Consider the following 72,089-nt stretch of genomic DNA (forward strand, 5'->3'; position numbering starts at 1 on the left):
ATAAAATATTAAAAACATTTTTCCCTTCTAAGTGCTAAGGCATTTTGTTAATCTTCTGCAGTTTTGTAGTGATTTAAAAAGGTCACAGTCTTCTTTATAAACTTTACAACACAGTGCACTGGCATCTTTCTATCATCTAGTACAATGCAGCCTTCTCTGAAGTCAAGTGGAGCGACTCCTCTCTACAAAGCATTAGGGTCTCTTTCCTATGAGAATTACTGTTCTTTATCTCTCTCAGTTTGGGTGTTTTGTATCTCTCTCTCTTTTTTTCTTTTTCTTTTTATTCTCTGCTCGATTTTAATGGGACAGTAAGGGAGATACTGTCAATGCAGAATATCTCTCTACTAATAGAAAGAATTTGTCATTTTCATTAGCTATTACACCTTGTTATTTCAGTGCTGAGGGAGTAATAACAATTTCTCCATATGGCCAAAGCAGCTCCTTAATAGAGATTTCCTAAGGAGAGAGTTTTATCTTTCTCATTGGGATTATATTGCCTATGAGTTTTGCTTTCTCTTTTGGTTTCATGCCAAGAACTTTTAAAGTCAGAGCAAAATACCACAGAGGAAAAAAAATTAAGTTTATCTAACATACCCTCCTTTCTAATATAGAAGTATTTACAACAAAAATCAATTTATTCAAGTAAAAAGGAACTGTGTATGACAAGAATATATGATAAAATATACCACAAATTAAGACCTAATAGGTGACTTATTATGTTATTTTTATGATGTGCTGTCAGACAGTTCTCCAGTGTCTTTGTACTGTATGCTGAATGCATACATACATAGCTCTAAAACCCTGACTACAAATGTTATGTCAGCTTCAGTGGAAGAGGCAAGTAGACTTCCTGGCCACATGACAAGCAGGGCTATGCAGGTTGATAGCCAACACTTATTTGTGTAGAACAGAAGGAAGACCAGGACTGTTTCCTTGCAAATGTGACACCCCTCCACTCTGCTGGGAATTGCCTTGCAGCTCACATGGCCACAGGACCCCATGGATGGAGCAGGTAGGTCCCAACCTCAAGGCCACTGAGGTGGTGTGCAGCTGCCCCTTGTCTGATGCAGGGCTGGGCTTCTCTAGGTCCTCCTAAAGAGAGGAGAGCAGTGAAGCAGAAGCTGGAATCCTGCTTAAATAAATAAATAAATTTTAAAAAATATTTGAAAAAATGCACTTTGAGGGGAATCATGGGTCTGGCAAGTTGACAAGTGCAAACCTCTCAGCAATTATTGGACCATGCCTAGCTCCTACTGAAGACATGAATGATAGCAAGAACAACCCCAGCATCCCACTGATCTTGCTTTGCTGAATCATTCCATTTGAATTTCCCAGGCCTGCTTCTGTCAATAACACTGTTTGAGCAAGAGAGGTTTTAATCGAAATACTTCAATTCTATGTAAAGTACGCTTGCAGCCCAGAAAGCCAGCTGAGTCCTGGGCTGCATCAAAAGCAGCATGGCCAGCAGGGCGAGGGAGGCGATTGTCCACCTCTGCTCTGCTCTTGTCAGACCCCACCTGGAGCCCTGTGAACTCTAATACATCCATGTCCTTCTTGTGCTGGGGGCTCAAGGGTTCAGCTCAAGGAACATGGATGTATTAGAGTGTCCAGAAGAGGGCCACAAGGACAATCAAAGGGCTGGAGCACCTCTCCTATGAAGACAGGCTGAGGGAGTTGGGGGTGTTCAGGCCAGAGAAGAGAAGGCTCCAGGGAAACCATACAGCAGCCTTCCAGTGCCTTACGGGGGCTAGAGGAAAGCTGGGGAAGGACCCTTTGTCAGGGTGTGCAGTGATAAGGCAAGGGTAAAATGGCTTTAAACTAAAGAGGGGAGATTTAGACTAGATGTTAGGAGGAAATTCTTCACTCAGAGGGTGGTGAGGCACTGGAACAGGCTGCCCAGAGAAGCTGTGGATGCCCCATCCCTGGAAGTCCTCAGGGCCAGGCTGAATGGGGCTTTGGGCATCCTGGGCTGGTGGGAGGTGTCCCTGCCCATGGCGGGGGGGTGGAACTGGGTGGTCTTTAAGTTCCCTTACAATTGAAACCATTCTATGATTTTATGAATCTATCATCTTGCACATAATAGTCTTGGTGATATGTTGGGTCTCCTCTTTTCTAGGACTTCCACTTTAAAAAAAAGAAAGAAAAAAGAAAAAAAAAAAAAATGATGGTCACTGCTCCAGGAATTTAGAACCACTGTGTTACATAAGGGATGAAAGATAAAAACGTGCCTGGTGCAGACGGTTGAAAACAATAAAACAATACAGTCAGCAAATGAGATAGCAGCTTCTGCCTGTCAGTGGTCCAACCCTCAATGGGATTCAGTAATAAACAGCTGAGATGTGTTCATGAAAGGTCCCTGGGCATCACATAGCTAGGGGTGGTTTATACTACTTAACTCACAAGTAGCTCAGCATAAACACTGAATTCTGAACACTGTGTTACAAACAGAGCAAAGGAAAATACCAGACTGCCAAATACATGGCAATCATTTGCAAAACTGATGACATGGGTAAGGAAAGCCTTTGTGGGGAAAAAAAAAAAAAAAAAGTCCAGCAAAAACAGCTGTGAGTAGCTTAGTATTAAAACCTGCACAGGAGGAAGGATGGATTAAAGCAAGCCGTCACCACAGAACTATTCACCACAGATAGTTTCCCAAGCTCCCAAGGATCATAAGGTTTGGTTCATTGGTGAGAAATGAGTTTGCAGGCTTGGCTAATGTAAATGACTACAAAACATAAATTGAATTTGGGAGACGCTTCTCTGAAATGGCAGAAGGAAATGCAGTGGCTGCATTTCATCAACAAAACCCTTGCTTAACCTTTCTAATTAGCAGATAACAGAGAGGCAATGAGCCACATGGAAAAAAAAAATACATTTGGGGATTATATGCTCTGATAGTTAACTGTCTTGCTAATTGAAAGAAAAACTATGGTCGACACGGAAAGGGTGAACTCGCCTACACCAGTGGCATGAAAGCAGGAATGTGAGGGAATTAGCATACCTACTCCATGACATTTTGCTTACTGCAGAATTCTTAGTGCCACAGAAGGTAATGACATTTTAAAAGATTTCAACAACAAATCTGAAAGAAAAAGCTATGCAGCAGCTTCCAGAAACAGCTGAATGAGATGTTTTGTGGGTGATGTGTGAATGCTGTCCCTCTGGATCTGTTTATTAATCTGAAAGAGAAATTGCAGAGCTGAATGAAACCTACAGAAATAAGTTCCTGAATGGCCTAATCAAAGCCCGTCAAGGTGGATATGAAAGACCGCCATTTCCTTTAGTAGCCTTGCCATGAGGCACTAAATGAATTTGTTCTGTGTGCCTGTTCTTGTGTTTATCTGCTACAAATATCCTAGTTATTACATGACTGAAAAATGGGGTAAGAAAATATTCAAAGAAAGCAAATTGCAAATCTGTAATATATGCTCCACAGGTACTCAATTTTAATACTAAAATTGTATTCCTTTTAATTAGAGAATGTGCAGAAAAACTTTGAGATATCTCTGATAACAAAAAATTGCATTAAGAAATCAGAAAACATTTATTAGTTGCCTCTGGGTAGAGACAATATTCAGCATACCATTTTGTATTTATATTCAGGCCAATGATATGTTCATCCAAAATCCACAAACAGAAAATAAGTTGCTGCTTACTCTGACCTATTTTCCTTCTTTACATAATTATTTGACCCGTCCTTAGCATTTTAGTTTGTCCAGTATTAGTCACATTATATTTCCATGGTTAGAGCAAGTACAGATGTTGCTCTTGACACTTCTGGCTCTCCAAATCACACATATCCATTTTAAGACTTCCTTGCTGAAGGTATTACTGCAGCTGAAAAATGAAGAATTTACCCGACCATATGATTATGAACATAAAAAAAAAAAAAAAAAAAAAAAAAAAAAAAAAGATGGATAGATAGATAGATAGATATTCCACAATATCCTTTGTGAAAAGCAGAGATTAAAGAAAATATATGTTTAATGATAAAAAATGAGGAGGCTATGGAATCTGATATTTAATAGATTTTCTCTTACCAATACTTGGGGTGGTAGAAGGTCATTTTTAGTGTCACTGGCTGTAGGGCTTCACAAGCTCCTGTGTTAACCTGCAGTCAATAGATGCATCTCTGCCTTCCAGAAGAATAGTATTTTTCATCCCTGCAAGAAATATGTTAAGAAATGTGAACAGCTGTTTTCTCAGCTGATAGGAAAATGCATGTTAACATTTCTATTCTAGTCTTGCTGTCTGGTTGAGGGATGAAGATTTAATGATTTTTTTCCCTATGGCAAAAGGCATATATGCATCACTATGCAAGTCCAATGGCTAATAGATAGGGGAACAGCTGTACACATAGAAATAACTTATCTTAAATACCTGGCAACTGCTTCAGCATCATTCTCCATCCACTTTGTTATTGTAGTGTATTTTAATACTTTAATTGTATCATCATGATTCACTCAATTAGGTATTATTTTTGCTGTTATGGGAATAATACATCGTCCACTACAGTCCTGGAAATAATGTTGCCATGAGTGCATTGGGAAGAACACATTTTACAAGCCAGCAAATTCTGCTCAGCGCTTTCCAAAATCTCTGCTGTGCAAAGGTCTCCTTTGACCATGATTGAGACTCTTTATCTTCTTACTAACAGCAGAATAGCATGCTTGTAGTTGGGAAAATGGTAACCACTACAGGAAGTACTCACTGAAGAATTGGGCATTCCTCACATATTTAAAATGCTTGGGTCATTGAAACAGGCCTAGATTAGTCTGCATGGCTTCAACACCACAACTAAGGATCCAGGAAGGGATCAATGCTGCTTTGACTTAAGCACTCACAGCAGCTCCTTCCTATTCTGCAAAGGAGGAATAAAGTCCTAGAAAGAGCTTTCCCCTCCCTTTGCTCCCTTTGGTCATTTTCATAAAATAAACTGTTGCTTTTGTGGAAAGCTTCGTGCAACGGTGAAGGTACTTCCAAAGAAAATTGTCATGGGGACTGTGGAGAGCAGACTCTCTTCCATAAGCCCCACAGCAAAATGTGTATTGAAAGAGGATTTTCCAGACATCAGGGAAGGATGCTGAGCACTTTGCATGCACCCTTCCTCTTCAACCTACTGTACAGACACTGCCAACAGCATCCCATTGAACACCAGGTGAAGATTACCCATGTTCACGCCCACCTTGAAGTAATGAAAACAGGAAAGAAGAAGGGAATTATACATTTGGAAGCAAATTCTCTTAAGAAAATAGAATCATCACCTTTAATGAAAATTTATTATCACTGGAGCTCTTAAAAAAAGACATGCAGATTTAGAGACTGTGTACCACCTCAGAGGCTGCTGGAAGCAATGAATAATGCTGAAAAACATGCAGGAAGAAATGTCAACTCAAACAGGAATAAAAGGATATGTACAGAGGGTGTATGCAAATACATTTTAATCTTTTTTTTTTTTAATTTAGAAGAAAAACAGTGGGGAGGACAAACAAGATAATATATAGTAATATTTTAAAAAGCCAACCAGAACAAAAATGATTCCTGATACGGCTTCTCTTTCACTTTGGTCTGAAAGCTTTCTCCTGGTGAAAAGAGTCTACAGCATGGAGTATTCCTATTTTAAGTGTCTGCAGTGTTAAGAGTTGAAACGTGACATTTGGGAAAAAAAAAAAAAAAAAAAAAAAAAAAAAAAATTCACTGGTTTGGAAATGCATATTACATTTATCTATGCATTATTCATTAGCAAAATCTTGCCTGCCTTTGGGCTGCAGTGATTTCAATTGGGATGTTAATCCCATGCCTGTTATTATTTTTCAGGAAAATCAAAGGTCAGAATAATAAATTAGATTTCCTGAGTAGTCCAGGCAGAAGTGGAGGCTTTGGCAAAGCCAGTATTTCCTCATCCCAGGAAGTTATGGTAGACCGGGTACCAACTCTGCTCTGGGTCCCCAGCCACATTTGATTTTCCTAAGTGACTAGACACTTAGTAAATATATAATGCCAACACATACTGTGCTCTGGAAAAAGCACCTCCTTCTGCAGTACCTCAGTCATGTGCCCACTTTCCATGGCAGAATACCATGTTTCTGATCACCTGTATAATTTGACCATGAGATCCAGGTTTGGTGCTTTCTCAAACCATCATGTAAGTGGTACAATTCAGCCAGGCTACGTTAAAGATCTAGGTGAGCCAATTACAGCTGCCTCTTCAGTTCTGTCATCTTTCATGTCTTACTGTTTTCTCCCTCCTAGAGTTTTCTTCCAGGTGAAATGAAGGAAGTTCCCTACAGGGAGGGAGAGACCTCAAGGGATAAGATTAAGTGCAGGAGTAGCTTCCTGGGTGGACAAGTTACTGAGGCAAAAAAAAAAAAAAAAAAAAAAAAAAAAAAAAAAAAAAAACAGCTGCAGTTTTCATTACAGCTTTGCTAACCACCTTTGTAAAGTGCATTGCCCTCAAAAAGCACTGGATAAAATATAGGTGCCATATAGGTGCTACTATTTCCTGCTAGCTGCCTCGAGGTAAGGATAAATGTGGCCCTAAATTTGTCAGGCACCATTTTATGCATTCAGTATATCTTCAATTGCTTGTAGCAATCGAAGCTAGCTTACCACTCAGAGATCCCACATGGAAATGTCTATTCCCACATAAAACAGCTTATATGAAGGTAGGAATAAAGGTAAGAAGGAAGAGTGGTACAGAGAGGTATGCAGTGCATCACTGGCATAGACTTTGATTTGCATAACAAAGAGCTTGGTGCCTCTTATGAAAAGTGAAAAACATGAAAGACAAACAATTTTAACCCTACCAGCTATAACATTTCTTTTAAACAGTACATGTTAACTTAGATAAATGACTTTGAAGGAGTGAGAACCTTGTGAGTCTCGTCACTTATTTCTGGGGGTGGCAGACTGCAAGACGCTGCTATGCTACAACAGAATGAAGGATGAACTCCTCTTCACAGCTATAAAATAAAAAATATATATTGCATTCAAATATGATTTTCTTGGAAGATTAGTAAACTTATTACGTAATGAGACACTTGAATGTGCATTTTAATAGGACAAAAAATAACAGTGATGAATGCACCTTGGTCTGGTAGAAAACATTTATTGCAAAAGAATTCAGAAAAACATAAAAAAGAAAAATAATTTAGGAACTGCCAGACCATTAATCAATCTCTTGCAGCATCACTGCTCTGGAAGGAACTAGTCTCAGTCTTCAAATTAAATAGTTTCAGAGTCTTCAGATTAAACTATATCTACAGTGTGATTTACCTAGATGCTCTACCATAATGTTAGACCTAGTTGATATATATGAATGATAACTTTATACTGTTATACTTAGATATCTAGATATAAAGTGATACACTGAAATACAGGCAGCAGATAGATATCTATCTGAAGCAACTAGCTAGCCAACCCCAATGGTTTGTCTCCTCCAAAACATTTGTATAACCCCCTTCTGTGGGATATTCCATTACAGACTCCAAAAGAAGCTAAATTTTGCATAAGGAAAATAAGGGGGAGTGAAGACAAGGGTAAAATGGCTTTTCATTTTTATTCTAATTAGCAGCCAGCCGGTACAGTGCTAAGCCTTAAGATTTCCTTGAAGGTAGCCAACACGAGCAAGAATCTGTCAGAGGCCATGACATGCAGAGAGAACCATAAGGCTTTGACTGATGGAACAGCAGTGGTGTCCTGGGCTGCAGGAAAAGGTGAATGGAAGTGTTCAGAACTATTTGAACCACTCGCATTGTTTTGGTAGCCATGGCCATAGGGTGAGCCTCTGTTCTAGCTATTCTGCACTACATTTCTACACATTCACTACATGATGTCAAGACACTTAACCACATAGAGCACTATCAGACACCAATGCATTGTGGCCATTTCTCCCATTGCTTCGTCCTCTTGACTTATGTAAAGCTCTATTACATCTCTGCCAGTGCCCTCTGATCATATTTTTCTACTTAAAGCCACTTCACCCTCTGAAGTACTTATTTACTCCTCAAAAAACTGTGTTCTAATGCGTCTATCTTATTTATCCATACTAGAGAGTGCATACCAGTATTTCTACTTGGCAGCTGTGTGTACATTTTCAAAATTAATATCAAAAAGCAAACAGCTGAGACAGGTCATTGTCCTGGCAAGATTAAATAGAAAGAAATTAGAACTGATAGGACATTGTAACAGACTTTAAGTTTTGCTATAATATGTTTTAAATGTAATACAAAGAACAATCTACAATGAAATCCAAGGAGACACAGGAGTGACTTATTCTGTGTAGCTACCTGACTTAAGTATCAAAGCTAGTAATTTTAAGGTTAAAAGAAATACTTCTTACAAAAAAAGTTTTTGGAGCTACTTTGTTCACTGGTTCAAATAAATAAATAAATAAATAAATAAATAAATAAATAAATGAATGAAACTTTATTTCTGCCTTGAAATTCTCTAGTTTCATCCTTTCAAACCTTGGATCTTGTTATGCCTTTCTCTGCTGGATTACAGTCACCTACAATCAGACAGTTTCTCTCACATAGGTACATACTGACTTTAACCTTCTTCTGGATAAACTGAATAGATGAACTTTTGCATCTTTTCACAGTCTGTTTCTCTTGTGAATCAATATATTGTGGATGGATAAGGTGAAGTTGGAAAAGAAGATAGGTGAAAGGTGATTTCTGAAGATCAGAGGTTAATGTTTTCTAAGGAAACAGGAGCTGCTTCTTTCATCATTAGTCCTGTGTTGGTGTAAAATACTCAGTTCCAGTTCATTGATGTAGCCATATCTGCATAGCTCTCTTCTGCTCCACTCCCAGGAAAGCTTGCTTTGGCTGTAACCAATCTCCAAACATAGGCTGATGGGCCCCCCTCTGGTTTCTTCATAAACTGCTGTCACACCACAATAGCAAATAATTTCTTGCTTGTGAGAAATGTGTGATAAAATACTAACAGAGATGTCAAGCATATTGGTGTACAGAAGTATTAGCAGTATTGGACAAAATGCCCAAGGAATGTCAGTTTGCATCATACCTGCATACAAAATACATCATAAGAAAGGAGCTCCACCTTGGTTTCTTAGCAATCACAGAGCCATGTATTATGCTGCTTCTTCAAGTTTACATATAAAACACATCTGTATGAACAACACGTTAGTGTGCCATATAAGACCCTGATTCATCTCCCACTAAAGTCAACACAGTCTTATAGATTTGACAGATCTCATAAAACTATTAGTTTTTGTGCACTTTGACCTGGAGTCATATTTTATTGAATTCATATTAACACAAGCCGACATTACCTGCCTCCCCCCCCCCCCCCCCCCAAAAAAAAAAAAAAAATAGAATGTGAATCTCTGAGGAACTGAAAACCAAACCAAATGTAAAGGAATGCAGATGGCTGTCTATACTGAAAAGTAGAATTCCTAAGCTTCCTAACAAAAATATTGCTAAGTTATTTAAAGAAGGCTTTTCTTTGTCCAATATTTCCATTCCCTTCAAAATTTTTCAACTAGGAATAGTTGAGTGTTTTTTTTAATTGATGTTTCTGTCTTGTTTTAAAAGGGTGACTAAATTTCCAGATACAGATAGAGAACAATTTATTCTGAAATATTTATTGGAAAATATTTACTGTTTGCCAAGCAGGCAAGCTTCCTGTTACTTGTGAATACAGTGCATCTCACAAACCAGGCCCCGTCCCTTGACTGTACTACTAAGCATTGCTATAGAACAAGCAATAAACCAGCAGTTTACTTTCCATATCTCTGCATGTGTTTTCACTTTATACACTTAACTATATAAATCACGGTTTTATGGTGTTGTGCAGAGGATTAACTGGAAAATTAAAGTCCCAGTCTAAGCACTCAAATATTCATATATTTTCTTGTGGTGCCAGAGCCCTATTTGGGAACTGATGCGATCTCATTATGATTTCATAAAACTTTAGATTTTTACAAAGCACCTAAACAGCAGCTGTGAGTCAGCATTTTCTTGTATTTAGTACCGTTTGTGACAATTTAAGTAATTCTGTACAATATTTGCTCCCCAGCGCTATACCCACAGGATGGGAGAGGCAGTGTTTTTGTGCCATACGGTTATACATGAATGTTGAATCTTCCTTAGAGGGAAACTTGGTTACAGCTCTGCAGGAGATCATAGATGCAGTGATCAATGTCAGAATCAGAACAAACATATGAGGCTGTCACACCTCAGGAACAGGAAAAAGGCTTTTAGAGCACAATAAAGTTAAACTTCTAATTGAGTTTCTCCATATGTAATGCTATATCTGCCTTCCACAGTAAAACCATTAACAGGTCAGCAGTGACAGCTCTGCAAATCATTTCCAGATTCATCTGTCATTCTCTGCCTTAAACCTTTCACTTTTGTCTTGAGTCTTGTGAGACTATTTCAAGTGGTCTAATTCATACCAGGAATAAGACAATATTACCATGGTACAGTCACAGTAATTCTATTTTCTGAGAACTGTTATTTCCAGAATATTGTTTCTAGACTTTTGGGAGAAAGTGTAAAACCTCCAACTTCAAGCCTGATAAATAAAAATATTACTCTAGTTAAGTCCTTCTCTGTGACTGTCATTCTGTATGTTTGCACTGTGCATTTGGGACTATCTGTATTGTTCTGTATCTTGATGTTTGCATTATCTTCTCAGAAATTTCAACATCGTGGCAGGTATCTCTGCTACAGTGTTTACTTCCAGGATAATCTGTTGTGGCTGAAAATCCTGGAATGAAATGACCATCTATCCATCTATTAACATCAGTGAGAAAGTTGCCATAGTCTTCATCAAGACTAGAATTTCATATTCATCTCCTCTGAAGAAGAAATATTGGTTGCAGCTGGAAAAAAAAAAAAAAAAAAAAAAAAAAAAGCACAACTAGTACAAAAGGTAGTATTGGATGAGATCAAAGGTTCATGTGGCCTTGTATTCTGTTTTCACAGCATACAGATACAAAATTAAGTACAGGGATGCTTTTTCCTCATTTTCCAGATTCCAACTATCCCCAGTTCAGGGGATTCCTAGGCTATACGTTTTTCTGTGTATATACGTACTGTCAGTAAAGCTTCCATTAAATTGTCCAGTCTCTCTCTGTGCCTATGATAAATTCAAGCCCTTTGAATTCATGCTATAGGAGCCACAACATCCTGAACAATGATGTTCAAAAGTCTTCAACCAGACATGTGAAGAATCACTTCCTCCTCTCTGATTAGAACATAGTTCTCATAATTTTCTTTCAGGCTTCCTACTTCCTATATAAAGAGACAGAGAAGAGTCCCCATCTTATTTCTCAAAGCCTGCTGCAATTTTGTGGCTTTCACCCCTACGTTCTCTATTCTAGTCAGAAGATTCCCAGTTTACATCACTGTTCCTTGCACAGGAGTCATTTCACAGCTTTGATTCTTATTTGCCTTCTCTGAATTCCATCAGGACAAACTCTGATCTTCCCACTGAGTGTTAATGCCAGTTTGGAGCCCATTATGTGAAGTTCATAAAACTTTTTTCTATGTTCATCAATTTATCTGCACCTAATTCTTCTATCTGACACTCTGTGACTGAATGACTTCTTCTTTCTTTCTGCCGTTCCTCACAATTAGCTAGCACTTCAGTATGAACTCTCACGAATACCTCTCCAGTCTTGGTGCCCATGTTGTTCATGCCCTTTTCCAGGTGATGAGAATAAGAGACCCAGGTAGCATAATGTTGGGCATGCATAAAGGACACAGCTTGGGTTGGCTCTCAGTTTTAACATACATCACAAGGCAAATGGCAAGATTTCTCCTAGTAATTCCATGCATTTTACTTTATTTGCCTGTCACCACCATGTAGGCAAACATGACATTATGTAAATGGTATATCTTATAAAGAGGAGAATTACATATAAGGTATTAAAAAAGAAAACCTGAAAGGACTGGGGTGGTTGTGTATAGAGAAGACAAGAGTGAGAAAACTTAATGGTCTTATAGCATGTTAAAGACTGCAACAAAGAGGAAGACAGCAAACTGTTGTTCAAGTCCATTGAGGATAGGACAGGGAGTAATGAGCTTAAATTGCTGTAGAGGAGAAAATGCTTTATCATTCAGGATAATTAAACACTGGAAGAGGCTGCCTGGAAAACCGTGGACTTTACTTCACTAGAGGTTTTTCAAAAAACTTAGACAAGTATCTGCTAGGAAAAAGCAGAGCTGTATTTTTCACATCAGCTTGGGGTCGCAGATGGAATAGGGTTAAACAAGCAGGCTTCCTAGTGATGAAATATGGCAGAAGTGTTCAAATTTCCTTGGTTAACAGGAGGACGTAGGCCCTTAGTAAACATTATTTGTTTTTTTGGAGCTGCTGAATTTCAAATTTCACTAGCTAACAGACAACATGTAGGTGTTCCCAGTCTTTGGCACCCTGGACTTGTTCCACTGACTCCAGGTCTACCTAAACCTGATTCTACCATCAGCTACACAGAAATCATTTTTCTCTACACAATCGGAGCCAGGAGTCAGACTCAATGATCTTTGTGGGTCCCTTCCAACTCAGGTTATTCTGTGATTCTATGAAACAGGCAACTCACTTTACCTGTGAGACAGGCACAGGAGAATTTTAGCCTTTGGCTGATGTGGTGTTTTGGGTTGGCTAAAAAATAGTATTTTCCAAAGTTTTGTTCCCAAGACAGAATGGGGTTGTAGTGAGTCTTTGTGTCTCTTCCTTTGTTTTGGAGAGATGTGTTTGTTACTTTTTTATCCTGTCTGAAATGTAGAATATAAAGTCCCTTAAGAAGAAAAGGTAGCTTTCTTTTTTATTAATCACTACTGTCTGTGGTGTGGGGAAGCAGATAACAAGGATATATCTGCCTTTGTGGGTGTATTACATAAATAATGCTAAATGGAAAACATGCTGATTGTGCTGAATGCTAACTAAACATGGATTGAAAATCTCTATGCCTCCAAAACACTTGTCAGTACAAAGGCAGGAAAATAGAATTACTTCTGCTCTGAATATCCCAGATAAATGCAGACACTCACCAGGATATCTGTATGTTTATGTGATAATGAAGAGTAAAAAAATACCTGTAAATTTTAGACATTGCCATAAACAAAATGCAGCAGAGTATCTCTGCACTACACATAGGGTACCACAAGACGCCGTGAATTCCACTCAGAGATTAGGATTCAGTGTAAAGAAGTAAATGGCTGAATGTTTGTAATAGCTGCATTTGAACACCTGCAGTTTCTGGGAAGGGGCAAAATCTTTTAGATGAGGGGTTTAGATGAGATAAAAAATAAATAAATAAATGAAGCGTAATCAGAAGCAAAGCCAAAGCTCCAGGCTGTTGAAGCTGGAACAGTGCCGCTGGAATCATTTAAGCTCTGACAACCTGCAAAAGCAGAGATGCTGGTCTAGAATATTCTCAGAACACAAACCTTTTGTATTGTGCTGTCTCCATTATCAATGCAGAAATTGTTCACAGAGTCAGAAAAGATATTAGCTCTGAAAGAGACACACTTCTAGCACTTTGGGAAGACTTCATGCCCTACAACTCTTAAGAATCAAGCAGGATGTTTCTGAATCAGGACTTTTTTTTGCTAAATCTGTCTTCACTCAAAGGAAGCACTATAAAACTAAAACTTCTGACAGGTATGTATGACAGTCTGCAACATTCCTCTGCACCAGCTAGGAAACTGGATGGTCCTATCTCTGTGATATAACTAAAGTATGAGGAATGAAACCTAATTCCCAGTTCATCTGTCGGTAGAGTAGGAAAGGTCAAAACTCTTGCTGAAAATGAACTTTGCATGGATATAGGTATGCAAATGAATTCTACCCTTTGGAAAGAATGGATAATCCTTTAGTTGACTTCAAGCATTAAACTGAAATGATATCTAGATTTTTTTTTCTCTTCACTAAAGCTAGAAACTCTAAATCGGATAGAAGGCAGGATCCCTGACAAGATTTCAATCTTGTAATTTTGTTGACATGATATGTTCAGATTGCTAAAAGAATTTCATTTTATGCCATATAACAGCTTGATTTAAAAAATTTAGCACTACCTAAAAACTAATGTTGTTTTTATCAGACAGATTGAAAACATTCAAATTATGGTTAATGGAGTCACCAGCACATAAGGATGCTTACAGGAGAAAGCCAAAAAAATGGAGTCCTGGACAATGTTGTTACACATTGCAAATTGTTACAAATGGAAAATCAGTACTAAGTTTAAAAATGGCAGAGTTTATTAGACACCAAGCCAAAGCAATTAACATTATAAACAATCATTTCATTAGTGATGCAGAGATGGTTTTGCTTTTAATGATTAAAAATAAAAAATAAAAAAGTGCTCCTACTCTGAAAGACCATAAAGGACCTTTGTGAAATCCATTTCTAACTTTCTGCATAAGGTAGACTATCAAACTTACCTCAATGTAATCATGCCTAAAGCAGAGCCCTTCAGAAAATCTCCATTCTTTACTTATGATTGGAATTAGGCTCAAACATCCAGGCTTCAGGCCTGTCAGTGTTATTTGCCTGCTTGACAGAAGAGTCCTGGCTACAGCCAACAGTGTTTGAGTAGACATGATAGATTAAGTACAATAGTGCATAGCAGCCACTGTGACTCACAGAATAGGAGTCCTTTCCTCTCTTGCTGCCTTCTATAAAACAAAATAAAATGGTAGTGGGTGAATTCTGCACTGTGCAGCTATAGCACATTTCTTCTTGAGAGGATGGAGTCACATTAGAGAAAACATCCCCTTCTTTGCCTTCTCCTGATGCCAGAACCCAGCACACATTGCCAGGGAGTGCAGAGGTCTCTCATGGTAAGAAGTGGCTTTGGTATATACGTAGACTTACTCTTTTCTTTGTTTTGTTTTGTTTTTTATAGGCAGAAGAACTAAAGGATTGAGTATATTAGTCAAAATATGTCTACTCTTAACAGAGTAGCGTGCGGCAAAAACAGTGTAAGCTTCTTAACCACTCTAAACTACATGAATACTTACTCTAAAAGCACTGTGTAATCCACTAAAATCCAAAATCTTTATATTCACCTCAAAAAAGAAATGTACTGTCATAAGCTATCCTTTTAGATAAAGAAATAACAAATAACTGATAACTAAATGCATTAACAGTATAACGATGTTCACTGGGAATTTATTGAGTGAATCTCAAGATGGCAAAAAGAGTATACAACCGCTAGAGGTTCAAAAGCCTAAGAGAAAGAGTAAACAGAATTACATTAATAACTACTGACAGGAGTGGAGAATTTTATATTGCACACAGATTTTCTAATTTGTTAACTCTGCCTAGTAGAATTGACAAAAATTACATTACTAGACATCACGACCTCATGAAATATCTGTCTGTGTTGCTTTGAACCTTATGCATTTGACAATTGCATTCTACCTAAGGACAACAAAAGGGCTATTTATTTAAAACTCAAAATATATATATATATATATATATATATATATATAAAATATATATATATAAAATATATATATATATATTTTTAACCTTTGTCATATCAAGTCAGTAGAAATAAATTACATCTTTATAAACTATCATATTGGGATAGTTATTAATGGACAGAGGCATTCCTCATTTTTCTTTTTGAATTGGTTAAAAGCAACTATAACAATGTACGTATTTTAAGCATTAAGGTACATTTCTGTGAATTACATTTAACGCTTAAATGATACTAAAACCTTTCATTACACACAGAACAGCATTTTTGATCTAATGTGCTATTGCTGTGACTTTTCTCTTCTGAAATCTCTAAATATTCCCAGAGGTCAAATTATTTGGTGTAAATAATTGGCACATTTGTTTTCGTGTTGATCTTCAATAAAGCCTGTTATCTAAAAGAGAATACAGTCTAAAACCTTATGAAGAGTTAAAATATATCTGAGGCCTCATTTATTGGTTGGTTGAATAATAATAATATAAATTATAATGGTTGTTCCCTTTCTGGAATTCTGATGTACTTAGAATTGTATACGTTGGTTTCCAAAGCCCTTATGAATTTAATAGGCCCCATTTCTGTGAGTTGTAAACTTCTGCCTGAGCTGGTTTTTGGCACGTTGTTCTGAAAGGGCAACAGTTTGGCTAGGACACAATACAACAAATGGGAAAATGTATGACTTACCAGGAGGGCAATTGCTCATAACAGATTAATGGATTCACTTAATATTTCTGTAAAGTCAACATCTCTTACTGCATACAAAGTGTCAGCAACCTATTTTTGCCACACTGGACACAGGCTCTGAAACCTGCTATGGAAGCAAGTTCAGCCTGACTGCTGAAATTTCTGTTGTACGAGCAAGGAATATTAACACACATACCTGAATCTTTCCCCAAGGGTCTAGTTTTAGACACAGAAAGATACAACAGAAGACAGCACAATGTGCCATGAAATGCTTGCAATAACCCAATTGATCAGTAGCTTACATAGCTATCTGACACTATACTGAAACCTTTAGGATTTTTTTTATATGTGTTGTTTCATAAATCTGCCAAATAGTCTTTTTAAAGAACATCTGACAGTCATAGACCCAACAAGGAAGCAAAATGATTGCAGGTTTGTTCCAGTCAAGGGGCTGAAAATTGTGGTTTTGAATCACTGGAAAAGCAATCCATTCACATATCTCATTTTCAACACTGTTGAATCCTCTTTAAAAAGTCAATATAGTGTTTTAAAAGCTGTCTGTGTAGCTTTTTCACCTTCCTGAAGAAACCCTGTTGTTTCATGATATCAGTACATCTTCTGGTCCTCCCCTCCAGTTTGAGGCTGGTCACTTACCTAGAGAGAAGACAGCTTCTAGTTGGATTTGCTACGCATGATCAAGAAACACCCTTCTCTTAAAACTGCTGATTATGCCCTTCAAACCTTTCACAGGTATTTTGATATATAAATACCAAAATCCTGTGGCACACAGAGAACAATCATGTATGTTTGTATGAGGTCCTCTCCGACACGATGTCACTACTAAACAGCCTGCTCTGAAGTAAACCGAAGTGAGCACAAACTCTGCAAGGAACTAAAAAAATAATAATTTATTTAAAATAAGATTTGTTTGATATGTTTAAATCAAATTCCTTATTCCAGCATCTCCTGTAACAATGTAAGTGTTCATACTGGCATGTGTTCTCTAGCAACATTCATGCTGAAGTAAGGGCATTGAAATGTATTACTTTTGTATAAGAGATAATTGCTGTAAAGAGGTATTCACATAAAACAGGTGGGAGAAGAAATAGGAAAGCACTTATATTTGTTGTATACTAACATACAAGTAGTTGCAAAAGTCTGTGATCAGCTTGAAGCTATTAAAGCAATCTTGAAATTGGAGCTTCCAAATCACATTATGTTTGTGCTTATCAGTTTGGAGTTATTTAGGGCTATCTTAATGATACTAGTCCTTTTGGAGATGTCCATTGAAAGGAGAAACCAAGCAAAATTATTTAACTTTAAAACTGACCAGATGGACCACTGAGTACACTTGTTCTGAAGGCACATGAAGAGAACACATATGATAGGCAGCACAGAGATAGGATTTGGGGTATCTGGGTATTTTCCCAGCTTGGAGGGAATGAGACAAGATGCTAGGCATGAGCTCTCCCTTGAAATAGCCTTCAGGCAAACAGGCTACAATTCCCCACGTTCAGAACATTCAACTGACAACGTTTATAAAAAGCTTTGAGATTTTTAAACAACAGACGAAATTCAAATGCAGCACAGGGGCTAACCATCTTTTATGCTTTTTTGTTGAGGATCCACAAGTGAGTACCCCTGAGTTATTATTCACCAAACATTACAAAAAGAATTAAGTATTAGCCCATTTTTAAAGATGAGAAAAAGACAAATATTAGGCTTTATATATATATTTCACCAATACAGGTGTATAATGAAATTAATAGGAAGACAATACCTTTCATATATATAGGATAGTTCTTTATCAATTGTATTATGCAAGCACAGATTCAGATGAAATCAAAGTGGAAACAAAATATTTAGTCCTGGATTTCTGTTCCATAATTGGGGGGGTGGGGGGTGGGGGAAGGATCCTCAAATTAGCCAGATGAAATTAGTTACAATTCATTTTGTAAAATATGCAAATGAAAATTTACTTTTCCTTTGTATCTGAGACCGAAAAAAAAAAAAAAAAAAAAAAAAGTATTGATTTATATTTTTATTGCTACACACAGCCAATCCATCAGGGTTACTATACTTGCATTTTATTTTTAATTTTACCTGCATCTGCTTATGCTTTTCCTCTTGTTCCTTAGCCTTCTCTGGCTTAGATTATTTTTTTTACTTTACTGAAAGGAGCTTGGCTTTTGAAAAGAAGACATTTTCAGATGTACCCATCATCTGGCATAGTTAAGACCCTAAATCCACAGCTGGAACATTTCCAGCTGGCCAAGTAGTTGAAACTAAATAGTGTATCCTCTTATCACAGAAATGTAAAACTATGTGATATTGAAATAGGAAAAGACTAGTATCAATGTAAAATTATCTGTATAACCCAATATCATTTTGTCCAAAGAAGCATGGAGATTCCTTATGGACACTGTACATATTTTGTGAACTACTTGACTAAATAAACTGCACTGTTTGCCATGACAATCCATTGAAGCTACACTTTCTTATTTTTCCACTGATGTTGACTGAGAAGTGTGAAAAACCGACATTCGTTCCCAGACTTGCGCAGCTGTGGGACAATAACACATCTGAAAACTGGAGGAAAAACAAATTCAGAACTAGCATAGCCCTGGAGATTTCAAAAACATTGCCCATCATCGCAGTCAGAGCCCTTAGACAGGCACTATTACCAAATTGAGTATATACTGATGCAAATCATTCCATGAAACTACTTGCAAGACATGAACCATCACATGTGGCTATAAAATCTGCAACTGCAATTTACATTGAAGAGTTCTTTGATTGTAATTAAACTCTAATTCCAAGACAGGAAAAGCGAATTGTCATGTTCTCCACATGGTATTTCATTTTCAGATGCTGTTCCTTCACCTTTTTCATCTGGAGGCATGACTCTGGAGTACAAATTATCAAAAGTGAGCTATAATTTTGGATCTGGCAAAATAAATAAATAAATATGGGTGACTCATAGACACTATGCATCTGTTATCATAACCCTAAACACATGATTATCTGGTTGATTGAAGTCACAGTTTCTACATGAAAAAGATGCAGTTTCTGCTTTGAAGAACACTTTAGCTTCGATAAATAATCACAGACATTCTTTTGCAACTTATGACTACAATCAAGGTAAAGTATAAAGTACTTGGTAAGTGTCAGGTGTCTTTTGAAGAAAAAAAGATTATATGGGCTTGAAATTTAAGACCCAAAAATTACAAAATAAGGTATGGAATAGATGTAATCTTTCAATAAAACACTGTATATGGTTTAAAACCAGTAATACAGACTTAAAATCAAGAGTTAGGGATTCAGGCAAAAATTCAAAGTAAGAAATTGGAGAACGCCAAGTGCTGACAGTGAAGGCAGCTCTCTACTTTTTGGAATTTTTAAAGAATCAGTCCTGGGACTGATGTCAGATAATATTTTCATAAATTATATCAACCAAAAGAAAAATATAGCAATGAAGTTTCCTAATGACCCAAAGTTTGGACACTGTACTGAAGAGAATCGGTACATCATGTGAGAACAGCATGACCTTTAGGAAATAAGCAATAAAAATTGGTCAAAATACAAATTTAATTCTAAAAATAGAGAGAGATTCTGATTTTCTGAACAATGACAAAAGTTTCCAAAATTTTCTGAGCTGCAGACAATATAAAAAGAGAATAATAAGTTTGAAACTAGTTGGTTTATATATATATATATCACATATATATGTGATAGAAGAAAAAACTTTTTAATACTCTAGTAATTATTACTGATTGTGGAGCAATTCACCCAATCTGTGACAGACTCCCTGTATCTCCTTTGGGAATGCATCAATGAAAAGGCTGAGATGCCTCCTTCCTAAATTTGACCCCTCAAAACTCACGTTCAGCTTCCACTCAACCCTGAGGGTGCCTAAAATGGCCAGGACTCCATCCACATACCCACCCCAGATCTTAGCCCTACTAAGCTCACAAGGCAGCATAGCCCCCTGCCCCACTTGCAGTATGGCTGAGACTCCCAAATAAAACCAGTCAAATCACAAAGCTGAGCCAGAGAAGGGTGCACTCTCTCATCCTGTTTGCTCACTGCTCTGTCAGTACTCACCTGAGCTCTAAGTAATCTGTCTTCCCTTCCTAATTCTGCAGGAAGATACCCTACGGCACTGCTCATTTACAATTTCTTTCAAAAAGAAGGGCTTCTTTGGGTCTTCTTACTAAACCTGGGCTTTTGAAGGAATAATTGAAAAGTTAGAAAAAGGAGCCCTTTCCTCAACACATGCTCTCAGTATTTTCAATTAGGTATTCAGTGACTGAGTCTAGCAGTGACCTTTCTCAGGGAAATACCATTGCTTGGAGGCTATAAAATCATTCTCACACTTATTTGCCATGGTCTAGGAAGCATTTCATTATTTTAAATACAGTGGAAGTGCAACAGGAGGAATTGAGAGCTGTGCCCTGTATTCAGGCTGGGACACCTCTGCAAAGCAAGCATTTCTGTTCTCCTTGCAAACTGCCATTTCTCATGGGCTACAGCTGAAGGGAAACTTTACAGCACAAAGCTAATTGCAGCAAAGCCACACTATTCTCTGTACAGACTGCCAATGGCTCCAGCTGACTGGGCCATAGGTAAATGTTCCTTAATTTCCTGCCACTGCTAGCAACCTAAACACCTCATAGGTAATGTCAGACTTCGCTGTGCAGCTGCATTACTTATGGAAATCACACTTTCCACCAGAAATTTTTGGCTGGCAAAAGAAGTAAACTTAATTCTGATTTGATACATTCCCTGAAGGATTTGTGGTTGTTATTTTTTGTTCCAGTTGCTTCCTTGTTCAGCACAAGTGCAGTGAATAGGCACCAAGCTGCCAAAAAACCTTCAACACCTTCAGTAATTGAGTGCTATCTCTTAGGCACCTCAGTACCAGTCACCTTGGGATTAATATTTACTCCACAACAAAGTAGCTGAACTTTAATTCCCTTTTTCATGTGAATAAAGCCCCTGAGTCAATGATTAAATCAACCTGTTTTTCAAACACTCAGGAGCTGTGAAGCACGTGTTTTGTAACAGCAGCCAACCAAACTATGCGAAGCTTTCATTTTTGGTTAAAGCCTCTGCAATGTACTTTTTTTCCTTAGGGGAGACTGAATTGCTAACAAAGTTAAAGAAACTTTTCTATCTTTACTTGCCAGTGTCAAACAATATTTTCTTCAGTTTAGAAACAATTGCAGCTGTGACCAATTTGGCAAATCTGATGAATACCCTGTGCATGTCTCCTAGCTGAGAGCTAATTGATCATTTCCTTCCTCCCTAATAAAATACATCTATTTAAATATAACTAAATAAATAAATAGTTCCAGCATTGCAAACTTAATGATAAATTTTTCTGTACTTTGGGTAGATCCATGATAAGGCATATTCTTGCCAAATAATACATCACTCAATGTGTCTTTGTACTTCACAAGGATCTGTACATGACAAAACTGGAACCTGAAATGCATGAAGAGTTATTTGTATGTAATTGTAATCATATTCTACAATGAATATTTCCTGCTTAAGATGATCCAAAAGTCCATCCTTTTCTGTACTCCTTTAAGAAAGACATTTTTTAACCAGGGATTTGTAAAAGGAGGTGTTCAGAAACTGCTATATTCACAATACAAAATTAGAGAGAAATTTTATTCATATTCACATGTATTATATTCACAATACAAAATTCCTGTAACTCATAGAAAAGGTATAGTGAGTTCTACTGATTACCTCATTCAAGGAATTTCACCAGCGTCTTTGGATTTTCATTTTTAATGTATGTTCTGAAACAGTTCTTTGCCACATCCTAGTATATAAAACAGTTGAAGAATTAGTTCCTTTTATGAAGGAAAAAAATAAAAAATAAAACAAATAAACAAAAAACACTTTGTGTTTCCCTAATGTTATGTTTACTTACTTGGTAAATTTCTATTACAGAGAAATCTTTCTGGAGGCAAAATAAGGAGCAGTAAGAGAGTTCAGCCAATTAATTGGCTTTATTAGTCTGGACATCATTCAGCACCTTGTAGGGTTTTTTTGTTTGTTTACAGGGAATACACAAAGTATCTTACTGTGTACCTGCTTCTCCATGGTCCCAAACTAATTGGGCCAATGTCTCACAAATTGCCTAATTGGCTGAACATTCCTAGCCTTCTGATTTTAATCAGGGACACATGGTGCATATCAATAGCCTGCTTCATTACGCCTGAAGAAGATCCAGGCTACTGTCCGTTTTCAATTAAATTGCATTTTAAAAGAAAAGCAACTTGACCTTTTGGAATACTGCATAATAGGTTTAAAAACTTAAGCTGCTTTTCCTCCTTTTTTTTTTTTTTTTTTTTTTTGGCTTTCCTGGTATAACTAACAAATAGAAATAAGCACCCCTTATTGCAGTATATCAACACGGAGCAGCCTTTCACACAGCAGTGGATTAGCTGCATCATTTTGTGATGATAATAACACCTGGAAAAAAAATCAATTGCATAAGAGTATACAGAGTTTTGTCTCTCTAAAGCCTCAGAGCAACCTGTTAGTATTTATTTTATAGATGGACCTAGAAGCTACAAAGAGTAGGCCTGACCAAATCACATCAGAGGGCTCCAATCCCAGAAGTTTCATCCTTTAAACAGGCAACTGTGGGTAAGAGGAAAACTTTGGAAAGGCATTGATAAAGGTATATAGCAGGTCTGTCACAGAGCTGGCAACAGAACATGCATCCTTCAATTTCTCTGATGCCAATTCAAATGGTCAAATTTATTTATTTCTCTTTAATTGTGTCTCATATTGAAGCATCCATTATTCCAAGATTCTTGTGATATCCCTGCAAGGCTCTGAGGCAGCCCAGAGCTGCCTTGTTCAGCCCCGAGCAGAGCTCACAGGGGAGCAGAGGGACAGGTGCTGAGCTCTGCTCGCTGGGGACAGCAACAGGGCCCAAAGGAACAGCATGGAGCTGGGACAGGGAAGGGTCAGGCTGGGTGTTAGGGAAAGATTCTGCACCCAGAGGGTGGTCAGGCACTGGGACAGGCTCCTCAGGGCAGTTGTCACAGCACTGAGCCTGCTGGAGTTCCAAAAGCATTTGGACAGACACATGCTCTGATTTTTCAGGTGGTGCTTTGGGGACCCAGGAGTTGGACTTGATGATCCTCATGGGTCCATTCCAACTCAGGTATTCTATGATTCTGTGATAACTTTCCTCCACTTCAGATTTCAGGGGTTCTTTTCATCTATGATTCTGTGATCTATCTGGGGTGACAGCAGTTGTCAGCCTGTACAGTTCCATGTGTGATCCAAAACAAGAACCAAACTAAGAGCTATACATAAGGTAGCCAAAGGCATCACCACTCGAACTTTTAGTGACTACGTAAGATTTAAAAAGGATCCTGTTAAATAATGAATAGAAAACTTGAGAAGTTTTTACTGTTAAATATCAGCAGTTCTGGGAAAGCTGGAAGCAAAAGAAAAATCGCATCCCTCCAGTATGCACTGGCAGTGTTGTTGGAAACCTCTCTGCTCTCTTAAGCTGTTGGGTTGTGTTGAACAGCTAACTGATTAGAGCACACTCTTCTCTGTAACATTAACAAGCTGTAATTCATGTGCCCTGGGGTTTAGGAATAATATTTTTCTTCATATTGAATGTCACAATGGTTTGTGTGAGTGAAATGTGACTGTGCTTTCTAAAGCTCAGGAACAGTCCCACACATACTGTGCTTTTCCATCATCAAATGACATGAAAGCATAAGACAAAAACAAACACAACAATAAAACTGAAAAAAATATATATATTCACTAAGAACAATAGCCTTACTAAAGGGTACACAGCATCCCTCCAGATTGAGGTCAGAGGAAATTTTAGTTCATGTAATTGATTATTATACACTTTCAATGTCCTTGACCTACATCAACACAACTATCCTCTAATGTACAACTGTAAACAAGAACCTACACACTCCCACCTAGGAATTCATCTGGCAAAGACAAGAAAGCTACTCTTAACTCATGTTTGAATCATTTTTTTCTTTATTGGCAGATTCCCCATTGAAAGTCAATCCATTCTCTTCGGAAGTACATTTTCTTCAAACAGTCGTGTGTCCCCTCCCCCTTCCCCATATAGCCAAAGGTCCCAAAAAACAAAAAAGGGAGGCAAGAAATTAAACTTCTCAGAAAAGAAATGTACAATATGGACACTATGGAACTATAGAATATTTATAGAGGCTCCTCCAGGTTCTTTAAATATTCTAACTTGGATGCTTGGAAGGAAGTACCATTCTATTTTCACTGACGACAGAGAGAGACTTGGACTGTCTTGGCTAAAGTTAGCCTCTGTGAATTCTGCCACCTCTCACACTTCTGTCCTACTTACATGTCCTACTTCATAACATAGACCCCCAAACACCAGAGTATAAAGTTAGGTGTGGTTTTTCCAAGCTTACACCAAAAATGTTTGTGGATAGTTCAACTAGACTGCTAAAGGCATCAGGATCTAGGAGCAACGAGACAAACTATTCCTTGTTGTTCTCAGGTGCTCTCTCTCCTGAGCAACCAACCAGACACATCTAGATCCCATAGCAGCTAGCTGACACTAATTACATCCAGGCTAGACAGAAGACACAATTTTGAAGTGAAGCTAATTAGGCATTCCAAAGACTTACCAGATAATATAGTGAGTTTGTTGTCACTGAGTCTTGAAGCAAAATGTAGTGTCTTTCTAAAGACACATTCTTCATCTCAAGAAATATTGATGCTCAGATTACGGAATTCTGTTCTTTGGTCTGGTTTGTACCCAGATAAGCCCATCTTTTAGCCTCTAAATCAGTAAATATTTCCATGATGAGCCAGAAAAATAAGTTGATAATATTAAAGCAAAAGAGTAAAATGAATGAAAGAAGTTGGTTTTGCCTATTAACATTCAGAAGTGGGATAGAAATCAGCCTTTGAAGTAATATTAATCGTGAATTATTTAAAAAGCAGAAGAAAATGATAACACTAATTAAGTAGAAAAGTACTACCAATACTTAGCCACTTTCTTCATCCCCATGGAGGTCAATATTATCCGTGGTTTTCGTCGTTTTGGTTGATTCATACTAAAGTTCACAAAGTATCTTGCTTTCTTCATGAGGTTATCCCACATCTTAACAGATTTTGTTATAAAGGCAATTTCTCTGACATTCAGCTGACACTTGACTCCTCCAAGAGTCAATATGTGTAGATCTGTCTAGTAATACAATGTATGCGTAGCAGAGAGTAGACAAAATCTCAGAAAAACAAAAACCATCTTGTACAAGACCATTTTCACACATTTTGAGTGTTAGAAAACTGACACTCAATGACTCAAAGAAGCGCTAATCTAATTCATCTTCAATATTTAAGGATAAGATTTTAAAGTCATGTAGGGGACTTTGAATATAGTGATTCAAGTAGATAGAGGGACTATGAAGGTAACTGAGAAAGGGATTTACCCAAGTACATACAAAATTGCCACCACTGACTTGGGTGACTGTCTCCAGCTGTTTTATATTCACCATATATACAAAATAAGTGACATGTTAAAAGAATAGAAGGAGTCATATTTAAGTGTCTCAACTGCAAAATGTAGATTCTCCCCCCCTAAGCCTCCCCATGCCCACCCCTCCAAAAAAAAAAAAAAAAAGAAAAACACCTCTTACTCAATGGGTAAAACTTAATTTCATCACCTCATGGCCTGCTTCTTCACTGCCTGCCTTTTGTCAGAAGGAGAGTGGTCGTTGTTCTCCAGAAGGAATTCCACTCTTTTTCTTTCCACTCTTTTTCTCAGCACTTGACAATACCAGCTTCCAAAATGATTTCAACAGTTTGGAAGATGATAATTGCCAAATTGGGTTACAAGCGTTGCAAAGAACTTACAATTTTTATTGGGTTCCTTACCCGTTTGCCAATGCAAATGTATCAAAATTGTCAGTTTTGCTTCAGTTCCTGTTAGACGAGATTAAAAAATGAAAGCAATAAAATTTATTCTAGCAAAACAAAAGACAATGCTCCAGATTATGAAACAAAAAACACACTTAAATTAAAAATATCACAAAAAATAAATTTGCATTTAACATGTACCTTACACAACTGTTCCTTCTTTCCTTAAAACGTTCAGAGGAAACATAGCAACTTTTAAAGAGAGGGTAAGGACAAGGGTCTCCACTTTTGCAGGTATGTCAGGCATACTGTGCAAACTGAAAAACATCACTCAGAAGAACTGTCCTTCCAAACGGGACCTCGTTGAGCCTTTATTCAGAAACAGAAGCTAAAAGGGTAGCAGATCATTCATTCCGTGAAACATTTTCATTTCCAGTTGACCTAAAAGGTTAGCTTGGAAGCTGGCAATCTATTCTTCATAAATATGCTTTTCTAACTTTTAATATGATTTCAGCTTTTCTTGAAGACCTTTCCTGACATACTAATAACATAGATGAGAGATTTTGCCCTGAGAAGCCTTCTTGTTATTTTCTATTAGTTTGGGAGTTTGACTGTCTCCAAACTCAGGAGAAACACAGACAAACTCTACAAATTATGTTCATGTTAATGTTTAAGTATTTGAAGTAATGCATGGTACTTCAGTAAATTATGAAGTGCCCAAAGGTACTCCACGGAAACATCTCATTTCTGTGACAAACATCATCCTCACACTAAACTCTCAGACAGTGTAAACCAAGTAATCCTCCCCCTTTAAAGGTTAAATCCACTAGTCTCAGAGCACACCTAGCAGACTAATCTTCGTTGAAAACAAAGTGGCAGTTTCCATTCTCCCTCATAAGACCCAACAGTTATACCTCCTATTCACAGAAGGCATGTTCATCTCTCTCACCTGGCTCAGGGATTTAAAACCTGCAGCACTTGCTACTATTGAGAATCTTCTAACTAATAAGCCTAGAGGGTTTTACAGGAAATATTTATCTGGCCAGCTGTGAGAGTGCATGAACCTAAAAAGTTAGAGTCCTGTCTAGGTCCCAGTACAGAAGAACATGCCCTCGGCCTCTGGGCAAAACAAAGAAATTTCAAACTTTCTTAAGCAAGGAAAGAAAACTGAGACCCATGCTTCTCAGCTAAATACTTCTACCAGTTTTAGCAAGAGTCACACACTTACTGTGTTCAGTTGAAGTCTCTTTAGGGCATTTTAAAACAGCTGCAGGACAAGGGGTAAAGAACCCTTCACCAGCACCATGAAGGGTTGCCATACTCACTATTGCATTGCCTGTGCCACCTCTTGGTCTGAGCGTGGTAGGAAGGAGGGCATAAGCCAGTCACAATATAAACCAAGGGAAGAGAAGCAGCAGTTTCTTAAATCTTATTGCAGCTCTCAGTTTCTGTGCTGCAATTTGCTCTTCTGAAAAAGAAGATGAAATTCACAGCAGCGTTGGGAGCACTAGCTGGTCAACACTTATAAACATAGCTTAAGGCATAAATCCACTTTTTGATCAATATGACTTCAATGACTGTTAAACACGATCAATCCTATTCTCCCCTCAGGTACCTGTTTGCAAATTAGATTTTCAGTAAGTATGTCAAATTTATTACAGAACAGTATTGCCCTCCTGTGGCCAAAGCCTATTCTGAAGAAATGAATCTTAAGAGATTCACTTCTCCTTTATTTATTTGCTTGCTTCTTGCACATCACCCCAGAAACACTGGGCAATCTTTGTGAAGAAAACTCAGATCTGGGAGACTCACCTCTGAACCACTCCAAAATTTAGATCCAGAGCTGCGTTTGGCATGTTATGGCATAGCAGCTGAACAAAAAGTGTAAGAAGTAGGTATGATGCCAGTCCCTCTGTCTCTTTACATTTCTGCTGATGATGTTATTCATATAAAAAGTTATGATTATCTGTCATCTTTGGTGGTCATGTTTAATAGCAACATGTCTTTCTGTGCACCATCAATTATTCAGTCCTCTTCTACATTAGATTCATTTGCTTTTTTATTAATCCAAAGTGGAAGTATATCCTGCCCACTTTCAGACTAAGAAACAGCCCTTTAACCCTTCCCTGGGAGTAAACATGGGCCTTCCAGACTTTACCCCAAATCCATCTAAGCAAGCAGATTCCCTCTGACTTTAATGTCTTTGGATTAGGTCCCTAGAGTCACACATACACACAAAGCCTGACGAGAGAGACTAGAACACAGTGTAGATACACACAAGTCAAGGAGCGACACAAGGCTCCCTACAGCAAAAGGAAGGAAAACCAGGCTACAGAATCAGTGTGCAGAGCAGAAGAGCACATCCCACCCATGAATACAAACAGCATTCTGAAATCCCCATAATTTAGGCAACCAGTACAATTTAACAAACAGAACTAGCATTTTCACAGGTAAAAAAAAAACATAGGAATTGAACTTCTTAAGTATTGGATCAGCCATATAGCTGGAGAGAAAATTGTTGCAACAAAGGACCTATATATATAAATGACAGGATGGATGTAGATTAAAGCAGTCTAAAATTTTCACTATTAAGTCCAAATGCTCTTGAAAATTGAGTTACAGTTTATGTGAAGATTAATTGCATTTGATGTAGTCCATGGAATGTGCTTGACCTGATCTATTTTACCTGCCAATAGTCAGTTAATATGACTCAGCTTTTCTGTCCAGCTGTCAGGGCTGGCGAAAAGAAGGATAAGGATTTCTACCTTTCCGTTATGATTGCCAGCTATGAGGTATAAAAATTACTTACCTTTTCTTTCTCACAGATGGTATTTTTCTGACAGTCTCCTCACTGACATTGTCAGTGCTGCAACAAATGTAAAGAGATTATTAAAAGTATATATGGCGATTTTATTTTAAACTTTAAACCATGACTATTCATGTCTGACCCTCATGCCTTTTCTGTGGCATGGTACAGAAATAATCCCATGTGATCAAATGCTCCGATACAGCAAAATATGAGTCAAATCTTATCACTAATTCTAATTTTAAAAAGTATGTGGCAAAGACCTATATTCTGAAACTGATTTGGTGATATGGTGATAGGGAGGAAGTCCCTATGAGCTTTAATAGGGGAAAATCAACTCCAAGAAGACAAGGAGTCAATCAAATCTGTCTTCAATTTATACATGTATTTCAGTATTTCCTGCTCCATGGTTCTTGTGTTCTCCACTGAAGTTGGAGACTCACTTGCAAATAATCCATACAACCAAGGAAAGCCCACAAATGCATCTGAATTCAAAATTCCTCAAAAAAAATAAAATAAAAGTATGTTTCTGGAAAACATACTACCCAAAACAGAGGACAAATAGGAACCCTGGGCCATGACCTAATTACTCTGCCTTGGCTGTAAATCATCTATCTACTGCAAGGTACTTAACAATGCACAATCTATAACACAATTTTGTTCCGATTAAAATAAAATCTACTTTCCTTTGGGATAAGTATTGACTGCAAATTTTCCTAGCTGCTCAATATTTATTTCTGATAAATGAACTTTAATGTTAATCTCAAGAGAAAATGGTATCTGCTAGCATTATATTCCAGAAGAGTCTATAGTACATGATGGGAAAATAAGGATTATATACCCAGCTGGGTATATTTAGAGAGAGGGCAGGATAATGAATAACTCTTATTCTCTTGGAAGTATATTAAATGGCCTTTACATATGCTTCCCTTCCAAAAACATTTTGTGCAGACCAAGCATGCAGAATGGCAGGCTGGAAGCAGAATGTTTGAAAAGGTTTTACTGAGGTCACAGTGAACATAGCCCACTTATTACACTTAACTCAGTGCAATAAATGTTTATAGATATGTGCCACTTAAGACAACGCTAGAGAAATTAGGTTTATTAGCATTTGGCTTAATTGGGCAGATAACCAATGTCTTCTGAATGGAGGTATAAAAACAACAGCATTTTTCTAGCTCAGGCACCACTTCTGTGTTACAGCAAAGACGATTAGTGGCCACATCTTCCAGCAACATCCTCTAGCACAGATGGAAATAGACAGACATTCAGATTTCATTCTGAGAACCCTGAAGTCTTCTTCCATTTCCTTTTGTGTACCTTCTTCCTAACCTTGTAGCAGTGAACAGGCACATCTGGATTTTCCTTCTCACTCCCAAGGACAGCACATTTGGATTGTTCACTTTACTTTTCTGTCTTTCCTGATCAGCTTTTATTTTTATTTTGGATGTTGTCTAGGAAAAAAGAAAAAAATAGAAATGATTAAGTGGCTCACATTTAGATTTCCATTTATTTATATTTTTGGCTGGTAAATATGTCATCTGTAGTGTTTAATATTAGTTATGCTACATTTAACACTATGCAGAACTATTCTTTTCATTTAACCACTTTTCCACCAAAAATAATTTTCTTGACAATTACACTGATTTCTTTGTTGTAGTCTATCTTGCAGAAGCAGGAGAATCCAACTGAAACAACAGGGTACAACAGCAGGATGCCTCCAGCTTGTGCACGTTTGTCTGTCTTCCTTCCTGCTTTTTGACTCAGACTATAGCAAAGAAAGTCACTTTGTCATCCCTCTCATAGCTCACACTGATCAGTTATCTTGTATTTCTTCAGTACTTCTTGCTCTGTAGTGCAACCCTACCTGCACTCCTCCATAGCACGTCTCTACTTGGACTGCATATATATCAGGCCAGAAACAAGTCTTTTTCTCTGTCTCATACGTTATTTTCAGGCTGCCATAGCACTACAAACTAAAAAAAGATTAGAAGTGTTCTCATTCTCGGGACTGGTGTAATCTCAACTCCCTCTACAATTATTGTCCTCTTGCTTCATTCCGCCCAAGTAAATGTCCAGCCACTGCTACCTGGATATTATTCATTTGAATGCTTCATAGCCAATATGGATAACAAGACACCCTGAAATCAGTGTTTGGCTCATGAAATCCTAACTGAACTGTCTTTTTTCCTTCCTTGCAGAATTTCTCTGATGTTTATTGTGAAGCACTAAGATCTCAAACATAGCAGGTGATGTAGAATTTTTTTTTAGCTCTAAAACCTTCCTTGTCTTTTCTGGAGGAAGACTATTTCTTTCAGCTGGACTGGAATATCCCATCTGTTTAGCTGGCTCAGTTTTCTACAGCTCCCATGACCCCTCTTCCACCTAAACAGCTGAAACTTCAGAAACAGTAATTAGAATGAAAACTACTCCTTTTACACTCTTGAGTGCTCATGCCAGAGCTCGTAACACTCTGAAATGGCAAGCCAGCTTTGAAGGCTGCTCACCAAAAATTCAACCCCCACATAACAGTAACTTGAAAATTACTGCTGCTCCACTTTGGGAGGTCTGACAACAAATACGAAAAAAATAAAATGTTTATTGTATGCTTCAATAGATACCAATGCTGAGCTACATCTAAATAATGCAGAACTGTGACATACAACTCTTCCTTCTGCATCTCGGAAGAGTGTGGCAGTTCAAACAAGTTTTGAAAGGTATAGCTATTACTTGCTAAAATTTGAATAGTATATAGGCAATGAAGGGGGAATGGGAGGAAAATAAAGGGATGAAGGCATGCATTACACAGCTATACTTGAAAAGTTGTGTTGTGACAATAACAGAATTTGAAGGAAGCTCATGAACATACCTAAACAAGGAATGACATAGCCAAAGTTAGATGGGAAGAGGAAGAAAAAGCAAACAAAGCAAGAGACAGAAACTATTCAAGGTGGCAACATAGCCAAATAAAAACACATACGTTTGCTCAATACTGAAGACCTCCTGTTGTCACACTTCATAGTGACAGTCAGCAATATAGAAGCCATCACAATTCCTGTCCTACATTTCTGCAGGAAAAAGAAGGATCAAGTTAAATGGCAAAAATACCTTTAAGGAGCCCTTGACTAAGTTCCTGATAACAAAAGACACAGTTGCTCTGACAGAAACCTGAAGTAAAGGAGCACATCTGTCAGGTTTGTTTCTACTCTGCACTGCTGAATTCCCCAAAGGATCATTCAGGAGGAACAGAGTTCCAGTCAATTATTTGTTATAGTTTTATGAGAAAATAACGCAGCACTTGGTATTCAAGGACATGACACTTGACTTTTTCAGAATCCTTTCTGTTATTCAATGTTCTGTTTCATTAAACTGTTCTTGCATTTTCTATTGAACTACACCAAAACATCAGTTGCACTGACAGGCTCCATCTCAGAGAGCAGCTGCATTTCACTGACAGATGAGACACCTGTTAGCAATTAGTTTGATTGTGGGGTGGGTTTTTGTGCACTCATTGTTTATTTTATACTAATTATTTACAGCACAAACTCTATTTAAAAACTTACCTATATACTTCATATTAAAAATTGAAGCAGTCACACAACAGAATAGTAAAGCCCATGGTGGTACCAAAAGGATCACAAAACAATGAGGGTTTCCAGGATTCTGATATGAGTGCTTGAGAAAATGTCTCAATCTAGATCTCAAGCTTATTCAGTCCCTAAACTCACTGAAACAATTCAAGATTCCACCTACAAGATCCATGTTATCACCTCAGCAGTCATGAAGAAAGAGCCATTAAAAGCATTCATTGGGAATTGGATAAAAAGGAAAGTTGGATCCACCACAGCAGCCTGCAGTTATCTAGAGCTGTAGCAAAGAGGACTAACACAAACAGCTAAGAATGCCAATAAGTAGCAGATTTATTCCCAAAACAACTCAAGGTTCACCTGATTCAGACACAAAAATCTCTTCTAGAAGGGCAGAATTCATAACCTGGTTTTGATACATTTATCTTTAGCAACAGCCCTAAACAGGTTAGCTAAGGAAGCAATTTCAACAAGATAATAGAGATAGAAAACTGTTAACACATAAGAATTAACTACTCCAGAGAGATGTTTTACAGTAACATTATCCCAACACTTGTTTTCTTCTATCACTAAAATTAAATGCATGGGAGAAAGGATGCACTTTATGAGAAAGCACATTTAAAAATAAATTTCAATCTGGTTAATTCTCCTTGATGTTCCAGTAATTCCATTAAAGACATAGGTAAGATGTTAATGTAATAACAACCATTTCCACTGTCTATTTTTTCTGCATGTTATATGATTCATTTTCGTCAGGTTGACATTGTTTAACTTCCCGCTTGAATGCACAGAATTAAATCCAAGGAAAATAAAGAAGTTGTTTCAGAAAAAGAAAACAGTAGCATAGTTTAATTTAACTTAAATGGATCAAGTGGGGAAAAAAAAAAAAAGGCATTATCCACACTACAACAGAGTAGTTTTCCTATGATTCAGACTTGGAACGAAGCAGACCTAAAACGTCAGAGACTGGAAAAGGGTTTGCTTAGACAGGGAGTTGAGAGTCACCCATGCAGAGAATCAGAGAGAGATGCTATGACGAGGGCTGCTCGTCAAATGGAGTTTGCAGAGAGAAGGAAGGTTTACAAAGCTCTTACAGGTACAGCTGTAAGCTTTCAGGCCTTCTGTGGAATGAATGCATAGCGTTTTCAGACAGCTGTGATGTCCTATCACTGTGAGCTGTTGCAGACTCCTGAAGGGAACATCAGAAGAATCCAGCTACTGGTAGCCTGGCTGAAGTCGTCAAAATTTATGTCTAGAAGCTGAACCTTAACAGAATATATGTTCTTACAGAATCTTCCATAAATCAGAGACTTACAGAACAGAACCCAGTGAAGGAATAGGCTTAATCCCTTGACAAACAGGATTGTATCTTCAATGAGATATTTCAGCCCAGCTAGTCCAGATATAATTAAGTCCAGGGCTGGAAAACCTAAAGCAAACCTGATTAAGTGCTCTTTAATGTAAAGCAAATGAGTATATAAGAAACTATACATCTCTATGAAAAAGCATTTGTAAGATCCAGAAATATGCTCTCTCTGCTCTCTCTTCTGTTACTAAAAGAAAGTAAAAGAAGAAATAGGATCCCTCTGTGCTTACAGGTCTATACTGAGAAGCAGACACCAGACATAGATGTTGTTTTGGGTCTCTGAACAAAGACAATCAGGAAACTCCAAAGCCATCTCGACTTGAAAGGTTCCTGTGCTATTAATACCCAATATTAACTTGAATGTGTTTTACCAGTATAGGCCTGGATCTTTATGTGGCCAAAAAGCTTTTAAACTGTTAAGACCTAATCCTAAATACAAACAGAATCCTGCAGAGCCAGCAAGATTACAGTGGTATTAAGGTACACTTGTGGTTTTCTTCACAAGATCAGTCTGTAGCTAACTGCTGTGATGTGTACCACAGGGAGCTTTAGTTTGCAGCCATCACTAGGATAGGATAGACAGATGCTTTTGAGCCAGTTTTACCCTTCTATCATATTTCTTACACTGCTTTGGGACTGAATCTAGTCACTTAAAGAACATGTACACTCTCCTGCAGAATAACAGCTGATTTTTACATTTGGATGGATCTTTTGTTGTATCAGGCCTTGGCTAAACTCTATTAATTAACACACAAAAACAAGAGAAAAATTCAAGATGCTCGGGGGGGGGGGGAGGGGAGATCTACAATGGTTACCACCAAAATGGTATTATTACCCACTTTAATACCCTATACACCAGGATTTACCTTGGTATGTGTAAAGGTACTATGGTATCACAGATGAAGCTACAGGTAAGCTTGACTATTTGGAGGCACATTTATATATTCTTATATTTCTATTCTGTAATAATCAGGGAATTGTGAAGTTACTGCAGATATAAATCAAACTTAAAAAAAAAAAAAAAAAAAAAAAAAAAAAAACACCTAAGTAGTAGAAAATGCTAGATTTCATAGAGGAGAACAACTGTATAAAAGTCTGTAACTGGGTATACTTTTGAATTAGACATTACCCAACTTTATTTTTCTAGGTTGGTACTAGATTCTCCAGAAATGTGTTAACACTATTGTTTCTCTTCCAAATGGGTAAGACCTAGAAGTTAGTTGAGCATCTGTCCAAGATATCTGTTATAATGTGGTTAATTTACTAAACCAGTAAACATTGTTGGATTTCTGGATTAGCCTTCTTGCAAATGAGGAAAAGAACATTTATAGCACAGATATAATAAAGGCCTTAACTAAACTTAGTCAAGAAATGCAGGATTCACAAATTCATCCTCAAATCATTCATTGGCTATTGTAGTGCATCTTATAGAATGGGACTAAAACTATACAGATACACATACAGCTAAGAACCAATTATCATTGCTTTTACAGTTTGGACACACTCGTCAAATTTAGATAAACACAAAGGATCTATTTATTATATTAGCTCAAAGATAAAAGGTCTGTCAAAAGGCAGCTTCTATTTTTACTAAAAAGGAGCATGGCCTCAAAAGCAGCCTACAAAAAAAAATAGATCACAGAATCATCTAGCTTGGAAGAGACCTCCAAGATCACCTAGTCCAACCTCTGACCTAACACTAACAAGTCCTCCATTAAACCATATCACTAAGCTCTACATCTAAACATCTTTTAAAACCTCCAGGGATAGTGACTCAACCACTTAATAATACAATTACAAAATTATTTGCCTTTCCTAGATACAAATTTCCTAAAATCATTTAAATCAGAAGTGGAAGACAAGTGTATATATATGCCCTTCTTTTTACCAAGACAGAGACAAGAAAGGAGGTGGATAGTGGTGATTAAGAGTTAGGTTAAAGAGGAGCAGTAGGGCATAACTTGTCCAGTGTACTGATGGGTCTTCTCAACAAGCGAATATGATATTAAAGTAATTAAATCAATTTTCTGACTGTTACAGACTAAGCCTGGCTCAGGCTTATGCTTGTACAAGTGACTGTATAGGCATTTAGGGAAATAAGAGTGCATGAATTTAATAGTTGGATATATTGTCAGATACTGCCCACTTACAAAAGTGGTGATAAAGTCTGGGTTTGCAGACACTAAAGCTATATTGATTTTTTAGTCTTTATAGAGATCCTGAGATTATGCTTAAAGCTCTGTTACATATGTGTAAGAACATTCTATGTTTTTAAGTAAAGTAAGCAGAAAGTTAGTAGAATTCAAGTCACTCAAACCACAATAGCACAGAGCGGAGCATCTACAGTAAAATATTCTGATGGAATAATTTTTCAAATAGGTAGAGGTTTGCAAGCCAGGAATTTCATTGCAGTATATATTATACTGTGGGAAAATCAACTTCTGTAATTTAATTTCACTGGTGTATGATGCATGCCTGAAAAACTAAAGATCATCAAGGAGGAATAACATACGCATAGTTTAGGGTTGTGTCCATGTATACAAAGAGGGTTAGGTTTAAAGACAGGAGTAGGAACAAAGAATTAGGAAAGTAGAACTCTCTTTATTCCTGGATCTTCTAACCCTCAGAAACAAAGAAGGAGAGGGAGTGATAATAAAAGTTGGTAATTACTTTAAAAAACTATTAGAATAATAAATCATAATTCGAGCTTAGACTAGGAACAATGGGTTTGGGAAATTAGAACTTTATGTATTTAAGTTGATGGATGCTGCATACCTCAGAAACCTAGAATGGTAATGGAATAGTGAAAAATATTGTTTTTCAGAGTTTTCAGCTACAAACTGGTCTTCAGCATATACTACAACCTTGAAACTCTTAAGTTGTGTTGTCTGGAGAAGCTGAGTGAAATATGGCTTAGAAGAGACACTAACCTTTTAAAAAGTTGGAAAATATAACTTTTGTCTGTTTGTGTGTACTGTTGTTATGGTTATGCTAACATTTCTAGAAGTAGAGTCATAAAAAATATTTATTGCAGGCTGCATAGACAACTAAAATGAGGAAGGTAGTTCAAAACATGGTGGTTGTTGTTGTTTTAATATAGACATACCTGTCTTGGTTTATGTTCTGGCAGGATGGACAAACAGGTTAGGTTTTGAAGAATGAGGACTTTCTCCAAATAGTTAGATTTATTACTGATCAGAGTGGGCTTTGAAAGATTAAATGCAGTGGGACAACAATGTAGAAGGATTCTGGGAGAGGTAAGTGTCCCATTGTCCTGGATACTGGCACAGTTAAGATTTAGGCTAGATTTCGGAGAACTGAGGGGTCAAAGTGCATTTGTTACAGGAAAATGAACCATACAGAGTGCTGCTTTTGGCAAAGCTAGAAAGGACCAGGGCTGAAAAAATGAAAGGTAGAAAAGGCTAGCCCACTGCCAGAAGAACTGTTTTGCCATGCATGAGGGTTGCAGTTGGGAAGAGGCAATGCATTTGGTAGATTTTACTAACTCTCAAGAATAAGAAAATCATTCATTACAGAGAGGACTGAGAGTCATAAAACAAGCTTTTATATTTCCCATCAGTCTTACGTGGGTGGAAAAAAAATGCAACAGTACTGTTTTTTTGCTAAAATTTAGCTTGGGTAGGAGAGGAACAATGTAAAGGAAGTCTTAAAACTTATTGTAGGGCCCATGTTACTTCACTGAAATATCTGTGGTCTTCCACAGGAAAGGGAAAAAGGCATGTTGCTTTCCAGCAGAGGCAGACTTTTGGCTAAGGTTAGTGTTTGCAAAATGTTTCCAGATATCACTTCAGTACACCCTCAACAGGGTCCTTGGGAGGCTGAGGAAAGGTATATTTAGAAAAAGTCTTCAGCACCTTTACAAACCCACCACACTTACCCTACCTTCCCTGCATCTTGGCTTGCTAGGCTCAGCATGCAGCCAGCAGACTGAATAGAAGATGGAGATAAAAAAGGCTCCAACGTTTTGTTTTTGTTGTTGTTGTTTTACTTGTTTGCTTGCTTCCCCCCCTCCCCCCCCCGCCCCCTCCATCCCCCCCCCCCAGAGCTCAGCAGCAGAGTATTTGAAATGGCAGGCAGTTTTTATTTATTTCTGTTTTTAGATGTATAAGAACATGTCAATGGGCAAATTCAATGGTGAACAGATTTTGGTAAAACTGAAACCAGGACCAACAGATCCAGCTCTTAAACTGAATCTTAAAGGTAAAGATCTCCCAACACTGTACTCAGAACTATTCAATTTAGATCACCTTCAAGCCTCTGAATGACTTAAAGCCCTCCTCTCTGTTATTTTACCAGGAGCTCTGCACTGTTCCATAAATGTCATGAGACTTTCTTTTAACCTAGACTTTCTCTGATCTTTCTACAGCTTTGCAATGTCATCCTCATTCCAAATTTCTCTAATTTGGTTTTCAAGTGAGCAGAGGGCAGAAGAAGGACTTCTGAGTGTGGTCTACATCATGTTTTGTTATTGGTTGTTTTTGTTTTTTTTAATAAGGATAATAAAGAACAAATAATAATAATAATAAAAAAAAAAAAAAGCTATGGTCTGTCAACTCAGAAACTGTCCTTTGGGACAATGCAATCAATAGACTCCTAGACAATAGGCTTAACACTTCCACTGCTTCTATCAGTTTTGGCAGAGTCCCAGGGATTCAGCTGAGCTGCTTTTCTATTATGCAAGGGAAAAATTAAGGGAGAATTCAACCCAAAGTGCAAAAGAAAGGAAAACTGTTACAGAGTTGATTTTCCATTACCTCCCACTGCGTTTTTTATTTACCCTAAGGTGCATTCTGTGATGAGTTTGGCCTCATCTATACCAACATAAATCTGAAGTCTCTAAACAGAAGTCAGTAGAATCATTTTGGCTTTTTACTTGTGGGAGTGAAGCACTTGGTCCAACACATGCACAACAAAACAAAGTGGTGGTACTGAATACTCACTTTACAGATGTATCTGACTGTCCAGTGCCCTTACAACAATATATCATAAGCAAAATAACACTCCTACACTCCTTATTCCTTATATCTACTCCTTCTTTCTGAATTTTTCCCCATTGTAGTTCAAAACTTCAAGCAAACAAATGTGCAAAGCTACCCATAGCTAAGCTTAGTACAAGAAAAAGAGTGGAAATCTGTAATAGTTTATATAGCATTGAGGTCTACTTTATTTGCAGAGAGACTGCAAATTCAATCAATACTTCAAATGACAGACAATATGAAACCATCTGTTCCAAAATGACTCAACAATACACATATATACTGTAATAATGAGACTAAAACAAGCTCTAGAACCTAAAACTGATGTGGAGCAGTCTAGAAGATTTGGATAAATCTGAAGGGCGTGTTTTCCCACCATCATTTCACTAGCATACTACAATGTTCGAAAAACATCAATATCTCCCTTTATTTTAGAAATGAGGCAAGCCTGTGATACTTTTGCCTGCTTCTGCAATTCAGTTTTACAGCAACAGCTTCTCAGCCCATATAACTGAGAATCTCAGTGTTAACTTAGGAAAATGTGGAAGAGAAGAAAGATGCTTTATATTGCTTATGAGGCAAAAATAAGTCCAGTAAAAATCCTCCTCAGGGCATCGTTCTCAGAAATCTCATTATTGTTCACACAGTCTATTTGTTTTCACAGTACTGATTTATAATGCATGAAGGCTTGGTGTTGACAGTACTACAGCACTATGCTTTGCTTTGCTCAAGGTCACACATGAGGTCCACTTAATGAAGTGAACCTTTGCTTCCACCACCAGCCAGGCTCTGGCACCATTCTAAACAAAACTCAATACAGAAATGTCCAGCTATACCAAAGACCCCGTAATACAAAAGCTTTGCAGTGCACAGAGGATTTATATAAAAAGAGAAGACGAGAGAAGGAAAAGCTTTCTTCACCACCTTCCCCTCAAAAACACCCACATGAAATGTGCCCTGCGTCTCAGTGCCAGTGCACATCCCCTGGGCTTCCATCATAGCAATGTTCAATTTCAGTGGATTTCTCAATAACCAGGGTAGGATTTATACCCATCCTGGATTAATTATTGGACATCTTCCCAGCATTACATACTTTACCAGACTTAATCCCCTCCAGAAATGTTCAATGGCCTTCTATACCTATTGTGTGCTTGCTGTGCATAGGAAGCGCTGTGATGGAAAGTGAGTGCCATGCAGCAAGGGGCACTCCTGCCCCAGAGCTGCCCTCAGCAAGCACCAGTGACCAGGGGGCTGTTCTCATAGTTCATCCCCTTTGCTAAAAACCCAATGTAGTCACCATTATTTTTCGTACCATCCTCCTTCTCCCCACACCAACAAAGCCAAAGGGCTGTCCCCTGCTATCACCTCCAAAGGAGGACCAAGCCTTTCCCCCTCACTGGGATATTCAGGAGCTATCGCTGTTCTTGCTTTCCACCCTTCCTGAGCAGCCTATTCTTTTTTTCTGCACACTCTTGAATACTGTGCTAATAGCAGAAAGTTTTGTTCAAGCAAATGTGCAGTGCATAGACCTGCCAATGTCCCCTTTGCCTCACACAGCTGATAACGACACCTCGCTAAAGGAAGGACACACGTGGCCCCTGTTAGGAACTGGGCGAAAGAAAGTGCTCTCTGAAACTACTACATGGGAAATAAATAAATAAATAAATAAAAAGAATTTCCAGCCCCTTTTCCGATGCAAACGCCCCCTCCCCTAGCGGCGGAGGCTGCCCGGCATTTCGGGACTTGTAGTTCCCCGCGCTGCGCGACATGGCGGCTCCGCGGGCGCTGGTAGTTTTGGTCGCCACTTTCCTCCTCGCGGCTAGCTCCCGGGCCAGCAAATACTCCCGGGAGGCCAACGAGGGGCTGGCCGCTGCCGGGGCCAAGCGGCGGGAGACCGGGGAGTTCCGTGTGGTGAGGCTGAACCAGGTTTGGGAGAAGGCGCAGAGGGTGAGTGGGGTCCGCGGCGGTACGAGGGGGGGATGGCGGGGGTCGGGGCCGGCCGCGGCGGCTGGAGCGGGGCGGGGCGGGGCGGCCGGAGGAGAAAACCCGGGGACTCCCGGATAAAATCCCGGCCGTGCTTCGCTAGACCCTCGGCGTGGGGTCAGGCCTTGGGGTGCCGTGGTGTGTCCACTGGTTTTAGGCCTGGCTGCCCCTGGTGGGCACCTCGGAGCAGCAGCCGCAGCGCCCCGTCCCCTGGGGATCCTGCGGTTTTCTCGCAGGTGTCTCGTTTCTCTTTTCTGTCGCGTGTACCTGTGTTATAGGAGTATGCCTGCCCGTCATTATATCCAGTGTATTGCCAGCAAGTGGAAGACAGTGAAGTCCCTCAGGTACCAGGGAGGATCTCAGACTGACCCCTATACCTGTACCCTGAATGCATTAACTCTTTTAATGGCCACGTTGTGTTCATCCTGTCCTGCTGGAAGGTAGCGGCTAGAGTACAGAACTAGTGAGATGATTAGTCATTTCCTTTCCTTTACAATTAATAGCAAACTTTTTACTCCCAGAACATCAGAACACAATTCCGCTGAGCAAAGCAGTGTTACTTGTGACCACCACAGCACTGACACTCTGGCTGTCCAGGTCAGCCTGCTCCAGAAAAACAAATGAGTAGCTGACTAAAGTTTAGGGTTGTTTGTTTGCTTGTTTGTTTTTAGCACATAAAAGTAATAACTAAACTGGTTTCTGTTAAGTGCTTAGCTTTTATCAAACAGTTCTCCAAAAGTAGTAGTAAATAAGAGTAATAAGAGTATAGAGAGGCTTTAGTAGCAGAGGGTTCAGAAGTTTTAGTATGTTCTATAATTTTTTTTATTTATCTATGATTCTAACCACTCTAAACTTGGTAAGTTATTCCAGTAAGCTAAGTGCAAGATACAGAGAGAAACTTGGTGTAAAAAATTGCAATAATTAAGTAGTCTTGTGTCTCTGAATGTACTAGAACAGACTAAACTGAAACCAGAAACAATAACGTACATAGGTTCGTAAATTCCTGTCTAAAGGAATGTAGTGCAGTAACACACTTATGACATTTTTCCGAGTTATTTTCAAATAACCTGCTAACAGCCAGATGAATGGCTGTCTTTTCAGTAGCATCAGTTTAAACATCCATTTCTGGTGTTGAAAAATAATACCGAGTTCTGAATCTGTGTTTATTAAAAATCCTGGATTCTCACAGGAAATGAGAATTTTTGTATTCTTTAAATTGATTTTAATGGGAAAAAAAATCCTGCAAATACATATATCCTAGGACAGATAAGCCTGGCTGGTTCAGAGCTGGATCCAACCTCCCAGGAGCTGGCTGCTCGGGGACCTGAGGTAGATCAACTGGGAGAGCTCAGGCAGAACGCCATTGGAAGTCATGCTGCTAGCACGTTTTTGATTGCCGCTCTTCTCCAGGCTTTTCTTCACCCCACCTTCTTGTTATAAACACACATGCAAGAAGTTCTTTAGCTTTAATATGATTTGTGTCATTTCTCTGTTTTAAAGTGAATAACTGAAGTGCCAAATTTGAACATTTTGGCTCATCTTACAGCAATACCGCTTAGCCAACTGCATGTTAGTCATAGTCTTTGTTCCTGTTTTCTCTGTGTATTTCACAAAATTTCAAGCTGACCTATCATGCATTTAAATCTTCTTTTTTTTTTTTTTTTTCTTCAGTATCTTCCCTTTTTCTTCTGTTATGTTGGAAGGGAATATCTCCAGGTTTTCTATGTGCATAATGTGCATAAGCCATGTTGAGAAGTGATCTGGGTAAACTGTGTGCTTTGTTTCTAGTAAAAGTTGAGATAAAGTGGTTCTGTGACCTGTAAGGCCATCATCAATGTCCTGCTAGTCTGCAAAACCGTACTGACAAAATTTACCGACTCAATTGAACTGTGAGGTTAGAAAACTGTGAGGTTAGAAAGTGGTCCACGAGAAAGGTTGTGTGGGGGCAATGGCACATTATTTGAGAAGTTTGGTCATAACTGCATTTTGTGAATTATTGGAATGGAATGGATTTAATTCTCTGACTTAAATTTAAATCTAAACGAAGCTAAGAAAGGGGAACAACAGGTTAATTATTTTTTCTTTCATATTCCTTGTCATTGATACTGGGCATTTTTACAATAGGGTTGTTTTCAGAAGACAGTCCCATTAAAAGAGGGGGAAAATCCCATTTAAATATTACTTGAAGGAACTTGCAAGAAAGATAGAACTTTTTAACCCCTGCACAATTTCACTGTTGTCAACATAGCTAAAGAGCTGAGAGAGAAGGCTACGTTATCACAGTCTGTTAACATTAATATGCAGAGGGCATAGCCATGTTCACAGACAAGAGATGTATGAATGCTGTCGCTCATACCTTCAGACCCATGTAGGGGTAAAAAGAAACAAATGCTGTGCTATACTGGCTACGTGTGCTGTACTGGCTTCTAAGGTAACTTTGCAGCAAGAGATGACACCATATAACTGAAAACAAACCATTCTCTGTTCTCCTTAGCTTCATCTCTCTGCTGTGAAACTGGCAGAGCTGCACAGTGATCTAAAAATACAAGAAAAGGATGAGCTAAGCTGGAAAAAACTGAAGGCTGAAGGGCTAGATGAAGACGGAGAAAAAGAAGCCAAGCTTAGACGCAATTTGAATGGTAAGGTACATCTTTGCAGAAGAGGTTTAAGCTTTGCATCAAATATATATATGGTTAGACACCTGTGTAAGTGTTTGAACCATTAAATACTAGGTTGTCTTTCAAGATGCTGAGCGTGCAGCAGTTCTTTGGAGGTGAGTAGGGAACTGCAAGTGGATAACAGCTTCCTTTGCTCCTGGTGTTTTCAGAAGTCATTATACCTGGGGCCTTTGTGTCTTAAACTGTTAGCCTCTCCACTCTAAGCTGCAAAATCCAGCTCTGGAAGTTAAGGATGCAGCCTATCATCTTCCATACACCCATAGTTGGTTTTAATGTGTCTTCTATTCCCCGTGCAGTCATTATGACAAAGTATGGAATGAATGGAAAGAAGGACTCTCAACTAGTCGATACCAACTACATTAAAGATGGTACAGAAAGCGATACACTGGATGATCCAAGACTGGAAAAATTATGGAGCAAGGTGGGTAAAATTTCCAGGAATTGCCATGTTGGAAATCTGTGTTTTCTTCTCTTCTGAGTGCTCTCATATTTGGAACTGAATAGGTTTACTGCTTTGTTTTTTAAGTACTGGCCAAGCTGCTGTGCTCTGTAGCTCAGATCTTTGTGCATTAAGGGCATCCCACCTGCATCCAGGTCACTAGATGTGGCAGGTGCTCTTTGCCAAAGAAAACACCCACAGCAGTCATGGAGGATAAGATCATAGAATCATCCTGAGTTGGAAGGCACCCACTATGATCCTCGTGTCCAACTCCTGGCTCCACACAGGGCTACCTAAAAATTCAACCATGTCTGAGAGCATTGTCCAAACACTTCTTGAACTCCAGCAGCTCGGTGTTCTGACCACTGCCCTGGGGAGCCTGTCCCAGTGCCCAGCCACCCTCTAGGTGCAGAACCTTTCCCTAACACCCAGCCTGACCCTCTCCTGTCTCACCTCTGTGCTGTTCCCTTGGGCCCTGTCACTGACCCCAGAAGGCAGAGATCTGCATCTGTCCTTCTGTGGCCCTGGCTCCGTTAAAGATGAACACAATTCTTCCTCAAATTTCACTAAATTCATGATTTCTCTTTGTTTTGTTTGTTTGTTTTGTTGTTGTGTTTTTTTTTTCCTGTTTTTCTTCTTGTCCTTTCTGGGCTTTTTTAAAAATTATACATTTAAAATATAACTTATTAGTGGAATTTTTAGAAAGGTGTTTGGGGGGTGTTAAATAAGAACTTAACCAACGTGGTATTCAAATGAAACGTTCCAGGATTTGCATTCATGCATAAAAAGTAGAAAGTGTATGGTCTATTTGGGCAGTTAAGACTGGCAAAGTAATTTACAAAAATGAGATAATGCAGTTTTTAGAAACAAGTAGATAAAGCAAAGAATTCTTAGAGTTGGGTAATGTGGTGGTAGCAAAGCAGAGAAAAAGATTTGCTGGGTTTTAAAATGTTACTGTAACTACATGCAGCTCTGGCAAGGAACATGATGTCATGCACTCTGGGGAACAATAAAGTGCATCACTTAGAAATATTCCCTAAGCAAAAAAAAAGAGTTGGGATTGCATAAGTATCAAAAATGTTCACTTTTTGGTCATACATTGCAGGAAGTATGTCACTAGAATTGTGTGTTGTGTGCCAGCTGTCTGACCAGTGCTTCCCTCGTTGCTAAAAAGTAGTCCTGAGAGAAACAAATCACTGCAGAGTATGGTAGTGATAAAATCTTCACTGGCCAGTAGAATAAGATTTCTTGAGTAAAGACTGTGCTTAATATCATACTGCAGTCCTCATTCAAACAGTTGGTTGCATATGTGTCTCCACGGCCCTTACTTATTGATCAAATTGTTTTCCACAGAATAGAAATGACAGAGGCTTTTCACTGGGTAGGCCATAGCAAGTCTGGCTTTGAAGGTCTGAAGCAAACTTCTTTGGGATATGATTAAAGCCACTATGTCCCATCATGTCTAAATCCTGCCGTCATACTAATACAAAGAGGTTCAAAACAAAAGATCTTAAAGAAAAGATGGGCTTAATAATTTTCTAAATATCGTGGGAAGTGGGATGTTTTGATAGGTGAGTGCATGTCAGAGCATTTGGCCTGGGAAATATAATGAGTTCACGTTTCTTTCAGGCCAAGACCTCTGGGAAGTTCTCTGATGAGGAATTGGATAAGCTTTGGCGAGAGTTTAAGCACCACAAAGAAAAGATTCGTGAATACAATATTCTGCTAGAGACCGTGAGCAGAACAGAAGGTGTCTGAACATTTGTCTGATGCTTTGGGATCAGTACAACTGTTTCTCTGTCCACTGCCTCCATTGTTTCCAAGTTTCTTTGAAACTCCTTAAGTCTGACATTTCTGCCAGAACTGCTTTGCAGATGCTGACATTCCCAGATACTTGCCAGGTTTAGTTCTGCATTTGCTGCCAAAAGTCTTGCAAGCTAATGAAAGCGTTGCCATTTCAGTTTTCTGATTCTTGCTTATGTTACAAGCAGGGAAGACATCATCAGATTACCAATGGTGGCTGTTGTAGTTTACTAGAAATTAAGCAGTAAGCACTGCTGCAAAATGTGATCCTAAATCTACAGAATATGCATGTTTTATCTCAGTAGTGGGAGCCCAAGAGGATATGTATCTTTGGCACTGAGCTTCATGCTAAAGCACTGAGGAGCTGAATCCAGTTTGCTGTACTAATCCTAGCAAAAATTCTGTTAGAGCCAAAGTTTTCTAAAGCTCACAGGCAGCGTGACATTCTCATTGTAGAGCTGAAGCTGCTGGAAGTCGTTTCAACACTGGATGTCCCGACTGGCTCAAGAAATGTCTGGGTGAAGGGCATGGGATGTATCAGCCATATCTATCGCATTTTCTTGGGATATTGCTAGCCTAAGAAAATAAGAACATTCCCTTACTAAAACTGTGACTGGTAGTCATAAGAGGTAAAAGGCATTTCTGTAATAGCACCCTCCGGAGCACTGAGGAGCATTGATCATAGTATTAACCCGCAAATGGAGTTATTGCTTCTCAGAGTCTAGTGTCAGTGCTTTATTATACTCAACTCAGATGCTGAGAACTGATAATATTTTATTTTCTCCAGATTTGAGGGATTTCTGGGGCTTTAGGCCTATCAGGATTTGACCCAGAATCAATAACACTTTTATATTTCAACAGATATCCACAAAAATGTCATCAACCCATCTGAAGAGAACCTGGTGAAAGAGGAAATCTTGCACAACAAACACAGAGAGCTCAAAGACAAGCTAAGAAGCATCAATCAGGGATTTGAGCGTTTGCGAAAAGTCAGTCACCAGGGATATGATGCCACCAGTGGTATGATACAGTATTTTTTTTTATGTTTATTTGGTATCAATTTCATTTTTTAAAAAATCAATGGGAAAGTAATGATTATTTAGTGTCACAGTACATGGTGTTGCTACTAAGAGCTGAAAAGATAGAGCCAGGTTGTTCTATTTACAAGCTGACACTAAAAGCCTAATGTAAGGAGAGCAACAACCTGTAAAGAGTGTAGTTCTGTATTCCATGCCCACATGGGAAGGGATATTACGCCTTCTGTAACAGGAAGACAGATATATGAGACAATATGCAGGGCAAACAACACCATTATTCAGTTTCTAGGGTTTGGGGTTTTTTTGCTTTTTAAAAAATACTTCCTACAATGCTATAGTTCTAAGTTAAGTACTTGGATTTTTTCTCCCTTTTCCTCCATATAGACATATTAGTAATGCAGTGTTTAGTGTATCCTTTTGTATGTGTGTGCAAAGGGACACTCATCATGCACAGGAGGTGGGCATAAAGGCATTATGTCTGGATTTTCATTCAGTGATATGTGTTTCTTTAGAATTTGAAGAACCAAGGGTGATCGATTTGTGGGACATGGCGAAATCAGCCAATTTCACTGAGAAAGAACTTGAATCTTTTCGGGTATGTAGAATCTCGTATGGAAAGCTATTTTCCCACTTAAATGTTCTGTGTTACACTTAATGCAGTCACTTCTATCTTGCTCTTCTATCAGACGCCAAATAACAATCTTTGATCAGGATATTTGAAATATACGAAACTAGTCATGTGTATGGTTCCATTATAATCAGCAAAACGGAAGTGTCGTCTTACTTACTCACATGTAGCCCAATGCCCAATTCTCTTGCATTACAAAAGAAGCAACTGTGTTTTAATTACACTACATGCAGTGGCCCTGCTTTTACAAGTGTCAGAGGAAAGCCTGCTGAAGTCTCCAGCAAGGCTTCTACTAACCTCAGTAAGATGTTTTTGTCAGAATTTTACAGTAGCGTAAGAGGTAAATTTTGCCTTCATATCTGCCCCAGCGAAAAGAAAAACTCTATTCCAACAGTAAGAATACATAAACTTTTATTTGATATTCACTGCTGTCATCTCCTAGCACCTCAAAGACATCAGCAGTCTCAAACTGAGGTCTCTGCAGCAAGTTGTTTTCAACATCTTCCTTCAAAACTGGGTGTCCGGGTGGTGGTGATAATGTATTGTACAGACATTCTTAAGAAGCAAAGAACTGAAAAACTTACAGTGCCAAATTCACTAAAACAGTATTTAGGGATGTTTTGCAATAAAAGAGAGGAAAGAGGATACTGTGAAGCTGTTTGTATTTATTGTCTTAGGAGGAGCTGAAACACTTTGAAGCAAAAATTGAGAAACACCATCACTACCAGAAACAACTAGAGATTTCACACGAGAAACTGAAACATGTAGAGGGAACTGGAGATAAGGAACATCTGAACAGAAATAGAGAGAAATATGCCATGCTGGAAGAAAAAACAAAAGAGCTTGGATATAAGGTATGTATAAATCCAACATACATACATGTTGAAAATTTAACTCAGTAGCAGAGGGAATGCCAATTATCCAGTGCTGATTTTTCATGCAATGTGAATGACTTTAAGAGTGGGAGGTTAAGGCACACCTGTGCTCCATGTTTATTACAGGATACACAATTGTTTTTATAAACTAATTCTAAAATGCCTGAAAACTCCCTAGTCTCAGCCCTTCCTAAAAGCTGAGTACTTTTGTCACAAGTACTGATAGCAAACTCTGAATATATTATATTAATTTATTTACTTTTTCATCATTATTCATTGTCTTATTAAAATTTGTTTTCTTTGTTTTGTTTTCCTGCTAGGTAAAGAAGCACTTGCAAGACTTATCCAGCAGAATCTCTCAAGGTCTTCAACACAATGAATTATAAACATCTGTTCTCCTTCATGGGATCCATCTATGAACACAAAACAAATAATGGTGGTTTTTCTTTCTGAACAGGATCCACAAAGCTGTCTTTCTGAAATACTAAGGGTTGAAGAAGGTTGTCCTGTAAGAAAACTTCTTTTTTTTGGTCCACTTAGTTTTGTATTTGCACTATTAAATTAAATGACTACATTAGAAATTTAAGTTGCACATCTTGGATCATGTAAATCATACACGTGTATCAAGTAACAGCTTTTGAAATAAGTAGCCATTTCAAAAGGAAACACGTGTGAACTTCCAGAACATTCCTGGTAGTAGAAAAAAATACAAATCTTGTAATTAGTTAAGGTATTCTGATAAATAAAAGCAAGCACTGAGGTACGGGACATTAAAACAGAGGTCAGAGAAGTTTTTTATTTCCATGTTTGACTTAATGACTTTCCTACTGAAGGTAACTAAAATATTTCTACTGAGTTGAGCAGTAGTTCAGAGCTGCACTGTATATAAATCTTCCATGTGAGATGGGGAGGAGGGATAAGGAGGAAAAAAGTACTGAGGTCAGTTCACAACTTACAGACTAACACATCAGAAATTACTGAATGTAAATGTACAATTGTCATTCATTGTTGCTTGGTTTTGTTACATTTAGTCATTAAAAATCAAGACAGGATACCTGTGAGGTGTGTTTTTTTAATTCCCTCCTGTTCAATGACAAGTATTCAGACTTTTTTCTGAGAACTATGTGTATTGCTTGGAACTAAAGTTCACTCATATACTAGTTTTTAAGACAGGAAGAGTAGTTTTGCGCCACAAGAATGTGTTTCTGTATTCTGAATAGGTGGACGGCTTTCTAAAGCAGCTTGTCTCTTGAGTACGTACTCCAGTAAAATCTCCAGCAAAGGTTATTATCACTTTGCCTTTAACTCTGTTGGTAAAGATTAGCCACCTGGGTTGAAATTTTCTACAGTACTAATGCTGACCCTTTTGTTCTAAGGAATGTTTCACGTGTAGCTGCACCAGCAACAAGGCTAAGGCAAAGGTCCTGTGTAGGTAAATCATTACAGCTACTTGGTTGAGAAGCTCATTCACTCACATATTGCGGAGCTGTAGCATGCCACGTGAGGAGACTGTCTTCAAGACTTGCTTGCTATACCTATTCTGTGAGAAATAGCAAAAAGATGGTCAGTCAGAATCAGCCACTGTGTGTGTTACTTAGATAAGTCCTCCGTCCATGGTGGGTTAAATGTAGGATGATTGTGCATGTAAAGATTATTCTATAACGTGCAAGTGACCTGAACTGAAACAGTGGTAGCAGTCCTACTTTGAGATCCTGAATGTCTTATGTTGCATCAGTAAGCAATTTTTTTTTCTTTACCATTTTTGTTTTAATGTAAGATGTTACTTATATTCCAGAGAACCATAGCCCATCACTAGAAACACAGGCTTAGTATTAATAGTAGCAGTGAGTCAGTTAGTTCTTAATAATAGTATAATTTGAACATATGCACTATGTACATCCACAGAGGAAAGGAACTAAGCAAGCACCGACATCTGAAAAGTTCTACGTTCAGAGTTAATACCTGCTTGTGTTTGAATCAAGTGATAAAATGCTAGCTGGGTTGTATGTGAATGGAAAAAAAGCTTTTACTGAAGTGGGTTCAGAGGCTCCTGCTGGTGGAAACCTGTTGCATGAGGGGAAAAGCAATGATCAGTATCTCAGCCTTCACTGAAGGAGGGCAGAGAAGCTGTATACTCTGCACGAGAACATACATCACAAAGCTGGGTTTCACCTTTGGGGTGTACCTGAAATCGAATATGCTTTCTGAAGAGTTCTTGAAGAATTTTGGAACAGTAGAAGGTGCTGGCTTCACAGAACACGTAACTGGGGTCAGAGCAGCAGTGGTGATGGCTGTCTCTGAGTGCACAGCTGCTTCATCAGGCTAGCAGCTGCTGCCCTGGTGGGAAGGCACTCCCTGTAAACAGAGCTGATGGCTATACCACCACGGTGATCAGACTCAAAGGCCAGGTAAGCTCCAGCAGAAAGAGCACTTGGCAAGTGCTTCAAAGTACAAGACACCAACAATATATTTACATATCGCTGTAATTTAAAATTAGAAACAAGACATAGATCATCAATGGCACAGATTGGAGATTGGGATTAGTACAGTCACAGAATCACAGAATCACAGAATTTCTAGGTTGGAAGAGACCTCAAGGTCATCGAGTCCAACCTCCAACCTAACGCTAACAGCCCTCCACTAAACCATATCCCTAAGCTCTACATCTAAACGTCTTTTGAAGACTTCCAAGGATGGTGACTCCACCACTTCCCTGGGCAGCCTGTTCCAATGCCTCACAACCCTTTCAGTGAAGAAGTTCTTCCTAACATCTAGCCTAAAACTCCCCTGGCTCAACTTAAACCCATTCCCCCTCGTCCTGTCACCAGGCACGTGGGAGAACAGGCCAACCCCCACCTCGCTACAGCCTCCCTTGAGGTACCTAAAAAGAGCGATAAGGTCGCCCCTGAGCCTCCTCTTCTCCAGGCTGAACAAGCCCAGCTCCCTCAGCCGCTCCTCGTAGGACTTGTTCTCCAGGCCCCTCACCAGCTTCGTCGCCCTTCTCTGCACCCGCTCAAGCACCTCGATGTCCTTCTTGTAGCGAGGGGCCCAAAACTGAACACAGTACTCGAGGTGCGGCCTCACCAGAGCTGAGTACAGGGGGACGATCACCTCCCTAGCCCTGCTGGTCACGCTGTTCCTAATACAAGCCAGGATGCCGTTGGCCTTCTTGGCCACCTGAGCACACTGCTGGCTCATATTCAGCCGACTGTCCACCATCACTCCCAGGTCCTTCTCTGCCTGGCAGCTTTCCAACCATTCCTCTCCCAGCCTGTAGCTCTGCTTGGGGTTATTGCGCCCCAGGTGCAGGACCCGGCACTTGGCCTTGTTAAACTTCATGCAGTTGACCTCAGCCCATCGGTCCAGCCTATCCAGATCCTCCTGCAGAGCTTTCCTACCTTCAAGCAGATCGACACACGCACCTAACTTGGTGTCATCTGCGAACTTACTGAGGGTGCACTCGATGCCCTCGTCCAGATCATCGATGAAGATATTAAAGAGGACCGGCCCCAGCACCGAGCCCTGGGGGACGCCACTAGTGACTGGCCTCCAACTGGACTTGGCTCCATTCACCACGACTCTTTGGGCCCGGCTATCCAGCCAGTTTCTAACCCAACGAAGCGTGCGCCAGTCCAAGCCAAGAGCAGCCAGTTTCTTGAGGAGAATGCTGTGGGAGACGGTGTCAAAAGCCTTGCTGAAGTCAAGGTAGACCACATCCACAGCCTTTCCCTCATCCACCCAGCGCGTCACTCTGTCATAGAAGGAGATCAGGTTCGTCAGGCATGACCTGCCTTTCATAAAGCCATGCTGACTGGGCCTGATCGCCTGCTTCCCCTTCAAGTGCTGCATGATGACTCTCAGGAGGATCTGCTCCATGAGCTTTCCTGGCACTGAGGTCAAACTGACAGGCCTGTAGTTTCCTGGGTCAGCCCTCCGGCCCTTCTTGTAGATGGGCGTCACGTTTGCTAGCCGCCAGTCGATTGGGACCTCCCCCGATAGCCAGGACTGTTGATAAATGATGGACAGCGGCTTGGCCAGCTCCTCTGCCAGTTCCCTCAGTACCCTTGGGTGGATCCCATCTGGCCCCATCGACTTGTGCACATCTAAGTGCCGTAGTAGGTCACCAACCAGTTCTTCATGGATAATGAGGGCCACATCCTGCTCCCCATCCCCTTCCACCAGCTCAGGGTACTGAGTATCCAGAGAACAACCGGTATTGCCGCTAAAGACTGAGGCAAAGAAGGCATTGAGCACCTCCGCCTTTTCCTCATCTCTTGTAACTAAGTTTCCCCCCGCATCCAGTAAAGGATGGAGATTCTCCTTAGTCCTCCTTTTTGTGTTGATGTATTTATAGAAACGTTTTTTGTTATCTTTAACGGCAGTAGCCAGATTGAGCTCCAGATGAGCTTTGGCCTTCCTAATTTTGTCCCTGCACAGCCTCGCTACTTCTTTAAAGTCCTCCTTAGTGGCCTGCCCACTTTTCCAAAGCTTATAAACCCTCTTTTTCCTCCTAAGATCAAGCCACAATTCTCTGTTGAGCCAGGCCGGTCTTCTTCCCCGCCAGCTCGTCTTTGGGCACGTGGGAACAGACCGTTCCTGCGCCATTAAGACTTCCCTCTTGAAGAGCGCCCAGCCTTCCTGGACCCCTCTGCCCTTCAGAACCGCCTCCCAAGGGACTCCACCAACCAGTGTCCTGAGCAGCTCAAAGTCAGCCCTCCGAAAGTCCAATACAGCGGTTTTACTGGTCCCCTTCCTGGCCTCGCCAAGAATAGTGAACTCCACCATTGCGTGGTCACTCTGCCCTAGACAGCTCCCGACGATCACGTCCTCCACCAGTCCTTCTCTGTTTGTGAAGAGAAGGTCTAGCGGGGCACCTCCCCTGGTAGGCTCACTAACCAGCTGCGTCAGGAAGCTATCTTCCACGCTCTCCAGAAACCTCCTAGACTGCTTTCTCAGGGCTGTGTTGTGCTTCCAGGATATGTCAGGGAAGTTGAAGTCCCCCACGAGTACAAGAGCTGATGATTTTGCAACCTCTGTCAGCTGCCTGTAGAATTCCTCATCCGTCTCCTCATCCTGGTTCGGCGGTCTATAGCAGACCCCGACCAGGACACTAGCCTTGTTGTCCCTGCCGATCCTAACCCAAAGGGACTCGACCTTGTCATTCCCAACCGCGAGTTCTACAGCCTCGAAAGACTCTCTAATATAGAGAGCCACACCACCACCCCTTCTATGCTGCCTGTCCCTTCTATAGAGCTTATAGCCAGGCATTGCAGCACTCCAGTCATGAGACTGGTCCCACCACGTCTCCGTGATGGCAACCAAGTCGTAGCCTGCCTGCCGCACGATGGCTTCCAGCTCCTCCTGTTTGTTACCCATGCTGCGTGCATTGGTGTAGATGCACTTCAGCTGGGCCATTGCCTTATCCTCCGGCCTTGCCATTGTTCCCCCTGGCACAGCCCCAACAATGCTAGCCTCAGCCCCATCCCCCTTCCTACCTAGTTTAAAGCCCTCTCAATGAGCCCTGCCAGTTCCTGGCCCAGGATCCTTTTTCCCCTAAAAGATAGGGACCCGTCTGCGGCCATCAGGCCAGGTGCTGAGTAAAGTGCCCCATGATCAAAAAACCCAAGATTTCTGCGTTGGCACCAGCCCCGGAGCCATGTGTTTAACAGGTGGGCTTTCCGTGTCCTCTCTGAACTCCTCCCTGCCACCATAGGGATGGACGAAAACACCACCTGCACTCCCGCTCCATCCACTAACCGACCCAGCCCCCTAAAGTCCCTTTTGATAGCCTTGAGGCTTCTCTCTTCGATGTTATCACTGCCCGCCTGGACTATCAAAAGGGGGTAATAGTCAGAGGGGCGTACCAGGTTAGGAAGCTTCCTGGCAACGTCCCTGACCCTGGCCCCAGGGAGACAGCAGACTTCCCTACGGGTAGGGTCCGGCCGACAAATAGGGCCCTCTGTTCCCCTAAGAATCGAGTCACCAACAACAATAACCCTCCTGTCTTTTTTGGTGGAGGCAGTCCTGAGGCGCGGAGTCGGCCTCCTCGCTCCAGGCATCCTCCTGGGAACATTTGCTACCTCTTCCTCACACACCGGCCTCTCAATCTCTAGGGCCTCAAACCTGTTGCGTAAGGGCACCTGGGAAGGTGGGGCCGGAAGGGGAGAGCATCGCCTGCGATGTCGAGCAGGGACCTGTTTCCATTCCTCCTCAGCTCCCAGATCCCCTCCCTCTGCCCGACGGGGACAGGGCAGGGGGTCCGCCCCCATTTGGGGAGTCTCACCTCGGCACCTCCCCTTGAGGCCCTGCAGGGAGTTACTCCAGAAGTCTATCTCCCGCTCACACTCCCTGATGGCCCTCAACCTCTCCACCTCCTCCTTGAGCTCCGCCACCATGCGGACCAGGTCATCCACCTGCTCGCACCTCACGCACGCAGTTTCTCTGCCTCCCGCCGATGGCAGCAACAGGCTCAGACACTCCTTGCATCCGGTGACCTGAACTGCGGCATTTTTTAACGGGTAGTCGGTCTGGGTGTGTACCGACTTTCTGGAGAGCGCGCCGTGCCTGGTGGCGACCATTATCGCCTAGTTACGGCTGTTGTTAACGAGGTGTTGTTTGTGTGTAGGGGGAGCGCTCTGCCCTTCCTGCGCGCCCTGCCTGCGCTAACTGCCGCGCTAACTGCCGCGCTAACTGCCGCGCTAACTGCCGCGCTAACTGCCGCGCCACTCCCTCTGACGCGCCACGCCCTGTTTGCCCGCCCTGTTCGCCGCGCTCCTGGTCGCTCGCGCTCCCTAGGGGCTGCTTTTGAAGGGCTGGGGAGGGGGCGCTGCTGGCTCCGCCTTCGCCTCGTCAGCCTCCCTCACGAGGGCTGCCGGGTCCTGGCGGCTCCCTCTAGTAGGCTCGATGCCGGACAAAATTAGCCCTGCCTGGCCCGATCCCCCGCTCCGCTGCAGAACGCGCCTGCCCCGGAGCCGATCGCCTCGGCAAAAAGTCGAGACGATCGGCTCCGGGCAGAAACGAACAGAGCCCCATTCGACCTAACAGAGGGTGAATCTGAACTGGTCTCAGGGTTTAATGTTGAGTACGCCGCAGGCCCCTTTGCTCTGTTTTTCCTAGCCGAATACGCCAACATCATGCTAATAAATACACTTACGGCCATCATCTTCTTAAACCCCAGCGCCCTAGGGCCCTCTCCAGAACTATTCCCCATTATCCTAGCCACAAAGGTCCTCCTGCTATCCTCAGGATTCCTATGGGTCCGAGCCTCCTACCCCCGATTCCGATACGACCAACTAATACACCTTCTATGAAAAAACTTCCTACCCCTCACACTAGCCCTATGCCTCTGACACACTAGCCTACCCATCTGCTACGCAGGCCTACCTCCTTCCATAAGGAAATGTGCCTGAACCCAAAGGGTCACTATGATAAAGTGAACATAGAGGTACAACAGCCCTCTCATTTCCTATTTAACCTTAGAAAAGTAGGAATTGAACCTACACAAGAGAGATCAAAACTCTCTATACTTCCCTTATATTATTTTCTAGTAGAGTCAGCTAATCAAGCTACCGGGCCCATACCCCGGAAATGATGGTTCAACCCCCTCCTCTACTAATGAACCCCCATGCAACCCCAATCCTAGTCCTCAGTCTCATATTAGGCACAACAATCACAATCTCTAGCAACCACTGAGTCCTAGCTTGGACCGGACTAGAAATCAACACACTAGCCATTATCCCCATAATTTCTAAATCCCACCACCCCCGAGCAGTAGAAGCCGCAACAAAATACTTCCTAACACAAGCAGCTGCTTCCGCCCTAGTCCTATTCTCTAGCATAACCAACGCCTGAGCTACCGGCCAGTGAGATATTACACAGCTTAACCACCCAACCTCATGCCTGCTCCTCACAGCAGCAATTGCAATCAAACTGGGCCTAGTCCCATTCCACTTTTGATTCCCAGAGGTCCTACAGGGATCCCCCCTAATAACGGCCCTCCTACTCTCAACCCTCATGAAATTCCCTCCACTAACCCTCCTCGTAATGACATCCAAATCCCTCAACCCATCCCTACTAACTGCCATAGCCCTAGCTTCAGCAGCACTGGGGGGCTGAATAGGGTTAAACCAGACACAAACACGCAAAATCCTAGCCTTCTCATCCATTTCCCACCTAGGCTGAATCGCCATCATCCTAGTCTACAGCCCAAAACTAGCCCTACTTACCTTCTACCTCTACACGATCATGACATCAGCCGTATTCATAGCCCTCAACAAAATTAAAGCCCTCAACCTATCTATAATCCTAACCTCATGGACAAAAACCCCAGTACTAAACGCCACCCTAATGCTAGTCCTACTGTCCCTAGCAGGCCTTCCCCCACTAACAGGGTTCATGCCAAAATGACTTATTATCCAAGAACTAACCAAACAGGAAATAACACCAGCAGCTATAATGATTGCTATGCTATCCCTACTCAGCCTATTTTTCTACCTGCGCCTTGCATATCACTCAACAATTACCCTCCCACCAAACTCCTCCAACCACATGAAACAATGGTACACTAGCAAACCCCCAAGCACACCTACCGCAATCCTCGCCTCACTATCAATCCTCCTACTCCCCCTCTCCCCCATAGTCCACGCTATTGTCTAGAAACTTAGGATAATACCCCTCAAAACCGAAGGCCTTCAAAGCCTTAAATAAGAGTTAAACTCTCTTAGTTTCTGCACTAAGACCAACAGGACACTAACCTGTATCTCCTGAATGCAAACCAGGCGCTTTAATTAAGCTAAAGCCTTCCCTAGACAGACGGGCTTCGATCCCGTAAAGTTTTAGTTAACAGCTAAACGCCTTAGCCCACTGGCTTCTGCCTATAGGCCCCGGCACACTTTCATGTGCATCAATGAGCTTGCAACTCAACATGAACTTCACCACAGGGCCGATAAGAAGAGGAATTGAACCTCTGTAAAAAGGACTACAGCCTAACGCTTTAACACTCAGCCATCTTACCCGTGACCTTCATCAATCGATGATTATTCTCTACCAATCACAAAGACATCGGTACCTTATATCTTATCTTCGGGGCATGAGCCGGAATAATCGGCACAGCACTCAGCCTGCTAATCCGCGCAGAACTAGGCCAACCAGGAACCCTCCTAGGTGATGACCAGATTTACAACGTAATCGTCACCGCCCACGCCTTTGTAATAATCTTCTTCATAGTGATGCCCATCATAATCGGAGGGTTTGGCAACTGATTAGTCCCCCTAATAATCGGCGCCCCCGACATAGCATTCCCACGAATAAACAACATAAGCTTCTGGCTCCTCCCACCCTCATTCCTCCTCCTACTCGCCTCATCCACCGTAGAAGCTGGCGCCGGCACAGGCTGAACCGTGTACCCACCTCTAGCAGGCAACCTAGCTCACGCTGGAGCCTCAGTAGACCTGGCCATTTTCTCGCTCCACTTAGCCGGTGTTTCCTCTATTCTCGGAGCCATTAACTTCATCACCACAGCCATCAACATAAAACCCCCCGCACTCTCACAATACCAGACCCCACTCTTTGTCTGATCCGTCCTAATCACCGCTATTCTGCTCCTCCTATCACTACCCGTCCTCGCCGCTGGCATCACAATACTACTAACCGACCGAAACCTAAACACCACATTCTTTGACCCCGCCGGAGGAGGCGACCCAATCCTGTACCAACACCTATTCTGATTCTTCGGCCATCCGGAAGTCTACATCTTAATCCTCCCAGGATTCGGGATTATCTCCCACGTGGTTACATACTACTCAGGCAAAAAAGAGCCCTTCGGCTATATAGGAATAGTCTGAGCCATACTATCCATTGGCTTTCTAGGGTTCATCGTCTGAGCCCACCACATGTTCACCGTAGGGATAGACGTTGACACCCGAGCCTACTTCACATCTGCCACCATAATCATCGCCATCCCCACCGGAATTAAAGTATTCAGCTGACTCGCCACCCTACACGGAGGAACAATCAAATGAGACCCCCCAATACTTTGAGCCCTAGGATTTATCTTCCTATTCACCATCGGAGGCTTAACAGGAATCGTTCTTGCAAACTCCTCCCTAGACATCGCTCTGCACGACACATACTACGTAGTTGCCCACTTCCACTATGTCCTATCCATAGGTGCCGTCTTTGCCATCCTAGCCGGATTCACCCACTGATTCCCCCTTCTCACCGGATTCACCTTACACCAGACATGAGCAAAAGCCCACTTCGGGGTAATATTTACAGGAGTAAACCTAACATTCTTCCCCCAACACTTCCTAGGCCTAGCAGGAATGCCTCGACGATACTCGGACTACCCTGACGCCTACACACTATGAAACACCATCTCCTCTATTGGATCCCTAATTTCAATAGTAGCCGTAATCATACTGATATTCATCATCTGAGAAGCCTTCTCAGCCAAGCGGAAAGTCCTACAACCGGAACTAACCACCACAAACATTGAATGAATCCACGGCTGCCCTCCCCCATACCACACTTTCGAGGAACCAGCTTTTGTCCAAGTACAAGAAAGGAAGGAATCGAACCCCCATACACTGGTTTCAAGCCAGCTGCATTAACCATTCATGCTTCTTTCTCATGAGACGTTAGTAAACCAATTACATGGCCTTGTCAAGGCTAAATCACAGGTGAAAACCCTGTACATCTCATGTGGCCAACCACTCCCAACTAGGATTCCAAGACGCCTCATCGCCCATCATAGAAGAACTTGTTGAATTTCACGACCATGCTCTAATTGTTGCCCTAGCCATCTGCAGCCTAGTCCTATACCTCTTAGCCCACATGCTAGTAGAAAAGCTATCATCCAATGCAGTAGACGCTCAAGAAGTGGAACTAATCTGAACAATCCTGCCCGCCATCGTCCTAGTACTTCTCGCCCTCCCGTCCCTACAAATTCTGTACATAATAGACGAGATCGACGAACCAGACCTCACACTAAAAGCCATCGGCCACCAATGATACTGAAGCTACGAATACACGGACTTCAAGGACCTCTCATTCGACTCCTACATAATCCCCACCACAGACCTACCAAACGGCCACTTCCGACTCTTAGAAGTTGACCACCGCGTAGTTGTACCCATAGAATCACCAATCCGCGTAATCATTACTGCTGGAGACGTACTCCACTCGTGGGCAGTCCCAACACTCGGGGTTAAAACAGATGCAATCCCAGGCCGACTGAACCAAACCTCATTCATTACCACCCGACCCGGAATTTTCTACGGCCAATGCTCAGAGATCTGCGGAGCCAACCACAGCTACATGCCCATTGTAGTAGAATCTACCCCACTCCCACACTTTGAGGCCTGATCGTCTCTCCTATCCTCCTCCTAATCATTAAGAAGCTATGCAACAGCACTAGCCTTTTAAGCTAGCTAGAGAGGACCGCCTCCTCCTTAATGATATGCCTCAACTCAACCCCGCACCATGATTCTCAATCATGATCATAACCTGAATAACCCTCGCACTCCTGATCCAGCCAAAACTACTAACCTTCACCACAACAAACCCCCCATCAAGCAAACCATCCCTCACCACTAAACCCACACCATGAGCCTGACCATGAACCTAAGCTTCTTTGACCAATTCTCAAGCCCCTACCTACTCGGCATCCCCCTAATTCTTCTATCCCTACTCTTCCCAGCCCTACTATTCCCATCCCCCGGCAACCGATGAGTCAGCAACCGACTTTCCACCATCCAACTATGACTCCTGCACCTAATTACAAAACAACTAATGATCCCACTAAACAAGAACGGCCACAAATGAGCTCTAATGCTAACATCATTAATAACCATACTCCTTACAATTAACCTCCTAGGACTCCTTCCGTATACATTCACCCCCACCACCCAACTATCCATAAACATAGCCCTAGCCTTCCCCCTATGACTCGCTACCCTACTAACAGGCCTACGAAACAAACCGTCAGCCTCCCTAGCCCACTTGCTACCAGAAGGCACCCCAACACCTCTGATCCCCGCACTTATTTTAATCGAAACAACCAGCCTACTGATCCGACCATTAGCCCTAGGGGTCCGACTCACAGCCAACCTCACGGCAGGACACCTACTTATCCAGCTCATCTCCACAGCCTCCATCGCACTCATACCCATCCTCCCTGCAGTGTCAATCCTGACAATAATCATCCTACTGCTCCTCACCATCCTAGAAGTAGCAGTAGCCATAATCCAAGCTTACGTCTTCGTCCTCCTTCTAAGCCTATACTTACAAGAAAATATCTAATGGCACACCAAGCACACTCCTACCACATAGTAGACCCAAGCCCCTGACCAATCTTCGGGGCAGCTGCCGCCCTACTCACAACCTCAGGACTAATCATATGATTCCACTATAACTCATCCGCCCTGCTAGCTACCGGCCTCTTGTCCATACTCCTAGTAATGCTCCAATGATGACGGGACATTGTTCGAGAAAGTACCTTCCAAGGCCACCACACCCCCACAGTACAAAAAGGCCTACGGTACGGCATGATCCTCTTCATCACATCCGAGGCATTCTTCTTCTTAGGGTTCTTCTGAGCGTTTTTCCACTCAAGCCTAGTACCAACCCCAGAACTAGGCGGCCAGTGACCCCCAACAGGCATCAAACCACTAAACCCCATAGAAGTCCCACTACTAAACACAGCTATCCTCCTAGCCTCAGGCGTAACCGTCACATGAGCCCATCACAGCATCACAGAAGGAAATCGGAAACATGCCATCCACGCCCTAACACTGACAATCCTCCTGGGATTTTACTTCACAGCTTTACAGGCAATAGAATACCACGAAGCCCCATTTTCAATCGCCGATAGCGTCTACGGCTCCACCTTCTTTGTCGCCACCGGATTCCACGGACTCCATGTAATCATTGGATCCACCTTCCTAACCGTCTGCCTCCTCCGACTAATCAAATTCCACTTCACATCAGACCACCACTTTGGATTTGAAGCCGCAGCCTGATACTGACACTTCGTAGACGTCATCTGACTATTCCTCTACATAACCATCTACTGATGAGGATCTTGCTCTTCTAGTATATTAATTACAATTGACTTCCAATCTCTAAAATCTGGTGCAAGCCCAGAGAAGAGCAATGAACATACTCACATTCATATTCTCCCTATCACTAGCCTTAAGCGCCATCCTAACCGCACTAAACTTCTGACTCGCCCAAATAACCCCTGACTCAGAAAAGCTCTCACCATACGAATGCGGATTCGATCCCCTCGGATCCGCCCGCCTGCCATTCTCAATTCGATTCTTCCTCAGTAGCCATCCTGTTTCTACTATTCGACCTAGAAATTGCCCTCCTGCTTCCCTTACCATGAGCAATCCAGCTACAATCGCCCCTACTGACTCTCGCCTGAACCGCAGTTATCCTACTACTCCTAACACTAGGCCTAGCCTACGAATGGGCCCAGGGAGGATTAGAGTGGGCAGAATAACAGAAAGTTAGTCTAATCAGAAGACAGCTGGTTTCGACCCAGCAGACTACAGCTAACCCTGTAACTTTCTTATGTCGCCCCTACATCTGAGCTTTTATTCAGCCTTCGTCCTCAGCGGACTGGGGTTGGCTTTCCACCGAACCCACCTGGTATCCGCCCTACTATGCCTCGAAAGCATAATGCTTTCAATGTTCGTAGGCCTAACAATATGGCCCATCGAAAACCAAACCCCCTCATTTACTATAGTACCAATCATTATGCTCACCTTCTCGGCGTGTGAGGCAGGCACCGGTCTAGCCATCCTAGTAGCCTCCACACGCACCCACGGCTCCGATCACCTGCATAACCTAAACCTACTACAATGCTAAAAATCATTTTACCTACAATTATGCTCCTCCCGACAGCCCTACTGTCCCCACCAAAATTCTTATGAACTAACACCACCATGTACAGCCTACTTATCGCTGCCCTTAGCCTTCAGTGGCTGATCCCAACCTACTACCCCCATAAATTCCTGTCCCATTGAACAGGAATCGACCAAATCTCCTCCCCCCTCCTAGTATTATCCTGCTGACTACTCCCACTTATAATTATAGCAAGCCAAAATCACCTCCAACAAGAGCCCCTATCACGAAAGCGAACCTTCATTTCAACCCTAGTCATAGTCCAGCCATTTATCCTCCTAGCCTTCTCCACTACAGAACTAGCACTATTTTATATTGCATTCGAAGCCACACTCATCCCAACCCTAATTCTAATCACACGATGAGGCAACCAACCTGAACGCCTAAGCGCTGGCACCTACCTGTTATTCTACACCCTAGTAAGCTCACTCCCCCTTCTAATCACAATCATACACCTATACGTAAAAATCGGCACCCTACACCTACCAACCCTAGAACTAACCCATCCAACCCTATCCACCTCATGAACAAGCATCCTCTCAGGCCTAGCACTGCTCATAGCATTTATAGTAAAAGCCCCATTATACGGCCTACACCTTTGACTGCCAAAAGCCCACGTAGAGGCTCCCATTGCAGGCTCAATGCTCCTTGCCGCCCTCCTATTAAAACTAGGAGGCTATGGAATTATACGAGTCACACTACTAATAGGACCACTGTCTAACCTCCTCCACTACCCCTTCCTAACCCTAGCCTTATGAGGTGCCCTGATAACCAGCTCAATCTGCCTCCGACAAACGGACCTAAAATCACTAATCGCCTACTCATCCGTCAGCCACATGGGGCTGGTCATCGCTGCAGGAATGATCCAAACCCACTGATCATTCTCAGGAGCAATAATCCTAATGATCTCCCACGGACTAACCTCCTCCATGCTATTCTGCCTAGCTAACACAAACTACGAACGCACACACAGCCGAATCCTACTACTCACACGAGGCCTCCAACCCCTACTGCCGCTCATGGCTACTTGATGACTACTAGCCAACCTAACAAACATGGCCCTCCCCCCGACAACCAACCTCATGGCAGAACTAACCATCATAATTACCCTATTCAACTGATCCGCTCTCACAATCATCCTAACAGGAATTGCCACCCTACTAACCGCATCATACACCCTATTTATACTGCTAATCACCCAACGAGGCTCAATTCCCTCCCACATCACATCTATCCAAAACTCAACCACACGAGAACACCTACTCATAACACTCCACATTATCCCCATGTTCCTCTTAATCCTCAAACCCGAACTAATCTCTGGAACCCCCTTATGCAAGCATAGTTTAAACCAAACATTAGATTGTGATCCTAAAAATAGAAGTTCAAATCTTCTTGCCTGCCGAGGGGAGGTTAAACCAACAAGAGCTGCTAATTCTTGCATCTGGGCTTTAAACCCCAGCCCCCTTACTTTTAAAGGATAACAGTAATCCACTGGTCTTAGGAGCCATCTATCTTGGTGCAACTCCAAGTAAAAGTAGTGAATACAACACTGCTCATCAACTCCCTTACACTACTCACACTAGCAACCCTCCTAACCCCCATCGTTCTCCCACTTCTCTTCAAAAACTTCAAAAACACCCCTCTCACCATCACTCGCACCGTAAAAACTGCGTTCCTAACAAGCCTACTCCCAGCAACTGCATTCATTTACTCCGGACTAGAGTCCATTACCTGCCACTGAGAATGACAGTTCATCATAAACTTCAAAATTCCATTAAGCCTAAAAATAGACCAATACTCAATAACATTCCTCCCCATCGCCCTATTCGTAACCTGGTCCATCCTGCAATTTGCCATATGGTACATGGCCTCTGAACCATACGTAACAAAATTCTTTACCTACCTACTAACATTCCTGATTGCCATACTACTCCTGACAACTGCAAACAACATATTCCTCCTATTCATTGGCTGAGAAGGAGTAGGGATCATATCCTTCCTCCTCATCGGCTGATGACAGGGCCGAGCAGAAGCCAACACCGCCGCCCTACAGGCCGTAATCTACAACCGAATTGGAGACATCGGCCTAATCCTGAGCATAGCATGACTGGCATCAACCTTCAACACCTGAGAAATCCAGCAAGCCGTACACCCCCACCAAACCCCCACTCTCCCCCTCATAGGACTAATCCTCGCAGCCGCAGGAAAATCCGCACAATTTGGCCTACACCCATGACTACCCGCAGCAATAGAAGGCCCAACCCCCGTATCCGCCCTATTACACTCCAGCACCATAGTAGTAGCCGGAATCTTCCTACTCATCCGCATACACCCCCTACTAGCCACCAACCAAACAGCCCTAACCACATGCCTATGCCTAGGCGCCCTATCAACCCTATTCGCCGCCACATGCGCTCTGACCCAAAATGACATCAAAAAAATCATCGCCTTTTCAACATCCAGCCAACTCGGACTGATAATAGTCGCCATCGGACTAAATCTCCCACAACTAGCATTTCTACACATCTCAACTCACGCCTTCTTCAAGGCCATGCTATTCCTATGCTCAGGGTCCATCATCCACAGCTTAAACGGAGAACAAGACATCCGAAAAATGGGCGGCCTACAAAAAATGCTCCCAGTCACCACCTCCTGCCTAACTATCGGCAACCTGGCACTTATAGGAACCCCATTCCTAGCCGGGTTCTACTCAAAAGATCTCATCATCGAAAGCCTAAATACATCCTACCTAAACACTTGGGCCCTATCACTGACCCTCCTAGCCACAGCATTCACCGCAACCTACAGCATTCGCATAACCCTGCTGGTCCAAGCCGGACAAACCCGCATCCCCCCAATAATACCAGTAAACGAAAACAACCCACTAATCACTGCCCCCCTAACCCGGCTCGCCCTCGGCAGCATCATGGCGGGGATACTGATCACCTCCTTCATCACGCCAGCCAAAACACCCCCAATAACTATACCCCTCATCACTAAAACTGCTGCCATCCTAGTAACAATCCTAGGAATTATCCTAGCCCTTGAACTCTCAAACATAACACACACCTTCACCCACCCTAAACCAAACCACCTCATAAACTTCTCCTCCCTACTAGGATACTTTAACCCCCTAGTACACCGATTCTGCTCCAAAACCCTACTAGAAAAGGGCCAAAACATCGCCTTACACCTAATCGACCTCTCCTGACTCAAAAAAATAGGACCAGAGGGCCTTGCTGAACTGCAAGTAGCCGCAAGCAAAGCCGCAACCCTAGCACACACAGGGCTTATCAAAACCTACTTAGGGTCCTTCGCCCTATCTATTTTAGTAATGATCCTAACCACACAGACCCTCTAATGGCCCCCAACATCCGCAAATCCCACCCCCTACTAAAAATAATCAACAACTCCCTAATTGACCTCCCCGCACCCTCTAACATCTCTGCCTGATGAAACTTCGGGTCCCTACTCGCCGTCTGCCTAGCCACACAAATCCTAACAGGCCTCCTGCTAGCCATGCACTATACCGCAGACACCTCCCTCGCCTTCTCCTCAGTCGCCAACACATGCCGAAACGTCCAATACGGCTGACTCATCCGCAACCTACATGCCAACGGCGCCTCATTCTTCTTCATCTGCATCTACCTGCACATCGGACGAGGCTTCTACTATGGCTCCTACCTATACAAAGAAACCTGAAACACAGGAGTAATCCTCCTGCTCACTCTTATGGCAACTGCCTTTGTAGGCTATGTCCTACCATGAGGACAGATGTCATTCTGAGGGGCCACCGTAATCACCAACCTATTCTCAGCCCTCCCATACATCGGGCAAACCCTTGTAGAATGGGCCTGAGGGGGATTCTCAGTAGACAACCCAACCCTAACCCGATTCTTCGCCATCCACTTCCTGCTGCCCTTCCTAATCGCAGGAATCACCCTGGTCCACCTAACCTTCCTGCACGAATCAGGCTCAAACAACCCCCTAGGCATTGTATCAGACTGCGACAAAATCCCATTTCACCCCTACTTCTCCTTCAAAGACATCCTAGGATTTATCCTCATGCTCGCCCCCCTAATAGCACTGGCCCTATTCTCCCCAAACCTCCTAGGAGACCCAGAAAATTTTACCCCAGCAAACCCACTAGTAACCCCACCCCACATCAAACCAGAATGATACTTCCTATTCGCTTACGCCATCCTGCGATCAATCCCGAACAAACTAGGGGGCGTCCTAGCACTAGCTGCCTCCGTACTAATCCTGTTCTTAATTCCCTTCCTCCACAAGTCAAAGCAGCGAACAATGACGTTCCGACCACTCTCCCAGCTCCTATTCTGAACCTTAGTAGCCAATCTCCTAGTCCTCACATGAGTAGGAAGCCAACCTGTTGAACACCCATTCATTATCATCGGACAACTTGCATCGATCACCTACTTCACCATCCTCCTGTTCCTCTTCCCCGCCGTAAGCGCTCTAGAAAATAAAATACTTAACTGCTAAATACTCTAATAGTTTATAAAAAACATTGGTCTTGTAAACCAAAGACTGAAGACTTACCCCTTCTTAGAGTATCCCCACACCTCAGAAAAAAAGGACTTAAACCTTTATCTCCAGCTCCCAAAGCTGGTATTTTGCAATAAACTATTCTCTGATCCTGACCCCTAAACTGCCCGAATAGCCCCCCGAGATAACCCCCGCACAAGCTCCAACACAACAAACAAAGTTAACAACAGCCCCCAACCTGCAACCAAAAACATCCCAACCCCTCGTGAATAAAGCATCGCAACCCCACTAAAATCCAACCGCACAGTAAACATCCCAACACTATCAACAGTAACAACCCCAAACCCCCAAGACCCAACAAACCCCCCTAACACCAGCCCTGCTAAAACTACCGCTGCAAGCGCCGCCGCATACCCAGCTACACGCCAGTCCCCCCAAGCCTCAGGAAAAGGCTCCGCCGCCAAAGCCACGGAATAGACAAACACCACCAATATACCCCCCAAATACACCATGAACAACACCAGAGCAACAAACGAAACCCCAAGACTCAATAATCAGCCACACCCTGCTACAGACGCCAGAACCAAACCGACAACCCCATAATACGGCGAAGGATTCGATGCTACACCCAAAACACCAACTACAAAGCAAACCCCTAGAAAAAATACAAAATAAGTCATTATTCCTACTCGGCTACTATCCGAGGCCTACGGCTTGAAAAGCCGTTATTGTCTTCAACTACAGGAACGGAGCCAAAATAGCCCGATAATGCTCCCGCCACTGCACCTCATGCCTTGCCCCCCCCCCCTCCCCCCCCCGGGAGTTCCGGGGGTTATTTGGTTATGCATATCGTGCATACATTTATATACCCCATATATTTATCTATGGTCCCAGTAATATACATTATTAACCAACTACCCTACTACGCAAGGGCTAAACCCATCCCATGACAACCGGACATACCAATCTTAATGGACCATCCCTCCCAGGTAACTAAAGATGAATGCTCCCAGACCCACCCCAACCAACAGCAACCACACAGCTTTAGACCATAACAAGGCCCCATATAAGTGAATGCTCAGTGGACATACCTCCAAACCCATAGTCCCTACCCATAACTCATGAAGCTCCGTACCAGGTGGATTTATTAATCGTACACCTCACGTGAAATCAGCAATCCTTGCACATAATGTCCGATGTGACTAGCTTCAGGCCCATACGTTCCCCCTAAACCCCTCGCCCTCCTCACATTTTTGCGCCTCTGGTTCCTCGGTCAGGGCCATCAATTGGGTTCACTCACCTCTACTTGCCCTTCAAAGTGGCATCTGTGGAAGACTTCCACCACCTCAATGCGTAATCGCGGCATCCTCCAGCTTTTTGGCGCCTCTGGTTCCTTTTATTTTTTCCGGGGTTACCTCACAGCTGGCCCTTCCCAGTGACTTCGGGGGTCCCACAATCTAAGCCTGGACACACCTGCGTTATCGTCCTATCCTATATCTCACGGGTTACTCAATGAGACGGTTGGCGTATATGGGGAATCACCTTGACACTGATGCACTTTGACCACATTCAGTTAATGCTCTCCTCCGCAGCTCTATATAATAGGGCTATTTAGTGAATGCTCGACGGACATACCTTAAAAACAAAACCACCACCCAACACAACTCCACGAATATATATATATACACAAACAAATTCATAACAACATAACCTAAACTTATTAGAGAAACTCCAGTACTAAAAACAACAAAATCTGACAACAATCATTACTTTGACCCTTGCAAACATTACCCAATCTGCCAGCCGCCTGCCCCGTCCACATAGCTTACACCTAAAGCATGGCACTGAAGCTGCCAAGACGGCACACAGACATGCCTGCGGACAAAAGACTTAGTCCTAACCTTACAGTTGGTTTTTGCTAGACATATACATGCAAGTATCCGCGCCCCAGTGTAAATGCCCTCAACAGCCTGCCCCAGGCCTTAAGGAGCGGGTATCAGGCACACCCACGTAGTAGCCCAAGACGCCTTGCTAAGCCACACCCCCACGGGTATTCAGCAGTAGTTAACATTAAGCAATGAGTGCAAACTTGACTTAGTCATAGCAAATACATCCAAGGGTCGGTAAATCTTGTGCCAGCCACCGCGGTCATACAAGAGACCCAAATCAACTGTTCCATACAAGCGGCGTAAAGAGTGGTAAAATGCCTATCCTATCTAACTAAGATCAAAGTGCAACTAAGCTGTCGCAAGCACAAGGTGCACCTAAACACACCATAAAGATGATCTTAGCAACTAGCGATCGATTTAAGCCCACGAAAGCCAGGGCCCAAACTGGGATTAGATACCCCACTATGCCTGGCCCTAAATCTTGATACTTACTATACCAAAGTATCCGCCAGAGAACTACGAGCACAAACGCTTAAAACTCTAAGGACTTGGCGGTGCCCTAAACCCACCTAGAGGAGCCTGTTCTATAATCGATAATCCACGATCAACCCAACCGTCCTTTGCCAAACACAGCCTACATACCGCCGTCGCCAGCCCACCTCGAGTGAGAGTACAACAGTGAGCACAACAGCACCACGCTAACAAGACAGGTCAAGGTATAGCCCATGGGACGGAAGAAATGGGCTACATTCCCTATTCATAGGGCAACACGAAAAGAAGCATGAAACTGCTTCTGGAAGGCGGATTTAGCAGTAAAGCGGGATAATAAAGCCCACTTTAAGCCGGCCCTAGGGCACGTACATACCGCCCGTCACCCTCCTCACAAGCCATACTCCCACATAACTAATACCACTAAAATGCCAAAGATGAGGTAAGTCGTAACAAGGTAAGTGTACCGGAAGGTGTACTTAGAATACTCAAGACGTAGCTATAACCCCAAAGCACTCAGCTTACACCTGAAAGATATCTGCTAAACCAGATCGTCTTGAAGCCTTCCTCTAGCTCAACTACCCAAACAGCGCAAAACTAAACAAATCTACTAAATCAGACCCAAACCAAAACATTTTCTAGTCTTAGTATAGGCGATAGAAAAGACACTTAGACGCGATAGAGACCAGTACCGTAAGGGAAAGATGAAATAATAATGAAAACCAAAGCAAAAAATAGCAAAGACTAACCCTTGTACCTTTTGCATCATGATTTAGCAAGAACAACCAAGCAAAGTGAACTAAAGTTTGCCATCCCGAAACCCAAGCGAGCTACTTACGAGCAGCTGTTAGAGCGAACCCGTCTCTGTTGCAAAAGAGTGGGATGACTTGTTAGTAGAGGTGAAAAGCCAACCGAGCTGGGTGATAGCTGGTTACCTGTGAAATGAATCTAAGTTCTCCCTTAATCCTCCCTACCGGACAACACCCAGAACCACAATGAGATGATTAAGAGCTATTTAATGGAGGTACAGCTCCATTAAAAAAGGACACAACCTCGACTAGCGGATAAATCCAACTACCAACCTTACTGTGGGCCCTAAAGCAGCCACCAACAAAGAGTGCGTCAAAGCTCCACTACCCAAAAATGCCAGAACAAGATGAATCCCTTACCACAAACAGGTCAACCTATGAATATAGGAGAATTAATGCTAAAATGAGTAACTTGGGGCCACATCCACCCCTCTAGCGGCGCAAGCTTACATGGAAACATTATTAACAGACCCAGACATATACAAAAACTCCTACAAGACCCAGTATAGAATAACCCTGTTAACCCGACCCAGGAGCGCCCATAAGAGCGATTAAAATCTGCGAAAGGAACTCGGCAAAACAAGGCCCGACTGTTTACCAAAAACATAGCCTTCAGCAAACAAACAAGTATTGAAGGTGATGCCTGCCCAGTGACCTAGGTTAAACGGCCGCGGTATCCTAACCGTGCAAAGGTAGCGCAATCAATTGTCCCATAAATCGAGACTTGTATGAATGGCTAAACGAGGTCTTAACTGTCTCTCGCAGATAATCAGTGAAATTGATCTTCCCGTGCAAAAGCGGGGATGTGAACATAAGACGAGAAGACCCTGTGGAACTTAAAAATCAACGGCCACCGCGAACCTAAGACTAACCCCACCGGGATCACCACCAATCGCAGAGCATGGCCGATATTTTTCGGTTGGGGCGACCTTGGAGAAAAACAAATCCTCCAAAAACAAGACCAAACCTCTTTACTTAGAGCCACCCCTCAAAGTGCTAATAGTGACCAGACCCAATATAATTGATTAATGGACCAAGCTACCCCAGGGATAACAGCGCAATCCCCCTCAAGAGCCCCTATCGACAGGGGGGTTTACGACCTCGATGTTGGATCAGGACATCCTAATGGTGCAGCCGCTATTAAGGGTTCGTTTGTTCAACGATTAATAGTCCTACGTGATCTGAGTTCAGACCGGAGCAATCCAGGTCGGTTTCTATCTATGAACTACTCTCCCCAGTACGAAAGGACCGGGAAAGTAAGGCCAATACCACAAGCACGCCTTCCCCCTAAATAGTGAAGCCAACTAAACTATGAAGAGGACTCCTCCCACCACCCAATCCTAGAAAAGGACCAGCTAGAGTGGCAGAGCCCGGCAAATGCAGAAGGCTTAAGCCCTTTACCCAGAGGTTCAAATCCTCTCCCTAGCTACACATGCCACAAATGACGATAATAAGCTACCTCATTATATCCCTCCTATACGCCATCCCAATTCTAATCGCCGTAGCCTTCTTAACCCTTGTAGAACGAAAAATCCTGAGCTACATGCAATCTCGCAAAGGCCCCAACATCGTGGGGCCTTTTGGCCTGCTCCAGCCAATCGCAGACGGAATCAAACTATTCATTAAAGAGCCCATTCGACCCTCCACCTCCTCACCACTACTCTTCATCATAATACCCATACTAGCCCTGCTCCTAGCCCTCACCGTCTGAGTACCCCTCCCCCTCCCATTCTCCCTAGTAGACCTAAACCTTGGGGTCCTCTTCATAGTAGCCATATCAAGCCTAGCCGTCTACTCGATCCTATGGTCAGGGTGAGCCTCAAACTCAAAATACGCCCTAATCGGGGCTCTGCGAGCAGTCGCACAGACCATCTCATACGAAGTAACACTAGCACTTATTCTCCTATCAGTAATTATACTAACCGGAAACTACACGCTCAGCACCTTCGCCGTTGCTCAAGAACCCCTCTACCTCATCTTCTCCTCATGGCCCCTAGCAATAATGTGATATGTCTCCACCCTAGCAGAAACGAACCGAGCCCCATTCGACCTAACAGAGGGTGAATCTGAACTGGTCTCAGGGTTTAATGTTGAGTACGCCGCAGGCCCCTTTGCTCTGTTTTTCCTAGCCGAATACGCCAACATCATGCTAATAAATACACTTACGGCCATCATCTTCTTAAACCCCAGCGCCCTAGGGCCCTCTCCAGAACTATTCCCCATTATCCTAGCCACA

General features: G+C 41.8%; 1 protein-coding gene across 1 annotated transcript; it reads left to right on the plus strand.

Moving 5' to 3' along the window:
* The first annotated feature begins 40,544 nt into the window (after positions 1–40,544).
* Positions 40,545–49,436, plus strand: LRPAP1 (LDL receptor related protein associated protein 1). Its single transcript, XM_082760086.1, has 8 exons — positions 40,545–40,753; positions 43,284–43,428; positions 43,764–43,888; positions 45,536–45,656; positions 46,571–46,729; positions 47,259–47,341; positions 48,052–48,228; positions 48,570–49,436. The coding sequence occupies exons 1-8, from the start codon at positions 40,574–40,576 to the stop codon at positions 48,633–48,635; spliced, it is 1,056 nt and encodes a 351-aa protein (XP_082616212.1). The 5' UTR covers positions 40,545–40,573; the 3' UTR covers positions 48,636–49,436.
* The last annotated feature ends 22,653 nt before the right edge of the window (positions 49,437–72,089 follow it).

This window comes from Aythya marila, assembly GCF_965140915.1.
Source record: "Aythya marila genome assembly, chromosome: 4".
NCBI lineage: Eukaryota > Metazoa > Chordata > Aves > Anseriformes > Anatidae > Aythya > Aythya marila.

Coding starts and splice junctions, on each gene's coding strand:
- LRPAP1 (XM_082760086.1), top strand. CDS start 40,574: ATGGCGGCTCCGCGGGCGCTGGTAGTTTTGGTCGCCACTTTCCTCCTC. Junction 40,754..43,283: donor TTTGGGAGAAGGCGCAGAGG/GTGAGTGGGGTC, acceptor TGTTCTCCTTAG/CTTCATCTCTCTGCTGTGAA. Junction 47,342..48,051: donor AAGAACTTGAATCTTTTCGG/GTATGTAGAATC, acceptor TTATTGTCTTAG/GAGGAGCTGAAACACTTTGA.